The sequence below is a fragment of the Phacochoerus africanus genome, chromosome 14, assembly GCF_016906955.1.
Source record: "Phacochoerus africanus isolate WHEZ1 chromosome 14, ROS_Pafr_v1, whole genome shotgun sequence".
Lineage (NCBI taxonomy): Eukaryota > Metazoa > Chordata > Mammalia > Artiodactyla > Suidae > Phacochoerus > Phacochoerus africanus.
Genome location: NC_062557.1, coordinates 3,198,454 through 3,253,802, shown reverse-complemented (window position 1 = coordinate 3,253,802; position 55,349 = coordinate 3,198,454). Strand labels below are relative to the sequence as shown.

The window sequence follows — 55,349 nt, the reverse complement described above, 5'->3', positions numbered from 1 at the left end:
ACTTGGTGTGGGGGGGGTGTTGAAAAAGCAGACAAGCGTAAACAAACTCACAGGAGCCTGAGTTTACGCTCTGCCCTGTCTCTGAGAATCCTCAACTACAGAGATTCAGATTGGGATTTGTCCCTGAGTCCTCTCTGTGCCCTAAAACAACGACTCAAGGCTTTCTCATTATTCCAGTCCTGATACAATGCATAAATGAGTGATTAAAAATATGGGGACATTCTACTCAGCCATAAAAAAGAACGAAATAATGTCATTTGCAGCAACATGGATGGAACTAGGGACTCATACTGAGTGAAGTAAGTCAGAAAGAGACAAAAACTGTATGATATCACTTATAACTGGAATTTTTTTTTTTTTTTTTTGGTCCTTTTGCCATTTCTTGGGCTGCTCCCTCGGCATATGGAGGTTCCCAGGCTAGGGGTCGAATCGGAGCTGTAGCCACCCCCCATGCCAGAGCCACAGCAACGCAGGATCCAAGCCGCGTCTGCGACCTACACCACAGCTCACGGCAACGCCAGATCGTTAACCCACTGAGCAAGGGCAGGGATCGAACCCGCAACCTCATGGTTCCTAGTCGGATTCGTTAACCACTGCGCCACGACGGGAACTCCATAACTGGAATCTCTTACACAGCACAAAGGAACCTTTCCACAGAAAAGAAAATCATGGACTTGGAGAATAGACTTGTGGTTACCCCGGGGGAGGGGAAGAAAGTGGGAGGGAGTGGGAGCTTGGGGTTAAGGAATGGATTAACAATGAGATCCTGCTGTGTAGCACTGAGAACTATGGCTAGATACCACGGAGCACGACAATGGGAGAAAAAAGTATGTATGCATGTATGTGTAACTGGGTCTCCATGCTGTACAATGAAAAAAAAAATTGTGTTGGGAAAGTAACAATAAAAAAATAGTCTTAAAAAGGGAATATAATAAAAAAAGATAATGTCAACATTACTATGTAGGAATATATTTACTCCAGAGATAAGACATGTTTTTATGTTTGTAAAGTTGTTTGTATGTTCAAAATTAATGGAAAATAAATTACTTTTGAAAACAGCAAAAATAAATAAATAAATAAAAATAAAAATGTGGGGACGTGAGTTCCTGTCCTGGCACAGCAAAATGAATCTGACTAGGAACCATGAGGTTGCGGGTTCAACCCCTGGTCTCGCTCAGTGGGTTAAGGATCCAGCGTTGCCTTGAGCTGTGGTGTAGGTCACAGACACAACTCTGATCCTGTGTTGCTGTGGCTGTGGTGTAAGCTGGCGGCGGCTGTAGCTCCGATTTGGCCCCTAGCCTGGGAACCTCCATATGCTGCAGGTGTGGCCCTAAAAAGCAAAAAAAAAAAAAAAAAAAATGGGACATGCTGTGGCGGGATCAGTGGCATCTCAGGAGTACTGTGACACAGGTTCAATCCCCAGCCTGACACTGGGTTGAGGATCTGCCGTTGCCCCGTGGCAGAGGTTGCAACTAACTGTGGCTAGGATCTGCCGTCAAGGCCATATGCTTCGTGACAGCCAAAAAGAAGAAAAAAAAGGTTGTTTTGGACACTTCTTTGAACTAACCCCCCCTGGGCCTCCTTGTGATCAGCTGTGAAATAAAGATGATTTCCAGCAGATCTTTGATTTTAATAACAATATTGATGATATTTGTTGCTACTGCTGAGTTCATACTATGTGCCAGATACCAGGCTGGCCACTTACCAACACTACCTGATTTAATTGTCATGGCAGCCCTACAAAAAGATAGTGTCCCCGTTTTGCAGATGAAAAAACTGAATGTGCAAGATCCCAGCAAGCAAGTGGTGGTTTACACCCTGGTTTGTCAGGCTCTAAGTTCCCTCAGGCCCTCAGAGGTAACCCTGAAATTTTGGGGTGCCCCCACTCCCACCTTACCCCACTATCTTCTTCCCTCCTAGAAGCCTTCAGAGTAGCATCTCCCGGAAGCACGTTCACAGGGCCAATATAAAAGCCTCTCCTAAAAATGCTCAATCTCAGAGGTCACCAGAGAAATGCAAATGAAAACCACCATGAGTTGATATTCCACACTTTCTGGAACGGCTAGAAGTTAAAGGACCACATGACTACATGTTGGAGAGAACGTGGAGAAGCAGATTGTAAAACTGCCAGGAATGTAAAATGATGCAATCAGTGAGGAAAATAACTTGAACTTAGCTTAGGAGCACGTCCATTGCTGTCACCACTGCAACCACCTCGAGCTTGTAGGCAGGAGTCCCAAATGTGCGGAGGCCGACCTCCTTCCCCTTGACCTCCGGATGGGGCGGCCAGTGCCTCCTGGATACCCCCGAAGGCCCCATGAGCACCTGGAAACTCATCATGCCCCCGAATGTACCCCCCTCCAACACACACTCCGGGCAAGCTGCTGCTCACTGGGCTGGTGTGTTGGAGGGCAGACCAAATCCTTGCCCTTTTCTGCTGCTTTCCTGGGGGTGAGCCGCTGGGGGGCACTGCTGAGACTGGAGGGCAGAGGAAAGAAGCAGGCCTCTCCCTCCCCCCCCCAGCTTTGTTTTTTTTTTTTTTTTCTTGTTGTTTTAGGGCCACACCCATGGCATATGGAGGTTCCCAGGCTAGGGGTCCAATCGTAGCTGTTGCTGCCGGCCTACACCACAGCCACAGCCACAGCCACGGGGATCGGAGCCACGTCTGTGACCTATACCACAGCTCACAGCAAGACCGGGATCTGAGCAAGACCAGGGATTGAACCCGCATCCTCAGGGATACTAGTTGGGCTCATTGCTGCTGAGCCACAACAGGAACTCCCCCTCCCTCTGCTTTGAATAGAGTTTCAGGCAGTGGCTCCAGCTCGGTCCAGAGAGGCCGTGGTCTGTCCTCTCCCCGGGCTCTTGCAGGGCAGCCTTCTGCTCTGCCCCTCCATCCTCGAGGTGCTCACCGCTTCCTGCTGCCGCTCCTTGACCCCCCAGGGAGTTTCTTCCATTAGGGTCGGTGTTCCTGGCTGGACCTGGACTCACGCAGCGACCCCAACGTCCACCTGCCCAGCCAGCATCCTGGGCTCCTCTCTCTCCCTCACCCCATGTAAATTGTCAGTCAACAAATGGTGCTATTTTTTTGTTGCTGGTGGTCTTTTTCAGGGGGCTGCACCCACGGCATATGGAGGTTTCCCAGGCTAGGGGTTGAATTGGAGCTGCCGCTGCCAGCCCACATCACAGCCACTGCAACGTCGGATTCGAGCGGTGCCTGTGACCCACACGCCACGGCTCATGGCAGCACTGGATCCTTAACCCACTGAGCAAGGCCAGGGATTGAACCCACATCCTCATGGATACTAATTAAGTTTGTCACCACTGAGCCACATCGGGAACTCCCAAATTATGCTAATTTTGCTTTTCAAATATTCCTCAAGCCATTCCTTCCCCTCCGTCCAGCCAATGGCTAAGGTGAAGCCCCTCTCTGCTTTCTCCTGGGATACAGCCAAACCCTTTGCCAAATAGAATAACATACTTCAAAAGCTTACCTGAGCCCATGTCTCTCCTGTCTGAAACCCTTCCCTGTCCCTGGTGCTGATGGGAAAGCCAAGCTCCTTAGCAGAGTCTCTGAAAGCCCCCAGGGGCTGGCTCCTGCCTGCCTCTCCCCACTCCCCAGCCACTCCCTACCCTGGATCCTTCAGCGGAGCTAAATGCAAGTGTTCCCAGGTCCAATTAGACGGTCTCTACTCCAGGCTCAGGTTGGTCTTTTTTGGGGCCGCGCCTGCGGCACATGGAGGTTCCCAGGCTAGGGGTCCAATCGGACCTGTAGCCACTGGCCTACACCAGAGTCACAGCAACTTGGGATCCGAGCCGTGTCTGCGACCTACACCACAGCTCACGGCAATGCCAGATCCTTAACCCACAGAGCGAGGCCAGGGATCGAACCCACCACCTCGTGGTTCCTAGTCAGATTCGTTAACCACTTAGCCACAACGGAAATTCCTCAGGCTGGTCTCTCCCCCTGGTCCTTCGGCCACCTCCCTGGTGCCACCTCCTCCAAGACGTTGCCCTAGATTCTTCCATCCCTGCTAGTGGGTTGGTGTACCCTTGGGCTGGCAGCAAATTCCACTTATACATTCAACTGGAATGTTCTCTGGACTTCTCCTCCCCTCCCCCCAGCCATATCTCATTTCATCTCTATCTCCCTGGGCCTGGGACACCGGAGGGACACTGTGGATAAAGGTGAAATCTACATGCTAGCGATGAGACAACTGAATAATCCCTAAGTCCTGAAAGAGAAAACAAGGCACATGGGAGATGCAAGAACACAATAACCTCAATTTTCAAAAAAAGCTGGAACCAAAATGAATCGAATGAGAACTTGCCTTTCAAAAACCACATTAACAAATTCAGCGTATCGTCACTCAGAAGTCACCTGGGGGCTCCTTACCTTGGAGGTCAAGGCAAAAGGGACTGCGCCCTCCCGGGTCCCTCGGCCTGGATGACCAGAGCCGTGCTCATTTCTGGAAAGACCTTGAGCACACTTCTCACCGTAAATCACTCATTGTTCTGACTCTTACATCAGTCACTGTGAGGTCTGGTTCCTGTGAGCCGCTCCCGCTGGGCCCACACAGCTAACAATTGCCAGTTTTTAGAACCTGCCAAATTAGATCCACACCCGGGGCTAGTTGAACTCACCAAGGAAAAGCGCCGTGGCAGGGCTCGTGTAGCGGAGCAGGGTTTGAGGCCTTCTCTCCCCTGCATGCGGATGGCCTGCATGGACTGGGGCCTGTGTTGGGTGCTTTGGCCAAAAGTAGCCAAGAGGCCTTAAATCCCTGGGCTGGCCTCGGCCGCTGGCCCTCCTCCTGTCCCCTCCCAGGTGGAGCTAAGAAAACACTGCCGTCAAGGCCGCAGGTGTGTGCTTTCCCTGTGTCTGGGAGTAACTACCCACCCCTGGTAAGACTGAAGCCCTGCTTGAAGCTTTGCAGAAGCTCGCAATCCCCAGTGCCCGCCGGCCCCCCACTCCCTGCCGACCCCCCACCTCCACTCACTTCATCCCGCTGGGTGCGGCTCCCGCCGCCCTCCCAGGTAGGGCTTGACCTCTTCCTTCCCCTCAGGTGGTGCTGGTTATTCCTTGTAGCTCAGCACTGCTCGTGTCTGTTGGGGGTTCTGACCAGTGGTCCCCCTTGGATTTCTTTCACAGAAAGAGCAAGGCTGAAGGGGAAAGAGTGGGGTCTGGTAGAATCTTGAACAATCTGGCTACCCCATGTGTGGGTCTTCAGACCGATTTAAACCTGCAGAGATCGGGAGTTCCCATCGTGGCTCAGAGGTAATGGACCCGACTAGTATCCATGAGGACATGGGTTCGATCGCTGGCCTTGCTCAGGGGGTTAAGGATCTGGCACTGCTATGAGCTGTCGTGTAGGTGGCAGAAGTGGCTTGGATCTGGTGTTGCTGTGGCTGTGGTGTAGGTCGGCAGCTACAGCTCCAATTCAACTCCTAAGCTGGAACTTCCATATGCTGCAGGTGTGGCCCTAAAAAACCAAACTAAAAAGTAAGAAATAAAACGGCAAAGATAAAGAAAGCTGAGATAATTGTTGAAACTGGATCACGGATACATGTCACCTCTGCGTGTGAAACTTCCCGGACCAGGGACTGAACCCTCACCACAGCAGTGACAATGCCAGATCCTTAACCAATGGGCCACCGAGAAACTCCAGAAACTTTTCATTATCCAAATACGCGGCTGAACCATTTTCCCCATAAATCTCATCACGTGGAAAAAAAATCCAAAATATGTCTGCGGTGGACGGACCGCCTTTAATGTTCTGGGGCACAGACATTGGGGCAAACGTTGTCCCGCTAACTCTTTGCCGCTTTGCAAGGCAGCAGTGAGCTTATTCTTGCTGACTGGGGAGCAGCTGCAGAAAGCGGTAGACGCCAATCTTCCAGCGTGTCCTGGAGTAACGGATTCTCCGTGCGGGCCAGAGGGCGGGCGCGGGTTCAAACACACCGTGAACAAATGTTCCCATGATGACTTGCAGTAATAGGAGACTCGGTTGAAGTTTCAGTTGTGATGGGACCATCTTTCCAAGCTTGAGGGGGAGGGGGGAGGGGAGAAGGGGAGGGCACGGCAAACAAGGGAGGCCTGAGGGAGTAACCACACCGTGCAGACCTTATCTGGGTCCTGACTCCAAGCAACAGGCCATAAAAAAGCACCTAGGAGACCATCGGAGATACGGGAGCACTGACTGGGCATTCCATGATATTAATGGATTCTCACTATTTTTTCGGGGATAAAAGGATTTCGGGAAGTGTTTTTTAAAGTAGCTAGAGATAAGTACTGAAACACTTACAGGTGAACGTGTTTGGCGTCTGGCACCTTCCCTTGCCGATCGGCTCAGGCAGGGTGGCTGCGGGGGAGGATGCAGGCAGAGAGGGAAGACGGTGGGCTCACTGTTCAAGACACAGGATGGACACACAGCTCTGATCTCCCGTGTGCGTGTGCGTGTGCGTGCGCACACGCACGCACCCATCCTACTCCATAACAGAAAGGGAGACGCAGGTGCTGAATGCAGGGGCCCCATCCTGCCGCTTGGCCAACTTAAGAAAAGCACGTTTGTGGAGTTCCCTGGTAGCTCAGGGGGTTGAGGATCCAGTGCTGTCCTGCTGTGGCTGGGGTCTGATCCCTGGCCTGGGAACTTTCACATGCGGTGGTGTAGCCAGAAACACACCAAAACGACAACAGCGAAAGGAAAAGCACGCCTGCTGTTGCCTGCTCCCCGGTCTCATCCCACACAGGTCTCCGAGCCCCCAGGCCCGCACCCTCCCCTGCTCCTAAGCTAGAAAGCGGCTGTCAGACACAAGCACACGGAGAGAGGCAGCGTTCTCGTTGATAATACTGTTTATTGTCCACGGACCGAGCGATCACTCGAGAAGGATACAAGGCATCGGAGACATGCGCTGTCTGCTTGTCGACTTTCAACAACTCTCACGTGTTCCCGGCACAGGGAGGTCTCAGACTTCATATCCCAGCAAAATCACATTGCCCCAAAATTTAAACGACAACAACAACAACGAAGAAATCCAAACAAAAACGAACAAGGTCAACAAAGCTTTAAATTACGGCGGCGAGTCCGATATTTCTGAGTACTCATCAAGCAAAGATTTGGAGAGAACTACGATGTAAACTTGATCTTAAATACTGTGAGCTGCTTGCACGGAAACCAGGAGAGAGGAAGGAAAGGGCAGCGCTTAGGATGTAACATATAAGTTAAACAACGCCAAGTGGAGAGCCTTCTTAGCCTCCCCCTCGATGGCAGTGATTCACCGCGAGGGCATGAGTGGCCTTCCTCGGCGGCCCCCGCATCCTTCGTCCTGACTCTTGTTCTCCTCCTCGGCACGGCTCCAAGCCCCACGTACGTGGATTGACTATAAGGAGGCCACGTTTTGGAACCCACCTACTCACAGATCCTTCGCTTCGTAATAATTGGAACCGAAGAACAAAAGATGGGAGGTGGAAAGGCAACGGGACTCAAGGGACCGAAGGAAAGGTCTGAAGGGGTCCCCATCCGAGGCTGGTGACCACGCCGCGTCCACTCTGGGTCCGATGCTTCCACGAGGCAGAAACCTTTGGGAAGAGAAGGTGCGCGTCTAACCCCTACTGAGAGTCATAAAAACACAGCACAGGAATGATTACAACGGATGCCAGAAACAAACCCAAACATTAAAAAAGATCAGCAGAAACAGGAGTAAATGTTACATATGATAACACCATACAGGAAGCAGACGGGGGGGGGGGGTGTTATATTGATTGGAGGGTCTGGTGTTCTCGTATATACTGGATTCACACGGACTGGTCCATTATGACATCTTATAACTTCCCATCACTGCACAGCATGAAGAGGCCCTCGGAGCGGGCCAGATTTCCCGACTCTGCCCTAGAAAGGGAGTCATCAAAATCTGTGCTGACCAGGTCCCGGTGGGCACGGGGGCTGCACGCCACAGGGGGGGGGTCAGGCGTCTGAAAGGTGCTTTGGGGTCACCGCAGAATAGAGCAGGCTTAGAAGCTGACTTTGGGAGAACTCTGCAGGAGAACCACGCCCAGGCCGACAGACTTCACTTTCACTCTGTGTGTGTGTGTGTGTGTTTGCCTAATATACACCATAAACTCGGAACAGCCGATTTATACACCGCGAGTGGGTGGGAAGAAAAAGGAGATTATCTTTATTGTTATTGAGAAACTTGCACCAGAAAACCATCCTCGGGGGACAGATCTGCTCTCCAGCTCCCTATGAAGGTTCTTAACTGAGTGATCTTTGTGATACAAGAAAGACAAGCCGAGGGGGGGACACCCGAGATTTGGGCTCACGTATCATCTGAGAATTCATCTTTAGAAGAATGAGATATCTCAAAAAGCCGGCCACAGTGTCCCAGAGGGCTGCACCCTACACTGAGCTAACAGCTTCACTCGCAGGAGCCCGCACAGCACAGGGAGGTCACAAACCTCTCAGGGCGCTCTGAGGCGTCCTGGGGGACAGGGCGGCACCCAGCTCCTGATGTCCTCAGGATGTGCAAAGGGCACAGCCAGCTCATGCCACTGGCCACACACAACCCCTGGCAAAGTCTGTTCCTGGGGGTCCCAGGCCAGAAGAGCAGGAGGGAGCTGGAGAGACGGGGGAGCCCAGAGGCTCCGCAATGAACTACAAGGGCAGCCAAGCATCCCCCCCGGACGTCTGCCCCAGAGCAGAACGGTGCAGATTCCCTCAAGGCCTGGGGTGTGTGCTGGGGGCTTGGCTGGGCTGAAGCATGTCGCTGTCATAGTTCTACGAGGCCCGGGAGGGAGGTTCCCACGGAAATTCTGCAGATTAATACAATCGATTGGGGCTCCTTCGAGAACAAGCCCTGGGTCCAGGGCTGCTCCTGGACACACAGAGGTCACGGGTGCTGGGAGTCCGTGGTGGGCACAGGGTACTCACAAGGGGCAGGGACTGCCACCCTAGGGCCAGAGGGGCGGGGGCTGCAGGAACTGAGGGACATGCCCCTCTCGAGAGGAAAAGGACCTGGTAGGCCTGCTACACAGTCTGGCAACGACCCTCAAAAGTTTCTGCAAAAAGCATATTTACGGGCTCTGCCCTGACCAGGCTGGGGGACCCCTGAAGGCTGTCTGTTCAGCGTTTATGACCGTGCCGGGGCGGGCCTGGGAGGCAAGCCCGTGTGTTTTGCCCCTGGCCACACCAAAGGGTGGGAGACCACGCCACAAGGCGCCCAGGGTGGGGGATGGGGTGCAGGACCCACCTCTGCCTCCAGACCCACAAGCACATTGAAAAGGAAAATGGGGGCGGGCGGGAGAATCACACTAATGTAGACCCGCTTGGATGACTGTTTTATTCATGCTGTTTCCAGGGAGGGATGTCGGAGCTGGACCAGTCTGGACTCTCGGAGGCTCTCTGTTGGCCACAGGGGTGCCGGTGGCCTGCTTAGGGGTCCTCGATGTCGAGAAACTCCTGCTTGGGGGGTGCCGCTCCGCGGTACCACGCGCAGGAGCCGTCGCTTCTCTTGATGCAGGCGAAGAACTTGGCCTGGTGCCCGTTGATGTTCTTCTCCGTGACCCAGTCCATCCAGAGGCACTCGTCCGGAGAAGAGATGTAGCAGGGGATCATGGGACAGCGCGTGATCTAGGAGGGGGGGACACGGAGGTGGACTCAGCGGGGCACCGAGGCCACTCAGGGGGGCCTCTCCAGAGCCTGGCGCTGCACCTGGCGAAGGCGGTCCAGGGCAGTGTGCAGAATGAATGACCGCGCTAAGTGCAGCAGGGAGGGAGAGAGCTGGGACTGGAGTGGAACCTGCTCCATCAGCAGCCCTTCCTAAGCCCCACGCTCTCCAAACAGCAGCAGGTAGCCTGCCCAAGGCAGGACCGGCCTGCAGGGGGCACTGTGCACCACCTCTGCTCCCCCAGCTGCTATAGGCGTGCCTCCACTTTGGGCCACCTGGTCTACCTTCTCTGAGCACAACAACAGGGCCTCAGCGGAGCCCCACCCTCCTGGGAGTATAACGTAGTAACGATACAGAGTTCCCTGGTGGTGCAGGGGGTTAAGGACCCGACACGGTCACTGCTGTGGAGCAGGTTTGATTCCTGGCTTGTGAACCCGCACATGCTGTGGGCATAGGCCCCCAAATAATAATAGTAACAAAAACAATAAAGGGTCTTGGATCTCGGGGATAGGGTCAAGGCGAATGAGAAGGACGGTGCCTTGCTTTCAGTCACGCTCAGGCTCAGAGGGCTCGGCAAGGAGCATCCTGGGAAAAGAACCTGGATCCGCAGGAGGGTGAAAACCTCAGGCCTCGTAAAGAGAAAGAAGGAACTTGGGTTTTGTTTTGGGGTTTTTTTGGGCCGTACCCACAGCATATGGAAGTTCGTAGGCCAGGGATTGAATCCAAGCTGCAGCCGTAACCGAGGCCACAGCTGTGGCAGCAGTGGATCCTTAACCCACTGCGCCAGGCCGGGGATCGAACCCACACCACCTCAGACAATGCCAGGTCCTTAACCCACTGCACCACAACAGGAACTCCAGGAATTGTTTCTTGAGTTCATGTGGGGCGCAGAGGCGTTTACTGGACACACATGAAGCTGCAGGTCAGAATTCACACTCTGGACAAGCTAAGGGGTGGGGTGGCAAGGATCTGCCAGGATGGGGAGGGGAGCCGCACAAGCGGTGCCAACCGGACGGCCAAGCCCTGCGGCCCTGCTTGGCCCAGCACCTTCTGGACCCAGACTCACTTCTGGTGACGCAGAAGGGCGCCTGGCACCCAGGAGTGCTGCCTCTGCTGAGAGCGGGGAGCGGGGCGGTGGTGATGGAAGGGTGAGAGGAGCCCGCGGACCAGGGAGACCTCACCCTGGACGTGCTAGCGCCGCGGCAACTGCTTGGCACAACCTCTGGGCTGCTTTTAGGAAGAGAAGCTGGGGCTTTGGGGGCTCTCAACAGAGACCCCATGTTTAATGTGGCCTCATGCACGGAGATGGCTAGTACGCTGGGCCACCCTTTCACCAGGCACACGGGTCTCTGCATGTGCACATTTGTAGAAAAATACTCCTAGGACCACGTTCTGCTCAGTCAACTCCTCCAAGAAGGCTTTCTTCCTAGAAGCCACCGGCCACACGGCCAGAGTCCCCTTACCGCCCAAATGTCCCCTGCCGACATCGCACGGGTGGGCAGGCCACACCCCCAGAGCCCTGCCCTAAGTCAGGAAAGCCAGGGATCAAACCCCGGCAGTCCACCTGGAGGAGGTGATGAGGTGACGCCCAGGAGGAGAGGCTTACCTTGCACTCACAGCCCATCTGGTACCTGTGGTTCAGGCTCTTCTTCTGGGTGGTGCTCAGGGTGTCCCAGGGCACGATGAAGTCACAGAGCGTGATATGCATCTTGCCGTGCCCCTCGGCCTTTCCTGGGGAGACAGGAATCGCCAGGCTCAGGACGCGTTTCGGCTCTTCCTCCGCATCTGCATACGGCTCGGGCGGGGAGGGTCCGTTCCGACAGGACCGTGGGCAATGCCGCATCCCCTCCGAGATCCAGATGCCGAAGCCCCGACTCCCAGCATCGCAGCACGAGACCGTATTTGGAAAGCAGGTCTTTAGGAAACTGAATAAAATGAAGCCAACAGGACTGGTGCCCTCATGAAAGGGAGAGACTGGGACACAGGCGCAGAGGAACGACCACGAGGGGACACAGGGAGAAAGTAGCCGTGTACAAGCCACGAGAGAGACCTCAGAAGACACCAAGCCTGCCAGCGCCTTGATCTTGGACTTCCAGGCTTCAGAGCTGTGACAAAGTGAATTTCTGTCACTTAACCCCCCAGGCTGTTTTGTTACAGCAGCCTGAGCGGACGCATACCTCATGGGTTATTTATTCCGAGTATAAAAAGAAAGCAAGCTCAGGTGTTCCTGTCGTGGCTCAGTGGTAACGAACCCAACTCGTATCCATGAGGACGCAGGTTCGATCCTTAACCTCGCTCAGTGGGTTAAGGATCTGGCATTGCTGTGAGCTGTGGTGTAGGTTGAAGACGCAGCTCGAACCCCGGCATTGCTGTGGCTGTGGTGTAGGCCGGCAGCTATAGCTTGGATTCGACCCTAGTCTGGGAACCTCCATATGCTGTGGGTGTAGCTCTAAAAGGACAAAAAAGAAAAAAAAAGAAAGAAAGGAAGAAAGAAAAAAGCTCACTGTATTACAGTTAGAGAATGTAAGAAATGATTTTTTCACTCCTCTATTTTCATTACCTGGAGCTAACATTTTGATGCGTGTCCTTCCAACATTACTTTATGCACACGTATACAGACACAAAAGGTCATGTATTGTTTCCCTTTTTTTCCACCAAATATTTATTCGTAAGCATTTCTTCTATTTGGCGTGGACCTTATAACCCTGGGTTTTTCATAAAGAGTAAAAACAGAATCTTATATGATTGGAAATCCGCCCCGAATGCCCTACACGGGGGATGCTGAGACACCATCGGTACCTTAGGCTCCTGACTCAGCCCCCTTCCTCCCTTTGCTGACGGATTCTCACTGTGACAGCCCGGGCACTGGCCGCACAGGGAAAAAGACAGGCAATTGTGTTCGGACGGAGGACAGAACCCGACGAGGGCCAGGACGTTGTCTCGAGTCTCGTCCCTCCCGCTACAATGGCGCCTTGTCAAGAGACACAGATGCCCAGCGATGGCACCAGAGCCTGGCAGAGAGCAGCGCACATCCCTGAGAGGCAGACAGGCGCCCCGGGCTATACTTGAGCAGCCCTGCTTCACAGAGCCCCAGGGCATCCGGCCTAATGATCTCAGGCACAGCCCTGGCCACGCACAATCCGCTAATGGAAATGTGGCTCAGGGAAGCAAGGCTGCAGCTCATGGACGGCGCCCCGTCAGGAAGAAAGCGAAAGAGAAGCCTCCGGCCAGGACAGGTGAGCATCGGCGTGCCTGAGGCTGGGAGCAGCGTCCCTTCCGCTGGGCTGGGTGCTGGGTGGGCTGCAGGAAGCACCTGCTGCGAACTCGCCCACTCTGCCTTCTGTTTTAACCATGCCTCTTACCTCGGGGGCTCTATTTTTCCTCGTATCTCTTTGGACTTGCATGGCGTTCCAGGTATAGGAAAAGGATCAAGGAGCAGGATGGCTACTGGAGCATTCATTCTGCTCCGAATAACTAAAAAAAGATGGGTCTGCGGAGTTCCCACTGTGGCACAGTGGGTTAAGAATCTGACTGCAGGAGTTCCCGTCATGGCGCAGTGGTTAACGAATCCGACTAGGAACCATGAGGTTGCGGGTTCGGTCCCTGGCCTTGCTCAGTGGGTTAACGATCCGGCATTGCCGTGAGCTGTGGTGTAGGTTGCAGACGCGGCTCGGATCCCGCGTTGCTGTGGCTCTGGCGTAGGCCGGTGGCTACAGCTCCGATTCGACCCCTAGCCTGGGAACCTCCATATGCCGCGGGAGCGGCCCAAGAAATAGCAACAACAACAACAAAAAAAGACAAAAGACAAAAAAAAAAAAAGAATCTGACTGCAGTGGCTCAGGTTGTTGCGGAAGCACAGGTTTAATCCCTGGCCCGGAACTTCCATATACCTTGGGTGCAATCATTAAAAAAAAAAAAAAAAGCATGTGTCCAGGTGGCCTTAAACCTCAAAAACAGATATATATTTTCCCAAACCTGTAGCCATTTTCTGGGAGTTCCAAACAGACGAGGTGCAAAATGGGCAGATGGCATGTAACTCCTTCCCTTTTCCTCTGCATTTACCACCTGCCTGGTGGCGCCCGGCCCCTCCCTGCCCCGCCCGATAAAAGGTTTCTGATGATGGGGGTTCCCTGGTGGCCTAGTGACCAAGGATGTGGCATTGTCACTGCTGTGGCTTGGAAACTTTCACACGCCACAGGTTCAGCCAAAAAACCCCAAAGAGTTCACCGATGGTGACACCATCAGTTCTAACCATGTGCTTCATTCTTTCTTTCCTCCCTTCCTTCCCTCCTCCCTTTTCAGGGCTGCGCCGGCGGCATATGGAGATTCCCAGGCTAGGGGTCAAATGGAGCTGCAGCTGCCAGCCTGGCCACAGACACAGCCACACCAGATTCGAGCCACACCTTCAACCTGCAGCTTGCAACCTACACCACAGCTTGCAGCAACGCCAGAACTTTAACCCACTGAGAGAGGCCAGGGGTTGAACCCACATCCTCATGGATTCTAGTCAGGTTCTTAACCCCCTGAGCCACAACAGGAACTCCCTTCATTATCTTCTCCTTGCTGTCTTTTTTTCTAACCTTTCACCACCGATTCAAGCTTCTGCAGAGAGCAGGCCAAGGCCAGACCCAGGGGAGAAATGGAAACTGTGTCTTCAGGGGCTCTAGTCACTGGGCTAATGTGAATTTTATTTTATTTTATTTTTATTTATTTTTGTTTTTTGTGTATTCTTACGATTTCTTGGGCCACTCCCGCAGCATATGGAGGGTCCCAGGCTAGGGGTCGAATCGGGAGCTGTAGCCGCCGGCCTACACCACAGCCACAGCAACTCGGGATCCGAGCCGCGTCTGCAACCTACACCACAGCTCAGGGCAACGCCGGATCCTTAACCCACTGAGCAAGGCCAGGGATCGAACCCGCAACCTCATGGTTCCTAGTCGGGTTCGTTAACCACTGAGCCACGACGGGAATGCCTGAATTTTAAGTGTGAAGGACGACGGGTGCAGCATCTCAGAGATGTTAAAAGGAGACTCCTCTCAGTAGAGATAATTAGGCCTTGGCTGGGCATCTGTCTGCCTCGGAAAGAAAGCGGAGTCTTTCTTGGATACAGCAGGACAGGAATGAATTAAAATTTGTAACTGAGGGTTGTCTGTTGTTTTGTTCCTTCTGGAGGAGGAGAGGGCTGCGGAAGAAAATTACAGGGCCCACTCCACAGCAGTTCCTGAACACGGCGTCTCGTGGAGCCCGGCTGAGCACGTGAAGCTGAGTCACCAGCCCAGGGGAGGGGCTGCCCCGCGCGGTGCGGTCACTGACGGGGCTGCAGCCAGGGCCGGCTGCACGGCGTGCCGGGCCCCGCGGTCTGGGGTGAGCTCGTTCTGACTCTGGGAGAGCAGGATGGAGAGTCTGGGCTCCAGAAGGTAAACACCAGATTTCCTCCAGCGCTGGACGAGCCAGGAACACGTCGGCCGAGAGAGGCCCCTCGGCGACGGGGTGAGTCAGCCGCCAGCGGAAGGGCCTTTTACTAACCTCACGCTCCGCGGCCGCTTAGGACACTGAAAAGCACCTCATGTGACTTGTTTGCTTCCAGATGAAACGTGGGTTCGTCTCGGGCGCCAGGCGCACGGCCACCCACTCAGGATGTCTTTGATGGTCTCACGCCTTTATTACAAGCAGAGCTACAGGGTGGACGGGTCATGGGCAGCCTCTGAAAGGGTGCTGCCCTCACCCGCATAAACTGTCTTCTCATTCGGCCTGGGGACAAATCAAGGGGCCAGTGCGGGAGCCGCGCAGGTCACATACATGGGACATGCTAAACAGCCTTTGACAGTGACCATGGGCGGCTGCGCTCGCACAGGGGAAAGAGCCGGGTCGGCAGAAAGTAACTGGAGTCATCGGGCTTCCTGCGTCCGACCCACGGCGCCCCCTCTGGACAAGAAGCCTCTCCCCGTCAGAGAAGGGCTGGGGCACAGCTGACGGTCCTACCGCGTCCCACAAAGGAGAAAAAGCAGCAACTAGCGAAACAATCACACGAGGCCGCCACGCAGAACCGCTGGCCTCCACCTTTGTCCTGGACCCGTTTCCTCTGGGGTGAGGGCACAGGGATGGGACACTCAGCAGGGACACTGCATGCTGGGCTCCTGACTGCTGGACATAAGCCACCGCCCTCACCTGCGCTGGGATGCAGCCAAAGGGCTAGGGCTGTGGTCTGGCCTGCCCGTGCCACGGAATAAAGGCAGTGCCACACTCCTCCAGGTCTCCGGACGAGAGGCAGCTCTGACCGACCGCAAAGGGTCCCAGGAGATGAAATAACGCCCAGAGGCTACCTGTGTGCAGGGGGCGATCCCCTTGGCTGCTGCGGCTCAGCCCTCCTGAGACTGTGCAGCGGGCTAGCTGGCACCTCTGGAACAAAGGATCTGCCTCTGACCCAGAGCAGGGAGGGTTCTCACCCCTGGCTGCACACTGGTCTCTCCAGGGGAGCTTTACCAATGCTGAAGCCTGGGCCCCATCCCTCAAGACTCTGCTCGAGTTGATCTAGGGTGCTGCCTGGGCATCGGGATTTCTGCCACCTCCCCGTGATATTCCAATGAGCTGTGCAGGGTAGGCGTTGGGACAGTGGGACTTTTACACCTGGACGGGTGACCGAAGAAGCCAAGCGCGACAGACCCGGGCGTCAGGCCCCCCAGGGTCTAAATTCTGGCCACACCACAGCACCACTCACTTGCCGGCAGTGTGATGCCAGCAGGGCTGTGCTGAGAACAACGCCTAACCACCAGCTCTTCTGGGAGGAAAAGCTCCGGTGTGTAGCATCTGCCGAATTCTATGGTGTGAATACTCCCACCCTGGCCAATTTCAAGCTACCGACACCGACATCAACCCCAACAGAACAATCGGCTTGAAAGTAGAAGCGGGTTCGCGCCAGACCTGGGCACACGGCTCCATCTCTCGCCTCCTCAGTTTTCCTCATCTATAAAATGGGGGGTCACAATCAGGGGTGGTGAGGATTAAACAGAACCCACATGAAACACATTTGGAGAACAACGGTGCCAGGAAAGCTGCACTCCTATTGCTAGGAGCTGCGAGGTGGTGAAGCCTGATGTGGGAGCATTTAAGACAGAGCCTCCGCACGGGCAAGGATTCCACTGGGTGTGTCTGGCAGCAGGTGGTGGCCCGGACACGGTCACTTCCCCCCCAGGAGCTGCCCGGTGACGGGGTGCAGGCTCTCCCTCCTTGAGGAAGCGCTTCGGCAGCTCTGCAGTTTGGCCAGGCAGCCCCTAGAGGGCAGTGTGAGGAGACCCAGCAGGACAGCCGAGGCTCTCCCTGAAAAGGGTGCTACAGTCCAGCACAAAAAAGGGACACAGGAAACTAGAAGCTGTTGATTTGTTGGGGCCATCCGGTCCCTGCACCGTGGGAGGCTGTGTCTCCACCTGTGCATGTCCCAGGCAGGTCAGCTCTCAGCTTTGTGACGGTGTCCTTGTCCCTTTTCTCCCCACTTGGTATTATTGTTTCTGTTATAGAAACAGTAGATGCTGCAAACGCGAAACGGTGCCGCTGCTTTGAAAGACAGCCCGGTATTTCCTCAAACGGTCAAACACAGGGTCACCTGCAATTCCACTCCTAGGCATCTACTCAAGAGAGATGAAAACACACGTCCAGGCAAAAGCTTGCACATGTGTTCAGAGCAGCACTGTTCCCGGCAGCCAAAAGGTGGGAACAACCCCAACAAAATGCTGAATGGATAGACAAAAATCCATCCAACGGAGTATTAGCCACACAAAGCAGTGAAGTTCTGATACACGTCACAACATGGATGAAACATTACAACTTTTAAAACATTACGCTGAAAGAAGCCAGCCACCAAGGACCATATATTACCTGATTCCATGCATAAGAAAGCTCCGAGTAAAGAATGATACAGAGATAGGAAGATTAGTGGTTGCTGAGAGCTGGGGGTAGGAGGCGACTGCGGGGTTAGGAAGGTAATAGCTAACGGTACAGGGTTTCTTTTTGACTCTGGTGATGCCTGCGCACCTCTGTACAGAGACCGTCATGGCACAGGGGAGACAAATCTGACCAGTACCCCTGAGGACGCAGGTTCGATCCCTGGCCTCCCTCAGTGGGTTAAGGATCCAGCGTTGCTGTGAGCTGTGGTGTAGGTCGCAGACACGGCTAGACACGGCTCGGATCTGGTATTGCTGTGGCTGTGGCATAGGCTGGCAGCTCCAGCTTTGATTTGACCCCTCGCCAGGGAACTTCCATATGCCACGGGTGTGGCCCTAAAAAGACAACAACAAAAAAAAAGGCAGGCAAGCAAGGCAAGCAAGGCTCACAGGCCTAGAGCCTTGAATTATACATTTTAAGTGGGGGCGTTGTATGCTGTGTGAATTACAGCTCAATAACACTGTTAAAAAAATAGATGCTCCAGGAGCTCCCGTCAGGGCTCAGTGGAAATGAACCTGACTAGCATCCGCGAGGACACAGGTTCCAGGAATTCTCTGATGGGAAAAGGCAGGGAATCCCCGAGACGCCACCCCTCCCCGTCTGCCAGGGGCTCCACCCCACCTCCGCGCCCCGACGCCCCACCCGCATCCTCCTCCTCACCTGCGATGAGATACTCCTTCTTTCCTCCGATGTCCAGCGAGACGCCGCACACCGCGGAGGAGGGGGCCGTGTAGATAAACTCTATGTCCTTGTCAGGTCCCTTGAACATCTGGAAAGAGGAAGAGGAGGGCTGTAGGCAAAGATGGACGGCACGGTCCCACCCCGACCCAGCGGCCCTGCAGAAAAGGGGGCAGGATGTCCCCGTGACGCAGAGTGGACAATGACCACCCCCCTATGCACAGGACTCTCTGAGCCGCTCGGATTCACTGCTTAGTGTGGCAGCTGTCACCAGGCTGGGCGTGACATTGTCACCTGGAGGGACGCAGCTCAGGCAACACGTCTGCTCTCCCTACGCTGCTGAGGTCATCTCAGCATCCCTGGGGGCGGGGGAGGGGGGGCTGTGTACCTGTGAGGACCGCCGCGTTTGTCTGCTTCCAGGAATTCTGGTCAAGCACTGGCGTCCTGACGGGGACCGGGGACCAGAGCACAGAGGCGCCCCTCCCGGGAGGATGTAACGCCTGGGCAGGTGGAGTCTGACTTTTCAATTCCTGATTTCCCTACGGCCCTCTGCCAACAGCCCTGCTGCCCGGGTGAGGGGTGCACTGTCCTGGGGCCAGGGCAGGAAGTGAGGAAGCCATGGCGGCGTGCCCCTACCGCCCCACCCGGGACAGTGGGGGTGGGGGGTGATGGAAAGGGACCCCCCCACCCCCCAGGACCACACAGCAGACTCCACGGGCTCTGAGATGCCACACCAACACATCAGGACTCCTGCTGTGGCGCAACCAAGGCTAACAGTGTCATTTGTTTGGGGGGCAACATTTCAATAAGAAACCCAGTTAATGAACCCAACTAGCATCCATGAGGACATGGGTTCGATCCCTGGCCTCACTCAGTGGGTTGAGGATCCAGCGTGGCCATGAGCTGTGATGTGGGTCACAGACGCGGCTCGGATCCTGCGATCCCGCGTTGCCGTGGCTGTGGTGTAGGCCAGCAGCTACAGCTCCAATTCGACCCCTAGCCTGGGAACCTCCATATGCCATATGCCGCAGGTTCGGCCCTAAAAGACAAAAAAAAAAAAAAAAAAAAAGAAAGACAAAAAAAGAAACCCAAACGGATCCGGCTCATCCTCACGTCATGATGAACCAGCTTTGCCGCACTCCGACCCAAGAGCACAGCAAAAAAAAGTTCACCAAAGGGCTCAGCCTGCTTCCTTCTTGGCGTCAACACCTGCCTTTTCACGGCCCCTCAACGCGTCGCAGGAGAAGAGACCTGTCTTCCCCGCTTCAGAGAGATTTAGGCACCGAGAGACCGGGTCACCCTTGAAGGGACACAGAGGCGATGACCGAGCATTTTGTGGACCTTCTGGTAACATTCATTTGCTACTTTTTATTTTTGTAGCAAAATGAAATATGGATGGCCACAACTACGAATCAGGTCAAAAACCGTCCCTGCAGCTGGAGCCTAGAACTTTCTTCCCTCTCGTAGATCAAGTTAGTTCCTGTCAACGACGACGAGGACAGGCCTCCACCAGCGCGGGTCCCGTCCTCCCGCCCTCCCTCCCAAACCCGGGCTCCTGGCCACCCCCTCCTCTCCGTCCGCAGCCCCCAACGCCTGCCCCGACCCTCCCCGACCCGGGGAAGCACCTTCTCCACCACCGGCCAGGCTGCTGCGTCCACCTCTTCCCCAGATGCTGCCCCGGCACCCCTGTCCACAGGCCTCCTCTCTCCAAACCCACTCCACCCCCCAGAAGGCAAAGCGACCGGGTCTGACTGGCGCCCACCCGCAGTTTGGGGGAGTCAGTTCCACTGCCCTCTCGCCGGTCGTGGGCCGAGTCTCCACTGCCTTCGAACCCAAGGAGACGTGGAGAGGCACTGGTGGAACGTTCCAGACGCTGTGAACTTGGTAACTGAACGCTGAGGCTCTGCCACTGATTCACAGCAGAGTGAAGATAACACTTTTCTCAAAAAACCTGGCTGATGGGAACAAGCCCTGTCCACACAGCATCTCAGGCCCTTAGAGATGAAGGAAGATCAGATCCACTTGAGGCTTGACACCCCTGCTGTCTGCCCCACTCGTGGCTGGACCGTGTTCCATGGACCCAGTGGCGTGTGGCGGTGCTGGGCCACCTCTGCCTGGTCCCTGGCCTCCCGGAGGCCTCCTGGCTCCCAAATCACCCGCAGCTCCGCCCAAAGCCACCTGGACGGTGGGTCACGTTACCTTTATCTGCTTGATCTCGTACTGGATCCGTTTGATGGGGTTGCCATAGATGTCATTTCCAGAGTCCACCTCCTTCTCGCTGACTGCCTTGGCCCTAATCACTGTGAAACAAAGACACGGCAGTGAGCTGGGTTCCAGAGAGGCCGGCCTGGGGCTGGGGAGAAGCGGGGGCAGCAGGGGGTGGGAGGCGAGAGGCGGGATGCCCCAGCCCGGGCACGGGCGGACCCATCCACTGAGATGCAGAGGCCGGGGGACCGGCAGCGAGGCCAGAACCCTCTGCTGTCAGGGCCCAGACGGGGGCTGCTGAGGCCGTCCCGGGTTTGAACCAAGCTCGCTGCTGAGGGCAGGCTTGGGTCCTTCGGGGCTTTTCTTCTTTCTCTCCAATGTGTATGGAGCGGTCACTGGGGAAGCAGATAAGCGAGCTGACCGCCCTGCAATCCCAATCCCGCGGTTAAGGACGTCGAGTCCCCCTGATCCCCACCCCCAGCGCCCACTGGGCTTTTTCAGGCTGAAGGCAGCGGGGGAGTTACCCTCCTACAAGAGGGGGTCTCACATCTAAAAGGTCTACCCGGCCTGCCTCCTGATCTGTCCAAATCGTGTCCCTGAGGACACACCCTGTGGACCCTTTGTAACGCCACACGTCGTCAGGGGCTCGGCAGAGGAAGGCGCGGGGCATCGGATGGGGGGAAGCCGTCCAAGGACACCGCCAGCCAACGGCAGGGCGGGGAGGGGGGCGCAGAGGCCTTGGAAAGAGGACAAGCCGAAAGAAGCACGATCCCAGACCTTGACATGAGGTGAAGGAAAGGGAAAGAAGTCAGGCTGGGAAGGTTCCGGAATGGTCCCCGAGGCCTGAGGCTGCTCGCGGGCCGTGCGCCCAGGGCTTCCTGCTGGCAATTAAGCTGGGACTCCGCTCCACCCCGTGACCTGCGGTTGCGAACCAGCCATCCAGGCTGTCACCAGGGCAGCACCCTCCCTTTTTCCATTTCAAGGCTTATCAGCTGGTGGCATGGCCTGTTTTAATGGCTTTAAAAGCTTTGTCCTCCAAGATTCAGCAGTTCAGGGTCCAGCTAGAAGAGTATCACGTGAGTGCGGGTGTGAGCAAAATAGAGAAATAAGAAGCAGACAGCCGCTGGCCGGAGGAGCCTCCCTCCTCCACCCCCCAGGGGGCAGCTCAAATCAGAGCTCCTGGCTGGCCTTCCCCAGAGGGCAAGGGGGCCCGGGCACGAGGCTCCCCACCTGCACCCATCCCCTGGACCCCAAGATGGCCTCTGGACCCCAACCTGGCCCCAGAGCCTCACACCACAGCCCCAGCGCCCCACCCAGGCCCAAACCCATCCTATTTCTTCTTCTGTCGGAGCTGAGTCATGACAGGCCGAGGCCGCAGGTTCCTGTTTCCCAGGCTGAGCCAGGCCCCGAGCGACAAAGCCACAACTAGGAAATGCCAGCTGGTGGACCACCCCAGAACAGAGGGCCTTGCCCCAGGTAGGTCAACCTGTTCCCAGCCTCTCTCCCCACCCCCCATCTCCCCACCCCCCATCTCCCCCACACGTTATCTTTTCATGGTCACGTCCCTTCCAGCTCAGACATCGTCCCTAGCAGCCCACTGACCTTGTCTAGAACACAAGACCCTTTGCAACCTGGCACCAGCCAGTGACTTTTTCAGCTGCCCTGGTGCCTGCCCCACGCGCTCTTGCTGTTCTGCCCAGTCCATAATCCTCCCTGAACCTGCCCAAAGGTGTCCATACCCCTAGGCAGGCAAGCTTCTTCCGACTTGAATGTCACCTCCCCCTCTCTGCCTAGAGAACTTCTATTCATCCTTCAAGACCCAGCTGAAACAGCCCTTCCCTATCTTCCCTCTGGGAAATCCTGCCCCGCCGCTGCAGCCCTCAGTATATTCCGCACTTCTGGCCCATTCCGCTGTAAACAGCTGCACCTTGTGTGCTCAGGGCCCTGGGAACTTCTAACAGGCAGAAGCTACGTTCTCAGCACAGAAGAGTTGGTGCTCACTGTTTGCTGAGCTGAACCTGAGCTACCCGGATGGCAGCACAGGTGAGGTTGGTCTTTGGCCCCTCTTACGACCTACCTGATCTGTACCTCGTTGCAGTGCTGCACAAAAAGTGTTTCTGCAAATCAGTAAACATCAGAATAGCCCCGTCATAAGTCAGCTCTTCACAGTGTGGACTCAGCTCAAGCTCTCCAACGAAGCAGTAACTCCAAAGAGAAAACCGTTCTGGAAGCAGCAACGCTGCCAGATTTTACTACAAGACACCCAATTCTGCATTCTTTTGGGGACTTTTTTTTTTCCCCTGTCTTTTTGCCTTTCCTAGGGCCGCTCCCGCGGCATAGGTTCCCGAGGCATATGGAGGGGGTCGAATCGGAGCTGTCGCCACCGGCCTACGCAGAGCCACAGCAACGCGGGATCCGAGCCGCGTCTGCAACCTACACCACAGCTCCCGGCAACGCCGGATCCTTAACAGACTGAGCAAAGCCAGGGACTGAACCCTCAACCTCATGGTTCCTAGTTGGATTCGTTAACCACTGCGCCACGACGGGAACCCCTCTTTTGGGGACTTTTTGGCACTGCTTTTCAGAGGGCCAGCACTCTGCACAACATTACCGTGTAACAGGCGCTCGATAAACACACTGCTGGTCTCAGAAAAGCAGCAAACACCGCCCCCAAACAGCCACGTCTCCATTCCGTTCCCCGCATTAAGGTCCAGCTATAAAGGCTGCTGAGGCTCCCAGGCAGTCCGGGTCCTTATTCCGAGGGGAGCATGAGGGCTGCATCCTGCTGGAGCCCCTCCCCGCTGTGGGTCTCAGGGAAGTTCATGGGATTCAGCTGCTCACGTCTGAAGTGGAGACACCCGGCCAGTACCTGCCCCGCGTCGGGGTGTGGGGGGATTAAGAGGCTGGGACATGTGACATGCAGTTTCTGGTTCACCACGCACATGAGCTCAGGGCAGAACAAAAGGAGAAGGGTGGGGCGAATTCTCCCACTCCTCAAGGCAAGGCCTTAGGAAGCTGCCCCACGTCCACCGCTCAGGCCCAGAGAGCCCATCCCAGGCAGCATGGATCCCGGGTCCGAGTCCGACGCGAGTGCTTGGGGCTACAGACCACACGCTTGCCAGGACAGAAGAGACTGGTGGAATCCAGGGTCCAGAGTTAAGACGAGAAGGTTCCCTGGCCCCTGGGCTCCCAGCTGCCTACAGGGGAGTGGGGGATGGGGTGGGGGAGACTCTCCAGCTGGGCTCGTCCACACAGGACAGGCGTTCAGATTCTTTGGGGGGTCTCTGAACTCTGGGAAGGAACCTCAACGTTTTACAAAATGAGACAGAATGTGAAGGAAGAAGTGAGAAGACAGAAAAGAAGGACCAGTCCTATGGAAACCTTCCCCAAAGCGTCCCCCTCCTCCAGCCTTGGAGGTGCTGTCCACACACCTGTCCGCGTGGGTGGGAGGGAGCCGCTCTGCTGACCGGGAAGCGGGGAGGGGGCAGCAGCAAAGGAATTCATCACAGCCAATGGATCCCACGGGCAAGCGACAGAGAGGAGACAGGTGCGGGGGGGCCCCCACGAGGGAGGGCGGGAGGGAGGGAGCGCCAGGGCAGCATCGCAGTGGAGCCCAGCCGGCTCCGCATCCTGACCCTCAGCTTTCTGCCCGGCACAACCTGAGTGGGGACTGCCTGCCAGGCCGAGCTCAGCGCTCCAAATGGGGCCGCCTTTCAAGTTCAAACCCTCCTGGGCCCCTCCTGTTGCCCAAAGGTGGAGAGGGACAAGGGGTGGAGGGCCTTCAGAAACAGAGCCTGAAGCCTCCAAGGAGCACCCAACCTGGGCAAGACAGACGACGGACAGGAAAACGGAGACACACACTGTTTCCCAGCGCCAGCGGCGGGCAGAGGAGGCGGCAAGCAGAGGTCTCCAGAAATGCATGTCCTGCTCCCGGCACGATGGGCCTCAGCCCCAGCTCCTTGCTGGAGGCCACTGGACTGGGCTGCCAGAGTTCCCGCTGTGGTGCAATGGGATGGCGGGTCTCAGGAGCACTAGGCCACAGGTTTGATCCCCGGCCCAGCATGTCACAGTGGGTTGAGCATCTGGCATTGCCGCAACTGCGGCTTAGGTTGCAACTGCAGCTCGGATCTGTTTCCTGGCCTGGAAACTCCATATGTGGGGAGGCCAAAAAAAAAAAAAAAAAGGACAGGGCTGGGAAGAAGAGACCCAAAGAATCCAGGAAGAAATTAAACTCGAGACCTGGGCTCGTGTGTAGCAACAGCCCAACATGCTGGGCCTGGTGTCTGGTCCTGGGGTGGGGGGTTGGCCCGAGTCCCGTCCACCCCCACGAGTGGGCAGCCCTGCTCCACCACCCCGCCCCTCGGGAACCAGAGGCGACAGAGGGAGGGAGAGTCTGTAGAAAGATGCCTGTTGTAACCACTTGGCACCCAAAAAATGACGGCCTCTCCCTGGGCCGCTCAGATTTTGTTTTTTCTCCCTTCTTTTCTGCCGTTAACGCGACATCTGGGTTTGAGATCCAGGGTGATACACTGGCTGATGAATTCACCGCCAGATGTTGGCTACTGGAACGTACAACCATGGACTTAATTCAAAGCACACGCAACCGCAGGGCCCCCGCCCCCGCCCCCCAGGCTGTGGACACCACACGACGTCGATGTCACTTCCCCTGCTCGGAGCCTGCAAAAACAACCCTCGGTCCGCCCAGCCAGATCTGGGATGGAAAAGAACGGGGTGGGTGGAAAGTCGAGGTCGTGGCCGATGAGCCAAGGAACACAGGCTGCGTTCAGACCCGGAGCGATGACGACAGCCCAGCAGAGCCCGAGGACCGCACCTCCGTCCCGGGGGGGGTGGGGGCCTGCAGGAGACCTCGGGGGTCGCAGGCACACGCCGAGGCCGAGGTCAGGGCCGGGGCTGGCCGGGAGGAGCAGCACACGCACCAGCCCAGGCGGACTCAAGCCCGTCTCCCACACCCCACCGACCCCGGAGCCCACCTGCGCCTGCGGGCTTTACGGGGGAAGCAATGGGGAGAAAGCGAGCCAAGCGTGGCGTCTACGGGGGGAGCCAGGCCCTGAAAGAGACCGCCTCTCACAGTGAAATAAACTGGCCACCTGCCATGGCCCAGCTGCTCTCTGGAGGAGTCCCATAGCCGCGTGTATGAACACAGCTAAGGGACCTTCCCCGACGGGGCCACTTGGAGCTCGGTAAACCCGCAGCCATCAGGACTCCGACTTCCAGACGCTCCAGGCCTCTTCCCCAGCCCTCGGGGTCCGCTCGGGCAGAGCTCCTAGCTTCGGGACAATCACAGGTCTGCCTGGAGGAGGCGTGGGAATCCTCAGGACTTGGAAAAACATCCATCTAAATACAAGGTCAAAAGCTGGCCCCGAACCATCTGAGTCTTACGTGTATGCCCTGACTCAGGCTGGCAAGGCTGGCTCGGTGTCACCAGAGGCCACTGTCCCCTCCCAGCCCAGCCCAGGAGCAGCCTCCAGCTCAGATCCGGGAGGGCTGCCCAGGGAGAGGGCCATCAGCAGGGACTGTGCCACCCGCTCTTCAATCTTGTGCACGTCCCTGGGAAAGTACCTAGTCCCTTTAGGGGACAAGATCCCAGAGTCACTCACTGCGGGGGAGGGCTTGGGGGACCTCTGACGGGCCAGCACATTTGCCAAAGACTCTCCTGGCCCCATTCAAGAATTGTGGGGGCGCTCTGCCTGCAGCGGGAGCCCCATTTGAGAGCAGTAGCCCCCATACAGTTATGGGGGGGCAGCCCCAGAGGCGCACTGGCAGGGCTCAGATGCAAAGGAGATTACTGCAGCCTGAGCTGCAAACGTCCTCGAAGGCCCCTGGGTCCATTTCCTTGTCTCTGGGAGGAATTACACACCAACCAATCATTTCAGAAGAATTAAAAATTAACAACTTTGTCGCAGAGGAAACCCAGCCCCCCCACCCTCCAGGTGTGCTCTGTTCCGCTGGGGTAATGTGGGGAGGGCTGGAGGTTTCCACACTTTTGTCCGCACTTTCTGGAGAAAGGGGTGCCACAGGTGTAGACAAGTACGCCTTCAAATCTCAGAGCAACCCAAGTCCTCGCTTAATGCCTGCAGCTACATCCCGAGGCTGCTGCTAGGGATGAGGGTCTCTTGTCCCTTTCCGGTGGACACAGTGACACTATGGCTGGGTGACCTGGCCGAGGCCGCTACCCTTGGAATTTTTTTAGGGCTGCACCGACGGCACATGGAGATTCCCAGACTAGGAGTCAAATCGGAGCTGTAGCCGCCAGCCTACACCACAGCCAGAGCAACGCCGGATCCGAGCTGCATCTGCGACCTATGCCACAGCTCACAGCAATGCCGTATCCTTAACCCCCTGAGTGAGACCAGGGATCGACCCCACATCCTCAGGGACATTAACCACTGAGCCACCACGGGAAGTCCTCTCCTTTGAATTCTGGTGAAGTTGTCCCAAGTCCCGGTTGAGGATGGACTATGGTGCCTCCACCCCAGACACCATGAACCCAAGTTTGGAGTCAGGAAAGCAAGGGGCGTCCCGTTTCCTGCGTCTACACCCCAGACACACAGCCTGCGCTCTGCCCTATAAAAGCTGTAAGGAAATGACTGTATTTTTCAGAGCCTGGTCCCGGACGACTGGGGCACTCCTATCTGCCTGCATGTGACTCAGTCAGCTCAGAGGGCTGCGGGGAGCACGGTCAGACACGACTTTTGCAAGGGGGCTGCGTCTGCCTCTTTGGGGGTGAGAGGGAGACCTCACCAGCTAGAGGGGCAGGGGGTGCATGAGCGGTGATTTGGAAACGGGTTGTGGGAGCTCCCTGGTAGTCTAGTGGTTAGGACTCAGTGCTTTCACCACTGGGGCCCGGGTTCAACCCCTGGTCTGGGAACTGAGATTTCACATCAAGTCGCTGCACTGCAGCCAAAAAGGGGGGTGGGCCGTGGTCACACGGCCTGTAGACCGCACTGTCGCCCCAAGTTTCCGGGCCACGCCCCTCCCTGCCGAACTGCACGTGGGAATGGGTTTGGCTGAGCAGCCTGGGAGATGTCACAAGGAATGCATGGCGTCATCGCTGGCCTGGTGCCCGGGAGGCCGAGGGAGCACCCAGCCCCACCTGGCCCTCTGGCCTCACTGTCCACCCAGCCCTCCCCTTCCCAGCTGCCCCATAGTGGACACCCTCGGGGGTAGTCCCCAGGCTCCCCGCTCTGCTGTCCCTGGCCTCAAGGCCAGGCCCCTTTCGGTCAGGGGCGGAGCAGACCTCCAAGCTCTCCGCTTTCAGGGAAATGAAGTAATTAAAAACAGCCCCGTGATGCCGCAGCAAACCGAGGGCTTCTTCCGTCCTTCAGCAGCTGGGAGAGAGCAGACCCACCCCCCAGGTCCCCCAAACCTCCCCAACCCCAGGAGCCAAGAGATGTCCGGAGCAGGGCTGTACTGTCCAGAGTGAGGGCAAGACTTGGCCACTGCGACTCAGGCCAGGCTCAAAAATGCCTGGAATGACAACTGCTCAGAGCAGAAGTGTTTTTTAGGGAGCTGGGGGTGGGGCGGGGAGGGTGACGGGTGCAGGGCAGATGACAGGAAACAGCAGCGCAGCTCCCGCCCTGGGCCACGCTGCCCACGAGCCCGGTACCTGGGGATCTGCCAGGCCCGCCCAGCACTGTGCAAGATTCTAGCACATACACGTGAGCTGCTGTCCACTGGATGCCCCGTCTCCATGGAGACCGGCTCTCCCATCTCCATTTCCTGGCCGTTTGCTTCGGCTCCCTCGGGAGCAGGAGGGCGCTGTCTCTAAGCCGCCTGGCAGCGCAGAGAGGGGCTGCAGCTGTGCAGCTCCCACGCTGCCTCCCGAGCCCCCAGGACCCCTGCCCCACACCCAGCCACCCTCCCTCCCTTCTCCCCGCAGGCCCAGTGGGATCTCATGCCAGAGGCCTTGGTCACGGTCTTCTGAAGCCATGGGCTCGGGCCCTTCCCATTCACGTGCTGCTGAATCATTTGAAAAAAATGCATCCCGCTCCTGGGAGGATTTGCTGAGAACAGTGCGGCTTTGTGGAGGGAGCTGCTGCTCGGCACTTTCTCCGCCAAGACTCCGAGGAGGAGCCAAGCCCTGCCTGCAAACCCCGAGCCTGCAGCCTGGAGCCCAGAGCCCGGAGCGGGGGGCAGGAGCAGGGCCAGGGGCAGGGGGAGCCGGGAGAGACACAGACAGGACCTCCAGCCGCCCTGAGACCCCCTCCCCGCCCACAGGCTGAGGACGGGCTACCGGCTCAGAGGCCAAGGGCTCCTGTCCTCCCGCTGCTGCTGGGGGGCTGGGACCTGGGCCAGCTCTCCCTGTCCAGGCTGAGGAGCACATGCTGGGGGGGGGGGTGGCTCAGGCCCCGTCCGCAGGGACATGCAGTAGCAGTGGCCCTGGCGTGGGACGCTGAGGCCCGGGGCCCGTGGGCTGACCCCCAACCCACAGCATTTCTCAGGAGACAGAGTCGGGATGGAAAGGCTGGAAGCCACGACCCACATGCCCAGCTTCCAAGGTGGGGGGAAGCTGGGAGGGCAGGCTGGGGGGCCCACCGCTCAGTTAGTCCCTGGACCTGCCTTGATAGTATGACCCCGGTGGCAGCGTGGGGGTGGGGTGGGGGGTGCAGTCGACCCAGGCTCCGTCCCCAGCCTGGGACGCAGGTGGGCTGTGCCATCAACAACTCTCCAGCATGACACCAAGTGGGGGGACAAGAAGCCACCCAGAGCTTGCGGGGGCCATTGTCACTCACTGGCAGAGGGGCCCCTGCCCGCCCCCCAACAACTTTAAAAACCTGTCTTCCCCTTCTTTTATGTATCCGATGTTCTCACACACACACTAGGACCTCACAACTGGCTGGGCGGGGGAGGGGACAGGCGTGATGGCCCTCGGGGCACATGTGGAACACGGGATCGCATGCATCCAGAACCAGTGATGGCCACTGGCGCAGGCCGGGCAGAAGCGGCCCCTGCTGCTATGGCCCCGGCCCTGGTCACACCTGGCCAGCCTGTGCCTGCCTGAGCACGGTGGACCTGTCACCAGTGCTGGTGCCTTTCCCCCCGCAGACCCCGGGGGCAAACAGGGGCCTGCCCCCAGTGGGCCCAGGGCTCATAGGCGGGGCTGAAGGGAAGTAGTGGCCGGGCGATGCAGAGTGAAACAGCAACAGGGGCAAAAGCACAAAACCAGGGGAAAATTCGAGAATTGTCCCTGGGCAAGGGAGCACCCCGGGCGCCCCTGTGGCCTTGTGCGGGACAGGTGGGGAAGGGCAGGGTCTCGCCCTGCTGCCAGGGGACGGTGTGGGAGTGGCCATCCGGGCAGAGATGAGTCACCCTCCACCCCAGCTCACCGCCCCTCCCCCACACCTACTCTGAGCGCCAGGGGGGCCAAGAAGGGACGGTCCTTGCCCAGAACACACAGGGCCACAAACACGACCTTCGAAAGTGGAAACAAAAACAACACTCTCAGAGGCAGGCTTGTCTGTCCCTTCATCAGCCTGGCTTTCAGGCCGAGGCGGGAAGCCCTCATCCATCACTCAGGGTCGGGGTCCCCTCGTGGCCACAGCTAAAGCCTGGTGACCCTGCAGCACCCCCTCCACCCTCTCAGGCCGGGTGCTCCCTCTGCTACAGCAGGAGTTCCTGCTGAGCACCCACGCCAAGGGCTGGGACCCTTCCCTGCAGAGAACCCTCACCCGGCCTGGGGGTGACAGAGCACTCCTGGCCCCAGGACTTTTTTGCTTTTGTTTGTTTTTTAGGGCCACACCCACAGCATATGGAGATTCCCAGGCTAGGGGTCGAATCAGAGCTACAGCTGTCGGCCTCCACCAGAGCCACAGCAACGCAGGATCTGAGCCGCGTCTGCGACCTACACCACAGCTCATGGCAATGCCAGCTCCCTAACCCACTGAGCAAGGCCAGGGACGGAACCTGTGTCCTCATGGATGCTAGCCAGATTCGTTAACTGCTGAGCCACGATGGGACCTCCCCCCCCAGGACTTTTTTTGATGGAAAAGCCAGACAGCAGACACCTGCAGCAGGGAGACGGAGACGGTGTGAGGTTCCTGCCCTGAGCTACTGATTGCAAAACAAGACCAAGAAAACCTGGGGGATGTCGTCGCACCCCCACAAACGGGCTTGTTTGGGGGGTGTGGTCTGGATGTGCGGGACCTGTGTCCAGCAGCCACTCCACCCTTCATCAGCACCCTTCCATCACTGCCTGCCACCCAGGCCACCTGTCATCTGCACCAGAGAGTGTGCTACGGTTCCCACGTGTGTTCGCTGCTCACCTCCAGCCAGGGCAGCAGTGCCTGCCGCTCAGTACTTGCAAAGGAAAAAGAGTATAATATCAGCTCAACATTTTCCAGGACCAAAAAAAACAAAAAACAAAAAACCAGAAATGGGAAGAAAGGGAGGATTGGCGTTCCCAGCCCACATCCGAACTGTCGTGCGGCCAGAGCACCTCCGGACGCACAGCCTCTGACCCCCACACGTCAGGGGCATGCTCCTCCTTTTGGGAACAGGCACGAAACAGAAGCGGCGACAGAAGCGAGGCTCGGGGAGTCACCTGACAGTGACAGGGATGGAGCAGGCACAGCAGGTGGAGACGTCCCAATGACGGATCACAGCTAGAGAGGGAAACCTGGGGGACCCTGGGAGTCCGCTGTAAGTGGACAGGTTGCTCAAAAGAGCCATCAGCACAACGCAGGCTTGCCAGACTAGTGGAAGTGCGAGCACGGCCTCAGGTCGCCGGGTGGGGATGGGACGAGGCCTGCATCCAGGTCCAGTCCAAGGGCAGGAGTTTGAGGACCGCCCTTCTGCTGGTCTGCACACACACCTTCTGGATACCAAGGCGGAGCCACTACTCCCAGAAAGGAAGAGGCGGGCTTTTCCCACGCCCATGCCCCCTGGATGATAAAACGGTAGCCCACCAGATCTTCCTTGGGGCAGAGCTTCTGTGCCTGCCCGCTGGCATCTCTCGCAAGCGTCCTATCCAAATACATCTATTTCTTGCCTATCACTTAGTCTCTCGCTGAATTCCTTCTGCACGGCAACATAAAGAACCTGAACCTCGGTTAAGTCCAGACACAGAGGGAATGATTCTAATTTAAAACTGTGGGTTCAAGTCCCAGTCTGGGTTTGGGCTCAGTTCAGGCTGCTAGTGCTGTCAGTTTCAATAGGATACGGTGGCAAAAATGACACCTACCTGTGCCACGGATGAGTTAACTGGGTCCAAACCAGCTTCCAAAAGACTTCACATGACATAATATCCTTTTTATAAGGTTCAAGCACAAGTAAAACCAAACAATATGGGGTGTGTCTGGCTCTGTCGTGACTGCAGGGACAGTCCCCAGGTTGAGCAGGTACTCAACACAGCTAAGGAGGAACGGCAGGCAGTTCCCCCGCGTGGCTCAGCGGTGAGGAAACCAACCAGTATCCATGACGACGAGGGTTTGATCCCTGGCCTCGCTCAGTGGGTTGGGGATCCAACGTTGCCACAAGCTGCGGTGTAGGTCACAGATGTGGCTTGGATCCCCTGTCGCCACGCCTGTGGCTGTGGTGTAGGCTGGCAGCTCCAGCTCCGATACACCCCCTAGCCTGGGAACTTGCATCTGCCATGGGTGTGGCCCTAAAAAAAAAGGAAGGAAAGAAAAGAAGAGGAAGTGGCACAGATAAAGCTGGTTTGCAGCACATCTCCCAGACTTTACATTTGGGTGGTGAACTTGTTCGCTGTATTGTCTACATACCACATCCTAAAAAAAGCCACTAACGGACCCATGATGGCTGCGTGTCATGACCAAAGAGGGCAGACTCCACTCAGTGCAGCTGAGGTCCTTGGAGGGAGGGAGGGAGCCTCTCCTTGAAGTGCTGGTCCAGGCGTCGGCTGACATCCGGCCGAAGCCTGCCTACCACCCATCTCTGTACATAAAGTCTTGCTGGAACTCGGTCGCATCCAGGCGTGACGTGCTGTCCGCGGCTGCTCTCCAGCTCCCATGTGGCCGGAAAAGCCTGACGTGTTTACTGCAGCTCTTTGCAGAAACGACTGGTCCCCCCCCCCCATCCCAATCCCTAAGTGTACAACTGCCAGATAAAAACCCACCCAGTCAAGAGTCTCCCCAGCTGCAGGGCGTGCTGGGTCCAAAGTAAAGCCGAAGGGTTAGGAGGCCACCCAGACCCCACGCCCCGCCCCCCCCCAGCCCCAGAAGGAACCCTGTCTGCAGGGCTGGGTCCCCAGAACCACTTCCCCTTTCTTCTCTTCCCTCTTCTTGCTCCCGCCCCCTCCCTCCTTGCTCCCACCCTCCTCGCTTTTTAACGTTAAGGTTACAAGAATGTCACTAAGGGATTTGCCTATTAAATGGTGTTGCTTTGAAAGACTGGGAGATTTTTCCCTCAACCTCGCCATTTAATGTCTCAGCCGGTGGCTCAGCAACAAATGATGTATCTTTTGAAATCGTGCCTGTCTGACCCTGGATACCCCTAAAAGTCCAGGGCTTACTTGGCTGAAACATCTGAAGGACTTACATGCACCTGGAGTTTCCATCTAGGCCTGTGGCACATGAACGCCGCCTCAGCTCCAGGACGCACCTCTGCGCGACCCTGGCCAGGCCCTGTACCGGGCCCCACACGGGTTCCTGTTTTCCTGCTAAGGTGCCTCCCTGGACGGGACTGAGTTTTAAAAGCACGATTGGGCATAGGTACAATTCCTGCAAAGGGACTCCCTCCAAAGGACAGGATGACGCCTGGTGGACCTTTTAAAGAGGCCACTGGTTTCTGAGCAGACGACGCCAATTCAACCACACAGACTTGGGTATCGGTTCCGGCAGAACACCCAGGCATCCGTGATGTATTTACCACAGGCAGGACTCTCGCTTTTAACACAGTCCCTGGAACGCTTGCAAGCGTTTCCTGGCTTCTTCAAGAAATTGCTAGTGCAACTTGTTTTGCTCTAGAATTTGCTGTTGAAGGTCACGGATCACCTGACTGTGGCTGTCACCATCGACGATGCTGGCCAAGGGAGAAACGGGGCTGCAGTCATAGCCTCCTTCTGTCTCCCCGTCCGCAGGGGAGTCAGGCTTCAGGTGAACCAGACGAGCTGGTCTCTCTTCTGTCTCGTCTTCCAGCTCTGTCTGGAGATCGGCCTCCAAGCTTGGCTTGGGGTGTTGGATTTGCTCGAGCTGCTCTGGTCTTCTCTGCCCCGTCTACATCTCCTGCCCCTGCCTCGATGCCATCGAGCTCACTCTGCCTGCCTGTTCTTGCGGGTGAGGCTGCAGGGGGCCCTGTGCCAGCACGTCTGGTCTGGGGGGCGCCTGTCCAGATTCCGGGCTGCAGGAGAGCAGGGTCTTTCCGCCGGTACACGTGCCTGCCCCGGGAGACCAGAGTCTCCTCTCATTCTTCATCAGGCCCTTGGCCATCCTGCGGTGCTCCTGGCTCTCCAGCTTGCTTAATAACTTCTCCAGGCTGGTTTTGGACGGCAACAGGTGGGCGTCCAGCGCCACTGGACTCGTGGGTTCCCCGGCAGGCACCACGTCTGTCTGGGCATCTCTTGCGTCCTTCTCTCTCTGGCTCTTCCTTCTTGGTGTCTGCATCTCCAAGAAGCCCTGCTCTTCACTGGGGCTCCGGTTCGTCCGAGGCTTGGGGTCCAGGTGCAAGTTCAGGTGTCTTTTCAGCTTCCTGTTTGTATTAAACAACGCTTCGAAGGCAAACTGCAGCTCTCTCTGCCACCTGCTCTTGTCACTGAGCTTCCCGGGCAGCGAGGCCCCCCTTCTGGGGTTGGTGCCAACTGGCCACAGCTGTTCCTGGTCGTCAGCTTTGCCCTTGGGACTCTGATCCAGACCCTTGTGCTTTGGGCCTTGAACTAGACGAGCCGCCTTCCCCGGCTGCCTCCTGCCCCCCTGGGCCGCCTCCTTCTCCCTCTCCTCCAGGCGTCTGATCTCCCCCATATCCGTCCGCCTGCTCAGCCCAGGGTCCGGGGGGCGGCGGCCCCCTCCGGTCTTCATGGAAAGCACTCGTTTTCCTTTATTTCTCTCTGGGGGGCTTGGGGGAGGAAGAATTGGGCCCGCGGGCCTGGAGGCTCCCTGCCACTCCTGGTCCCCTGCTCTCCTCCGGGACGTGGCGCACCAAGGCTGCCGAGGCGCCAGCCCTTTCCTGGGACCCTTCTCTTGCTGCACGGCTGCTCTGTGCTTCCTCCTGGCCCTGGGCGGCCCGGCTGCCCTGTGCAGGGCCGAGCCCTCCGAGTCAGGGTCACGGTCCTCGGCCCGTCCGCCCCCAAGCCCCGACAGACAGGCTACGCCCAGCCTCTCCAAGCCTCGGCCTCGCTGGTCTGGGGCCTCCCGCCACCCTGCCTTCAACTCCTCGGCCAAGCGCCACAGCAGCTGGCTCTGCAGCTGCTCGAGGTCCTGTCCTCTCTGCAGCGGCTGATCTTCCTCTCGGGCCTGCAGCAATTTCTGCTTCTGCCTCAAAAGCAAGGCTTCGTTGTCAGGACCGGGGCTCCGTGGAGCAGCGCTCTCCGCGTTCCTCTTCATGTTGGGGGCCTTTGCAGATACTGGTTTTGGGGGGAAGGTGGTGGGAGCCACGAGTGGACTTCAAGGACACTGGGGGCCGGGGAGCCACGGCTCTTCCAAGTCAAGCCCCCCAGGCAGGAAGATGCAGGCGCTGCCGGGAGCATCCTGAGGAGCGCGAGCCCTGGAGACAAGGCACAGGGTGCTGAGCGCCGGACAGGCGCCAAGACTCGTCCCTCTGGACCACTCTCTTGATGCCCACCCCAGACGCCTGTCCCCAGGCTCCCAATTTCTGTCTCACTTGCCTTCAACAACACCCGAGGGGCAGCTATTCCCCATAGGGTGTGGTTTTGCCGCCCTGAGGGCCATGTGGCCATGTCTGGGGACATTTTGGTTGTCACAACTGGAGGGAGGGGTGCTTCAGGCTCCTGGCGGGTGGGGGCCCGGAGGCTGCAAGACTTCATGCAACGCAGAGGACGGCCCCAAACGCCAACAGTGCTGAGGAAGTTAAGATCCCACCGCGGGAGACAAGCGAGGGTTCAGGTGCAGGGCTGCAAATGCCTGGCCCTTGGAGGGAGCTACTGACAAACAAGAGGAGGAAGGGAGGAGGAGGAGGGACCTGCTGGGAAAGGGGGTGTGCGCGCGTGTATGTGTGTGCACATCGTGTGTGTGTGCGCATGTGCACGCATGTGCGTGCTCGTATGGGTGTCTGGGAGGAGGTGCGTGTGGGTGAGCGTGCTGACCTGCACGTTTGTACTAGGATCCAATGCGAACCAGAGAGGGGGGCGTGCTGGTGGTATTTCTTTTCTCGTGGCTCTCTGGCATTAGGCAGGCACGTGTGCTCCCCTGGGCCTTCCAAAAGGAGGTGCATTTACACCAAAAGAGTGTTAAGTCGGTTGACTGCAGCTGGTGTCAAAAATGGCCTGATTTGCGGGCTAAGGAGCTGGGTCCTGGAGTTCCCGTCGTGGCGCAGTGGTTAACGAATCCGACCAGGAACCATGAGGTTGCAGGTTTGATCCCTGGCCTCGCTCAGTGGGTTAAGGATCCAGCGTTGTCGTGAGCTGTGGTGTAGGTTGCAGACGCAGCTCGGATCCTGCGTTGCTGTGGCTGTGGTGTAAGCCGACAGCTGTAGCTCTGATTAGACCCCTAGCCTGGGAACCTCCATATGCTGCGGGTGTGACCCAAGAAATGGAAAAAAGACCAAAAAAAAAAAAAGGAGCTGGGTCCTGGGCCCCACAGGGGAGCCCGTCAACTGTGTGGGCACTCTTTCCCTTCTTTCATTTTAGAACATGCAGAGCCAGGCCAAGCGATTTTAGCCCAAAGTAATGTCAATCGCCAGGACACCACTGCACCAACGGAACAGCTGATGTGGACAGCACAGGCTCCCCCTTGCACATCTTTCCATAGGAACCCCTGAAGTAAGGAGCTGTTAGCACCTCTGGTTCACAGGTGGGGAAACCGAGGCAGGGAGCCATTAAGAAACTTGACCCAGGGAGTTCCCGTTATGGCTCAGTGGTAACGAACCTGACTAGTGACCATAAGGATGGGGGTTTGATCCCTGGCCTCATTCGGTGGGTTAAGGATCCAGCGTTGCCGTGAGCTGTGGCGTAGGTCACAGATGCGGCTCAGATCCCACGTTGTTGTGACTGGGGTGCAGGCAGGTAGCTACAGCTCTGATTTGACCCCTAGCACCTGGGAACTTCCATATGCTGTGGGAGCAGCCCTAAAACGACAAAAAAAAAAAAAAAAAAAAAAGGAAAGGAAAAGAAACTTGACCCAGATCACACAGCTGGCACGGGGCAGCTGGGAGACAGCGTGTCTTTGATCAGCATCCGTTGGTCACACGGCTGCTGCTTCTGATATACGTGATCAGGCAGTTATGCATGGGGAAGTGGTTCATATCATATCCCACCAATCTGCCAACCACCGCAATGAGCAAGAAGAAAGAGAAGCTTGGGTCATTAACACAAGGGCTGAGATTTCCAACAAAAAGTGCCACAGCAATTCAATAGGGAAAAGAATAGTTTTTTGTTTGATCTCAACAAATGTTCCTGGGGCAGATGGCTAGCCACATGCGGAAAAGACGCATTTAGACCCTTACCTCACCCCACACACCATGTCCAGAAATTAACTCAATGTGGATCCTAGGCCTTAACGTAAGGTTTAAAACCACAGATGCTTAGAAAGAAACAGACGTGTGTCTTCATGACGTTGGGTTAACAAAGATTCCTTAGCTGCAACACCAACAAGCACAAGCCATCAAAGGACGTGATACGTTTGGAGGCGTCCATATTAAAAACCTTTGCTTTTCAAAGACATCATTAATAAGTGAAAACACAAGACACGGACTGCGAGGAAACATCTGCAAATCACACGAGCAACAAAAGACTGGAACCAGTTTGCATAAACAGCTCTAGTGACTCCGGGAGAAGGTAGCAATCCAATTTAAACATGGGCCAAAGACGGGACACCCGCGTCACCAAATAAGATTTATGTATGGCTAATAAGGTCCATTCAACATCAGCAGTCATTAGGGAAATGCAAAACGCGAAGTGACAACGCGCTACCACTTCACACCCAGTGAGACGGCTGCCATGAAAAAGCCAGGCAGTGACAGGCGGTGGCGAGGATGTAGGGACCCTGGCACCTTCACACGGATGCATGTGGCGCCGCCGTTCTGGAAGACAGCTTGGCAGTTTTATAAAAAGGTCAAAAACGTAGATTTACCGCGTGACCCGGTTGGGGGTACCCTCCCAGGTGTGCACCCGAGAGAAGTGAAAACACGTCCCACAACAAGAAAGAAGCACAGCGACCGAATAACCATCCCAGCTGCCTGGGAGAGGCTGCCTTTGAATCTGGGTCCCAGATGCCAGACACCGAGCTTTTCCCACGCCTGGGAAGGGCCACAGGGGTGTCCAAACAGGTGGGGAGGGAAGGAGCTGTGACTGCCCCGGTCTGTGCTGGAAGGCAGCTGGAGAGAATGGGGAAGACCGCCTGGAGATCCAGAGTCTGGTGTTACCCCTGAAGGTGAGCGGAAGCTCCGCCCACTCGGTCCCTCAGCCACACCCCGAGCCAGGCCCGCTGCCCAGTTGGTTCTCCTGGAGACACACAAATGGATGGAAACAGTATCTGGGGGTCGAGCCCGAGAATTAGTCAGCTCCTCAGTGCAGGAACTGAGAACCCTGTACCAACTGGCAGATGCACCCTCGTCCTCCGCCCGCGCCCCCCAGCTCCCCCACATCCTCACCCCAAGCCCCTCTCCACTCCCGGACTGGACCAGAGTGTCCTGGGCATCCGAGTTCTCCCTCGCGTCTCCTGACCCCGCTGCCCCAGGGCGGGAGGGGCTGGCCTGTGCTGCCCCAATGCCCGTCCTTACAGAAGCCCAGTCAGAGGGAAGGACACTGGGCCCATTCTCCTCTCTCACCCTTGGCACCCGCGGTGCACGGAGCCAGCCCTGGGCGGTCACCTGGGCAGTGGCTCAGACAGCCTTTCAGCAGAGACAGACCCCTCCCAGGCCACCAGGGAGGGACGCTCCTCATGGGCAGCGGGAAGGACCACAGCTCCGCTGCCTTCCGACTCCCCCAAAGGAGACGCCAGGGCACCCCATGCCCGCTGATGAGGAGGCAGGGCAACCGCACCAGCACGGGGGCTGTGCAGCACCCAAACCAGGAGCTCTGATGCCAGGCGGGCTGGGATCCAGTCAAAAGGTCTCATGTGAACCTCCTGACCAGGCTTCCTGTCACCCCCCTAATTCTACCCCACCCCACCCTTCTCTCTCCAAAGGCCCAGAGTCAGCGCCCCGGGGGGGTGGGAGACGCGGTTCAGCATGTTTTCCTTGAAACCTTGAAAAACAGATATACAAGGGCTCCCAATTAGCTGGCGTGGCCAGAGAGAACATTTGCACACAATTTAAGCCTACTCTTTCATCCGTCAACACTCCTCTTTCTTCTGAGAGTAGATAACACAGGTATACTTTGACCATTTTACGAGAATTCGGATAGCCTTCAGGACTATAATAGAGAGAGGCTCTCCAGGGCTTTTAGATATAAAGGACTTCAACACACACACACACACACACACACACGACGCTCTTGAGAACCTCCTCTAGCTCCCAGAAAGGCCAGTGAATGTCTGAGCACCACAGAGACGCAGACACAGTCAGTCCTGCTCATGAGGAGCGGACCGTCGGATGTGCGTCCACCTAACGGTAGACGTAAGACGTGTGCTCATCCAGCGATGTCTCATTAAGATGAAGCCACGGGGGGCAAAGCTCCAAAACCCAAACCGAAGTACTGAAATGCTTAAAGAATTCACCTGGGGAGATCCCGTCGTGGCACAGTGGAAACGAATCTGACTAGGAACCATGAGGTTGCAGGTTCGATCCCTGGCCTCACTCCGTGGGTTAAGGATCTGGCGATGCCGTGAGCTGTGGTGTAGCTCGGATCCCGCATGGCTGTGGCTCTGGAGTAGGCTGGCAGCAACAGCTCCAATTAGACCCCTAGCCTGGAAACCTCCATGTGCCACGGGTGCAGCCCTAGAAAAGACAAAAAAAAAAAAAAAGAATTCACCTGCTAAGAAATCAGGGGAAAATCTGAGAAAGGGGGCAGTGTGTCTCCCCAGATGGGTTCAGAAAGGAGACAGTGGGTAAGGACAGGAAGAAGGGCTGTAGCCTTGGTTCAGGAGGAGAATGAAAAACAGGGAAAAAAGTCCTAAGGAACCAAGAGTGTCTGGAGGGAGGTTTGCTCTGGTGGTTCACGGCACGGACTAACTGTGGGACCTGGGGCAAGTTTCTGACTCTGGTACCTCGGCGTGCTCACCCGTAAGATAGCTGGGGATCATGACAGCGGCACCCGTCCATGTAAAGACTAACACGCATCACCATTAGAAACACGTGCTTGCGGAGTTCCCGTCGTGGCGCAGTGGTTAACGAAGCCGACTAGGAACCATGAGGTTGCGGGTTCGGTCCCTGGCCTTGCTCAGTGGGTTAACGATCCGGCGTTGCCGTGAGCTGTGGTATAGGTTGCAGACGCGGCTCGGATCCTGCGTTGCTGTGGCTCTGGCGTAGGCCGGCGGCTATGGCTCCGATTCGACCCCTAACCTGGGAACCTCCATCTGCTGCGGGAGCTGCCCAAGAAATGGCAAAAAGACAAAAAAAAAAAAAAAAGAAACACGTGCTTGGGGGGGCTGTGGGGGAAGAGGGCAGGCGATACTCACCGTGTGTGTCTCCAGATGCCTGGACTAGACCACTGAGAACGCATTACAGGGAGTCAGCAAGTGGCCGCGTGGAAAGAAGCACTTTTTTACAGGGTTGTCTCAAAATCATTGAGCTGACTTGGTAGGTAGTGAGACACCCATCACTGGAGGCATCCAAGACCAGCCCGGATAAAACCAACATGAGGAATATTTTAAACTCCATTTCTCTGAACCGTAGCCTCTAAAAACACACTTGTGACACCCAGCAACTTGCCCAGAAACTCCAGTTTTGCTTACTTCTGGCTCTCCCTCGGCTAAGTTCCAGAATGTCAGTTCTTAAGGCCGGCTGGGTGTTAGACCAGCTCTATCACAATCACCTGGCAGGCGGGCAGCTGAGCTAGACTGAGTCCTGGCCAGGCACCACTCTAGGCTTTTCCACCCGAAAACTGGGGTGGTGTTTGTGACTCTGTAGGTTTAACCGTCTCCCTGAGGCCCAGGGCAGTTCTAGAAGGACGAGACGGCCCGGCAGCCAGCCTCCGGGAGAACAAGCCCAGGTCGCATCTCCGTTGCTTCCCCAACCAGCTTCACAAAGACAGCAGGAGGAACAGACTCTTCTAAACTTACGGGCGACACCAGGCCGGCCCGGGGGCTGCTTACGGCCGATGCCACCGTGCCTTGGTCTCTCCTGATGATAGCAGTCGCTTTCCCCCAACTTTACGATGGCAGATGCCCGCCTAGGTCAGGGGTCCCCGAGGCCAAGAACGGTTCTTGCTGTACCGGGACCTCCCCACCCCCACTTCCCCAAACCACCACCTTCTCCCCCACCCCTGTCCCACCAGCTTCCGTGCCCATCCCCCCAGATCAGACTGCAGGCTCGAGACCGTGGCGGGAGGACTTCCAAATCAGCCTTTGGGACTCGGGGCCTAGGCTCCCTCCCTGGCCCACTTCCCAAGGCCCCCTTAGGGGCCTCACCAAGCAGTGGGGCACAGAAAGATCTCCAGTCCCACGCTGGGTAAGAGGAATCTGCGTGGGGTCTCTGCGGCCACTGACCACAAAGCTGGCTGGAATTGCAGCTCCCACCTCTGCCAGCAGCCCAGCCCCGGCTCCCACTGCTGAACTCTGGCAGCCGCTGTCACGGGAACGACAGAGCTGCTGTGCTGTGGCATCCAAGCAGGGGTGACGTCAGGGACAGTGACCAGCCAGGGGGTGAGCACCTGTCAGGACACCGATCTCAAAGATTTGGCCCGGACAGCAGAGGGACGGCCAGCTTGGGGACCCTGTGACGGCATTCCAGAACCTCCCAGCACGGCCCCCACTGCCGTCCTCTCCAGGCTGTTTTTGGATTAAAGACATTTTTCACAAGCCTGGGGTGCCCCGACAGCACCTTGGGGCTCAATCCTAGAACGCAGCTCCCATCCCCCTGATGGACTTGTTCTGCTCAAGGGTCTCTCCTCCACGGGTCCCAGCACTGAACCAGGCCCACCCTGCCTTAAAAGTCTGGGCTCGGAGTTCCCGTCGTGGCTCAGTGGCTAAGGAATCCGACTAGGAACCATGAGGTTACAGGTTCGATCCCTGGCCTTGCTCAGTGGGTTAAGGATCCGGCGTTGCCGTGAGCTGTGGTGTAGGTGGCAGACACGGCTTGGATCTGGTGTTGCTGTGGCTGTGGTGTAGGCCGGCAGCTACAGCTCTGATTCGACCGCCAGCCTGGGAACCTTCATATGCCGCGGGTGCAGCCCTAAAAAGACAAAAAGACAAAATAAATAAAAAAAAATAAAATAAAAGTCTGGGCTCATCTCACTGTTGACCACAATCAGACCCACACTTCAGCACACTCTGACTTTAAAAATGACATGTACCACTCAAGTTCAACACAGAAAAAGTAGAACACACACACTTGCAAAAGAAAGTCTAATTTCCCTCCCGTACCTGAACATTCTACATTTCAGTAACAAATTCTACACCCACTGGAACCACTGGGCATCCAAGGCTGTGATTTCTTTGACCGCCGCCCTGCCGCCGTAGCTAAGTGTTTCTAACATGTCCCCGAGATAAACAAGACGGACGTGGGTACCCTGGTGACAAGATGCCACGTGCCTTCTTATTTCTTACAGAGAAATCCCTAGATTTAGAGTTTCTTGACAGAAGGTGAGAGATTTTTAAAATGCCCTTCTAAAAGCTTCAAAACTGCTCAGGTTAAGACAAAACAAACCTACTTTTTTTTTTTTTTTGGCTGCAAAAAAGAAGTTCCTGGGTCAAGGGCTGAACCCGTGCCACTGCAAAGGCCAGAGCCACAGCTGTGACAACACCGGATCCTTAACTTGCCAGGCGCCAGGGAACTCCTTAAACACACCTACCTAGAGTCAGCTCTTCTAAGGACCACACAGAACAGGGCCACAGACAGGCCGAAGCTGTAACGTCCGACCCATTTCTGGAGATGTGAGCCACAATCCGACTCCTGGGACCAGCGCCGGCCCTTGGCAGCAATGACCTAGGGCCGGTCACTGACTGCTCCCCATCCAGAGAGGCAGGGACGCCTGCCTGACCCGCCGCCCACCTCCCAGGTCCCAGGAGCAGGAAGAGGTGAAGTCCTTTTGCACTGAAAAGCCCCAGGCAACTGGTGACTCCCTGCCTGGAGCTTTACCCTGCTTTCCAGAACCGGTGGCAGGAAACAAACAGCCCCTCAGACCTATTTTCCAGTTCCCTGTTCTGGAGCCAACGGGACCAAGGGGCCCAAGATGTCACAACTAAGAATTGGGGACCGGTAGTACGTGTCCCATCATGGCCCTGCTCCAAAGCCACCCCGCCCAGGATGCCTGCGTCCTACCTGGGCGGACTGGGCTGGTCCACCTCCCCCAGGGGCTTCAGACAGTGGAGTTAAATGCTCAAGGGCTGCAGCGAAAAGCCCCGGGAGACAACTCTTAGTGTCCCCAAAGCCGCCTGGCCACGGGGTCAAGAGTCCTTCTGCAAAGGGGACACCCACAGCCGCGAGACCATGGGCAGCCGGGTTAGGTGACCTTCCTGGCGTCGGAGCCTGGTGGTGAGGCGAGTCCGCCGTGTCCCAGGGTCACTGCGTGTGTGCCAACACTCCCAACACGCGGCCCCAGAGGCTCCTTCCTGTGTGTCGCCACGGCTCATGCGCTCCTGGCATCCTTCCCGCCCCTGTCCTCGCTCTCCACTCCTTCCCATGCCAGAGGACCCAGGCGAGGACACGGTGGCCTAGGGAGGGTCCACCCGCTCAGCACAGTGACTTCTCCACTCCCTGGAGTGACCAGGGGTGGGGCCCGGAGGAGGGGAGCAGCCGGTTGGAGCAGTTTCTGTTCAGAGCCAGGAGCCTGAGCACAGAGACACGTGGGCTGCACCGAAACCCCCACGCACGCCCTCGACTCCTGATCTGGGCCAAAGGCGGGGGGCCGCACGAGAGAGCGGGGCCACAGAGGGAAGCCAGGCCGAGTTCCACCTGCTGCAGGAGGAGCACGGAAAACAGAGGCGCCCGGGAAGGTCAGGGGAGGTTTATGTCCCTGTTGCACACACGTGACTTTCTTCTCTGGGGACAGAGGCCACAAGATGTCACAGAAGCATCACACAGGGTCTCAGAACTCCAGATGGAGTGGGCGAGGCTGACCTCCACGGGGTCCTTCCCTTGCCTTTGCAGACCTGACTCATTCACCAGAAACTCACTCAGATCTGCTCTGGCACAGCCCAAGAAGAGCAATCCTGCCTTTTTTTTTTTCTTTGTTGTTGTTTTTTTAGGGCCACACCCACGGTGTATGGAGGTTCCTAGGCTAGAGGTGGGGACTGCAGCTGCCAGCCTACACCACAGCCACAGCCATGCAGGATACGAGCAGCACCTGCGACCTATACCACAGTTCACAGCAATGCCAGATCCTTAACTCACCAAGCGAGGCCAGAGATCAAACCTGTGTCCTCATGGATACTGGTCAGGTTCCTTACTGCTGAGCCACAATGGGAGCTCTAATCCTGCTTTTACAGAAGAAGCAGCCGAGACTGCCAGAGGTACAGTCAGGACTCAGAACCAGCTCGAGCTGTGTCCAAAGCCTGGGCTTTTTCTCCCGATACCTTCCAATTTTTCATTTTTCCTCTAAGGTGCTGGTCCACGTCCTCATTTTGTCCTTGTTAGGAGTCAGCTGCTGAAGAGCCTTCTAGGCAGAGCCTCCAACCATCCTCGGGGGGCCTCGGCAAAGCCTGGGGCAGAGCCTGGGTGCAGAGCTGTCGACGAAGACGCCTGACCCTATGGGGTCTCCCAGAAAAACTAACCAAGACCTCGGGAGCACAGATCAGAAAGGGCCGAGTGAGGTCCCAGGGACTCTGTTCCCAGGGACTCCTCACCCCGAACATTCCACAACCGAAGGCCAGGTCGTGGCCTTGAAGCCCATCTCTCCCTCTTTTAGGGAACTCTGCCTACAGGTTCCAGATTCGCCACATCTCTGGGGTCAATTTGGAGAAGGACACCCCACGAGCATCACTTCTGGAAAGCAGGGAGCAGGCCACCAGGTGAGAGGTGAGCCAGCCCCAGGACACCCAGGCCCGGGGTGGGGAAGTTTCCATCAAGAGCCAGATGGTAACGAACAAGGCTCTGTCGCCACCACCATAGAAGCTGCCTCGTAGCTCAAAAGCAGCTGCAGACTCTGTATTACCACCGGGTGTGGCCACATCCCAGGAAAACAGGTGATGGGAGCTGGGGGGCAGGGGGCGGGGGGGGGGGGTTCGCCAAGCCCTGAAAGGCCGGCAGAGTCTTAGGAGACGGACTGCATCACAGGCCTCCTACTGCAGGGCCCAGCCTTGCTGCTGCAGCACCAGGCAGAAACGCAGCAGCCGCGTCTCCTCCAGGGAACGCCAGGCGACCCCAGCGCAGGGGTCTGAGGGCTGCTGCAAAATCAGATGGTAGTGCGGCTGCACAGCTCTGTGGCTGCGCTCAAAACCACCCAACGGCACACTTAGAGTGGGTGAAGAGGAGGTGAAAAACATTGTGAACAGAGCTGATAAAGAGCATAAGAAAAAATGATCAGTCTTCAAGGAGCAATAAACCCTTCCCTCATCTGCCTCTCGGAGGAACAAAGCAGCCTTGGACGTGGTCCCCACCGTCCAGGCTCAGGCCTCTCACCCTCGCCCCTGCGGCCTCCTCTCCGCCCCTCCCATCCTGAAGGAACCCCCACCTGTCCCTCCACTGCCTTTTAAGTTTCATTACACAATGAATACAAGCTCATCACAGAAAATTTACAAAATGCACGTAAACAAAAAGGAAAATCACCCTCGGTCTCACCCACTGCCTAGAGTTCTGAGAAACATCTTTCCAGACTTTTCCCTACATGTGCGTGCGTATGCACAATTAAAAAAACAAGACAGAGGTACATACAGAAGCAGTAAAACCGCATAAAGAAAAGCCAGGGAATTTTCACCATAAAAGCCAGGACAGTGGTTCCCCTTTCTAAGGAAAAGGAGGGAACTGGGGCTGGAGGGGTTAACAGAGGTTCGGAGGTTTGGGGGGTGGCACTGACTTGTTTCTCAATCTGGGTGGTTGCTGGATGACTTTTGTTACAATGTACAGTTACCTATCTTGCATTTAAAACATTACATTGGATACTGTTTAAAATGTGAAAGGTACAGACTATCACTAGGCTTTTAAATTTAATGCACTCTGAACATTTTTCTAGGTCATAAACACGAATCCATAATACTGTTTAATAAAATGACTGCTTCCTATTCTGCTGTCAGGATAGAGCTGAATTTACTTAGCTCATCTCCAACTGCTGGGCAAGCCTCAGGACCAAGCAGCTCTCAGGAGCCTCCCTTCGGGGTCCTTCTTTTCGCTCCTTTCAAGCCAACGCGAGTCTTGGTTGCTGTGTTCAGCCTCCTCTCTGGGTCAGGTCTCTTGTTTTAAAACCCTGTCTCCTCACGCGGCTATTTGCGGGTCACGTGACCCTGAGCAAGCTACTTCATCAGCCTGTGCCTCAGTCTGCTCATCTGTAACATGGGGATAATTGTGAATTACATTCATTCCAGGAGTGTGTGCAATTCGGTAGCAAGAGCTGAGCACCTGATTGTGACAGCTGCTGTGACTGTCATTTGTCACAGTCACCTTCCCTTCCCTGAACCATCACCGTGTCCCTTCTAGCTCTCTGGCCGCCCTCCTGGAGGCACCAGAAGCCAACTGTGCGTCTCCGAGCTTCCGGACCTGTGTGAAAACCATGGCCAGCCCTCAGGGTTGGGAGGGTTACACGTCCAGCAGGGCGTCCAGCACAGAAAAGCTAACGTCCGGCCCCAGCCCCGAGCGGGCCCCACCCCGGACATTCTCCCTCCACCCTTTCCTGTGATTCTTGCCCACGACCGAGGTACAGAAACTCTGGTCTCCTCTTTGGAGATGGAAAAATGGAGGCAGGGGGCACCTGCCCAAGGTCTCGCCCCTGGACTGAGCCACGGGGCTGCAGAGTGGCCACCCCAACCACGCTGCTCTGAACCCAAGGGCCCCCCCTCCCGACACCAGACCCTGCCCTCAGTCCACCCAGTCCCCAGGGTCTCCGAATCCCAGCAGAACGCCGCAGGGCACACAAGCCCGCTGACCACCAGACCTTGTTGGGGGATGCCTGTCCCCTGGCACTGGGCTCCCACCCCCCATCCTGTCACCCTCCCACCTGCCTCCTGAGCCCTCCCCCCATGCAGGTGCCCGCTCCCCTCCCCTGGAGGTCAATGGCCCTCACACCGCCTTTCTGCCTGCAGCTTCCTTCCCCTGGCCCCGACCCCGCCGTGTCTAACAGCTCTCAGGGGACAGCAAAGACCTCGGGGTTCCCACCACTGGACCCCAGGCTCGGCTGCGGCACCCGGGCACGAGGCTGCCTGCACCTTGGTTCCGAAGCCCCCTCCCACCACATCTCCCAGACTCCTCTCCAGGCCATGATGTGTCCTCAAGGGGCAGTGACTGACCTTGCAGGGGACACACGCCCCTTTGAGAAGCTGGTGGAAGCCACGGCCTCTGTCCACAGAAAAACAGACGTATACACACGCGTGTCACTCTCTCTCACACACACAGCTTTCCTTCCAGTCTCAGGACTCAAGCGCCCCCCGCCGCCACCGCCGCCGCCGCCAGCACATCTCCGGACACAGCTTCACACACCCAGGCTGGGACACACCCAGGCCCAGACCCTTCTTTATTGAGATTACATCTCAACTTGATTTTTACAGCAAACACCCGCTCGGGCCACCTGGCTGTATCTCTGAAGCTTAACCCAGGACACTAACTGTCACAGCTGACCCAGGGAGCGGCTCAGTTCTTTCGGCTGCAACATGGGACTCCCCTGGGTCTCTGTCACTTTCCCCTTGAGGTGCACATCCAGGCGGCAACAGAGGCACCAAGGGCTCAGGACTCCAGTTTGCCAGGGGCCTCAGGGGTCCCGGCTCTGCTCTGAGGTACCAGCGCCCCGTCCGCCCCCCGACCCCGGTCCGGAAGTCCTCCTCCCTGCCCCTCCCTCAGTTGCCTGTCCTCCCAACATCCTGGGGCATCTCACACCCCCCCCACCCGAGTCCCCATGGTCCTCACGGGCTCCGGACCCCAAAGCAACGGCACAGAAGCCTGGCCAGGCGCTCTCAGAGTCTGTCGGTTTCAAACCACGCACAAGCGCAACTGTCAACCACACTGCATGGAAGGTTTCTACAAGTTCTCTCCTCCCACCAAACCGCACATTGTGGCGGGCGGCGGAATCACCTGGAGAGTCGGAGAAACACCAGTGCCCACGGCCCGGACCCCAAAGGTCCAGCACGGACGCCACCGGGGCGAGGCCGGCTGTCACCCACGGGCGCGCAGCCTCCTCGCCTCCCCTCGGGCCCTCCCGCCCCGAGCCTGCTCTGTACCCAGAGCCCGCTGGCCTTTCCCAGGCAGCCCGTCCACCTGCCTGGCCTGCCCGAGCACCGACAGCCGCCACCAGGAAACGGCGCACTTAACACTGCCAGGATGCGCGCTCCCCCGGCTCCGTCCTCGGATGTAGGGGTTCTTGGTGCCTCCAACCCTGCTTTCCCACGGCTGCCTCTCCCGTCCCCGAAAGACCATCCTAACCACAAGGCCCCTGCCCTTCGCCCCCCACCTGTGTGTGTGCACTGCAGGGTGGAGGGCTGTCCAGGGCAGGCCCCGAGTCCCAGCCAGGGGAGAGGCGTCGGTGGCACTTGCACCCCGCCCCCAGACTGCCTTCTCTCTCTCTCTTTTTTTTTTTTTTTGTCTTTTTGCTATTTCTTGGGCTGCTCCCACGGCATATGGAGGTTCCCAGGCTAGGGGTCGAATCGGAGCTGTAGCCTCCAGCCTACGCCAGAGCCACAGCAATGCAGGATCTGAGCCGCGTCTGCGACCTACACCACAGCTCACGGCAACGCCGGATCCTTAACCCACTGAGCAAGGGCAGGGATCGAACCCGCAACCTCATGTTTCCTAGTGGGATTCGTTAACCACTGCGCCACCACGGGAACGCCTGCCTTCTCTTTATCTCCTTCTGCGTTTCTCCCCTGTCCTGCTGTTTCTTCCCATCCTCCAGGCTTCCAGGGTCCTCTAGGCACATCTCCTAGCCATTCTGGAACCCAAAGAGCTCCGCTGCTCCCACGGCCCCCTGGGCCCTGGATCAGTGGCTCTGCATCAGGATAAGGGGGCTGTGTGCCCCTCCATAAGCCTGGGGGTCGTCTATACCCGCACCAGTGGGAGGCACCTGACAACCAAGCTGAGATGGCGAAGGAGAGGCAGGACCCAGGCCCATCCGCGCCTCAAGGACCAGCGGCCAGCACTCCAGACTCCAGAGCACTGAGCGGGTCTCGGAGCAGGCTGGTGCTGTGTCCTCACATCCCAGAGCGAGAGGAACCCGGGGCGTTGGGAGAGCGCCCTCCAGCCACGTGCCCTGCCCACAGCGCAGCCCCCAAGCCCTGGCACATCTTCCCTCGCCAGGTTGTCGTCACTGCCCTGGAGAACACGGCCTTCTGGGGACACTGCCCAAAACCAAGCCCAGGAACTCGAGTGCCCATGCCCCAGCCCCAGACCCCTCCCCATCCTCCCATCGGAACCTAGAATCTCTCCTCAGATGCACAAGGCATTTCACCTGGGGCTCAGTTACTTTGCGAATGAGCTGCCCGAAGCCCGCGGACTCCGACTTACTTTAGACCTCGCTCTGACCGCTGGCCGCGTGGGGGTCTGCGGCCCACCCTCCGCCACCGTCTTAAACCCGCTTCCACACCGCCTGGCACCAGTGTCTACGGTGCTCACCCCCCAGGGCAGGGACGACGCCTTGCTGCTCCCTTCCGTGCCCTGGGGCGCAGCCGGCCACTCCACAGCTGTGGGTTGAAACGCAGGCGAGCCTGATGTGAAAATGGGGATGAACCCTACACAGACGGACTGTGCGAGAGGGTTACATTAGCACACTCCTCTGCAAAAGGAGTCGCCAACGGTGCCTTTCACGGGGCCTCACGCAGCTCACAGGAAGCTCCTCCGCCCGCCTGTCCCAGCAGGTGTCTGGTGAGGGTGCTGCCATTTCCGAGCGCTCGGCTCGATATTCTCCCCAGAGGCCACTCTCTGGCCCCCATCGCAGGGTGCCCAAGGCCAGCCCGTCTGCCCTGGCAACCACGTGGCCTGGGCTGCAGTCCCTGCTCCACCAGGTGCTAGAGACCCTCGGAGGGTCTGTGGAAGCAGCGTCTGGAGACAGGAGCGTCCTGAGCAAGGCGCTCTTGGAAGACGGCGGCTCTGAGCCCCGCCACCCAGGCCGGAGGGGACACGCCAGAGGACCGGCCCAAGCAGCCCAGGTCTGCTGAGGGGCTCAGCTGGCTGAGGACCTCCAGGCTCTGCCCCAGAGCTGGTTTCCAGCCAGATGACTGGAGCTGCGAGGCCAGCAGGAGATAAGAAGGGCTCCCTTAGATGAGAGGGAAGCCGGCCAGCAGCACATCGAGCAGGGCTCTGAACTGAAATGCTTCCCGCCTGGCCTCGCTTTCCTGGAAAGGACAAGGAGCCTTCCAGGAGGAGCCCCGCTCCCCTCCTCCCCCCTTCACCCTAAACCTCGTAACCTAATCTTAACCTCTTTTTGCCAACCAGGGTTCCACTCCCACAGGCTGCGAGAGCTAAGGAGATGCCTCCCAGAAACCCTCACACAGGCAGACAGAAATATGACTGTTTCCTAGGCTGACTGCCTCCTGCAGACACCAAGCCATTTAACAAGCCCGCATCCAGCCAACAATGAAAGGAGCCAGCACACTGCATAAGGCCAGTCTTCAGGGACCCCAACGTGCAACAGGCCATTGCCTTTCCCAGACTCCTGGGCCACTGCCTTGATGGCACAGTCACCTGGAGGGCTTTAAAATTACAAAAGCCAAGATCTGAGCCAGACCTTCTGTATCTGCAAAGAGATCCAGACCCCAGGCAACGCCGCTCTCGGCCGGAGTGGGAATCACCACCGAGCCTACAGTACCTAAAGGAGAAGCAGGCATGGAAAGGCCACTGCTTTTTCTGCAGGGCTTGCTCCACGGCCATCCAGGGCCCACACCCTGGGAGGTCTCAGCAGCATATCGGGGGTGGAACGAGCACAGAAGGGCTGCGCATGGAACGAGCCTGGGCAGCATCCCCCCCCAACTTCACGTCCACCCAGAACCTGGGGATGTGGCCTTATTTGGAAGTAGGGGATTTGCAGATGTGAACAAGACGAGGTCACAGGGGACTAGGGCAGGCCCAGAATCCAACGACTGGTACAAGAGGAGAAGACACGGGCAGGCAGAGAAGAGGGCCACGCGGGAATGGAGCAGCGACTGGAGCGACGTGTCCACAAGCCAAGGGACACCAAGGGTGGCCTGGAGCCACCAGGAGAGAGACTGGGAACAGACCCCCTCAGAGCCTCCAAAGGGACGTCCCCTGCCAGCACCTTCACCTTGGCCCTTAGGCCCTGCAGACCGAGAGAGAATCAGTGCCTATGGTTTAGGGCTCCCGGTCTGCCGTCACTTGTTGCAGCAGCCACAGGAATCTCATGTACTGGGCTCTGCAGCACGAGTCTGGCCTCGACTGGCCTGGCTGGACCGCTGGGCTGGGCTGGGGTTAAAAGTGTGGGCTCGGCTATGATTTTGCTGCAAATGATTTGGACACAAATGTCAGGAGGTGCAGGTGGAAGAGAGGGTGACGCGCCAAGCAAGAAGGAGCCTGCAGACTCACGGAGGCTCCTGGACCCTGACCTTTGCTGCCCTTGATCCAAACCCAAAGCAGAAACAGTCTCAGTGCCGCCTTGGCTGATGCTGGACAAGGATGGGAGTGGCTGGCTGGACACTGTCTCCGCGCAGCTGAGGGGTGTGAGGTGGTCCCCAAGGCCCAGCCCCTTCCCTCTTGGCCCCCGCGACCCCAGTGTCTTCCGAGCCATGGGTTCCCTCGGGGCCTGGGCCTGATTCTGCCCTGAGCGCAGCCTCTCTCTCAGCGAGGGGCCTGCCCAGGCCTGGACCCCCAGGCGACATCCCACAGGAGGGCCAGTCCCGGCCCCCCCAGTGGGAGGAGCCTCTCCTCCTCCTGCAAATCTTCTCCAAACTGGAGGACAGACTTGACTTGCCCCAATTCGAGTTCTGCGGAAGGCAAGCACACCTTGTGCCTGAAGACCTCCCAAGCCAGGCGGTGGTGGCAGTTCCAGGGGGCCAACTGGGGTGTGGCCAGGAGCCGGGGAGGAGGCAGGGGAGTGTGGGGAGATCAGAGAGGCATGGCTGACAGGAGGAGAAACCCAGAGACCCTGGCTTTGAGTCGGCCCACGTGAGGGTGGCCCAGCCTCACCACACCTGGCCTGGCAACAAGATGCTCTGCTGGCTGACACTTAGAAGCTGAAAAAAACCTGTTGGAAGCAGCCGCAGAGGCCCACCTGCTGTGCATCTGTCCTTCTGGTTAAAGGCAGCGTGCCTCGGGAAAAACCGCCTGACCATCACCAGGGCACAGGGGGCCTGCGAGCACCAGAGCTGGCTGGGAACCGCTGGAGCCCAGGTGGTTCCTCCCGTTTTTGCTGCGTTCTCCCTGCTTCTGTCTCCTGCCCCTCTGGGGATCAACAAATAACCAAGCTCTCCTTCCCTGGAGAGCTCCCGTCTCTGGGGGGGCAAGGGGCCCTGAGGGGAACAGATACTTGCTGGGGCCTCTAAGCAGCCATACAGCCCTATCTCAGCCTCCAGTCACCAGAGCCCCCAATTTGTGTGAATGTCCTGAAAAAGCAGTCACCACTCCTTGCATCCATCCTGTCCCTGGATGCAAGGAGCCCGCCCTAGGGCTCTGCCCATCTTTCTCCCTGCCCCTCGGAGGCCAGGGGAGCCTGCCCAGGAGAGGGAAGCTTCCGTCCTGGCCAGCCTGATCTGACCAGCCCCAAATGGGGCTGGTGGGAGAGGCCCCGGTGGTGCAGCCCTTCCCCACCCAGCTCCAAGCCCAGAGGAGCCCAAGTCCCATTTCATTTCACCTGTGAAAGTTTCTTCCCGGGGTCCCCAGTCCTCCCACCCCCACGCCGTGTCCCCCACTCTCCCCACCCCCGCGCTGGCATCCCAGGGCCCTCCGCCTGCCAAAACCCAATCCGTTCCCTGGCTCCCTTTTCTGGGGCTGGAGCTGCAGCGGAATTTCGGTGGAATTTTGAGGTTGAGAAGCATCTCGGCAGAGAGAAAAAGAAAGGGAGAGAAGGAAGGGGGAAAAGAAAGTACGATTTTGGCGTCAACTTGCAGGATTCTAGAAGGCACCGAGGCCCAGGAGGCGGGCGCTGGGTCCCTCTGCAAGATGCGGCCGGGCGGGCGGGGCGCCGGCGAAACCTCCGGGGTCCCGCGCGGCCCGCGGGGGCGGTGGGCACCGGGCCGGGGCGGGGTCGCGGTCCTTACCTACGTCTGCATTGCAAAACGCCTGTTGCGGGTGCACGGGGGAGCAGCTGCAGGCGTCGGCCGGGCGGAGCAGTGTCCCCAGCAGCAGCAGGAGGCCGAGCGCGAGCCGCAGGCTGCGGGCCGCGGCGCCCATGGCGGGCGGGGGGCGGGGGGCGCGGGCTCGGGCTCGCCGCCGCCGCCTGGGCTCGGGGAGCTCCCCTCTCGCCGGCCGGGGCCGCGCGGGTCTCGGCGGCGCTCCGCGGGCGCGCCCTCCGCTCTGGCCCGCACTTGCCGCACAAACTTTCTCGGCTCTTGGTCGCGGGCGCGGCGAGGGGCGCGGGGTGCGGCCCGCGGCGCGGAGGAGAGAGCGGGCGGGGGGCGGCGGGCGGCGGGCGAATGAGCAGGCGGGCGCGCCGCGGCCTGGGTCCCGGCGGCTCCACTGCCTTCTATGGATGTGTGCGCCGCGGGCGCGGGCCGAGCCGGCCTTTTATAGCGATACTTAGCTCCTTGGCTCCGCCCCCCGGTGGCGGGCGGCCAATGACGGCCCCGGGAGCTCCCCTCCCCGCGCGCCTCCCGCGCCTCCCGGCCCTCCCCCAAGCCCGGCTTTTGTTGTTCCCAGCCCGGCCCGGCCCCCGGCCCGCCGCTGCGCACCTGGCTTCCCCCCGCCCGGGACCGCACCCTGCAGGCTCCCGAATCGCCAGAGGTTGGGGGAGGGGGTGCTGCGGCGCGGACAGCGCCCCCACACAGCCTGACTCAGCACCTGGGACTCGCAGCCCACCCCTCCAGGGCATCAGGCGGCACACCCACCCGCCCTTCCCCTCCAGCTGGGCACAGGAGGTGTACACTGCCTGATTCCCTTCCACCCCGGGGGGCGCTGAGATTCTAGGCAGAGACTGAAAGAGAAAAAGGATGTGCGCTTTGGAACAGGGGTCGTTCCCGGCCGCCCCTCGCCCTGCCCCCGCCCCCTGCTCCCTGTGGCTGGGTGGCCTGAAACTTACCAAGGACTCCTTTTCAAATGGAGGCCTTAGAATTTTAAGTGCGCTTAGCCAGCGGAGTTAGAGGGAGAGGCAGAGTGGTTACCAGGAGCAAACCAGGGTTTTGTTTGTTTGTTTGTTTGTTTGTTTAGGGCCGCACCCGAGGCATAGGGAAGTTCCCAGGCTAGGGGTCAAATCAGAGCTACAGCTGCCGGTCTACACCACAGCCACAGCCACACAGGGGATCTGAGTAGGTTCTGCCACATACGCCACAACGCAAGGCTGGATCCTTAACCCACTGAACAGGGCCAGGGACCAAACCGGCGTCCTCATGTCTACTACTCGGGTTTGTTACCGCTGAGCCCCAAAGGAACTCCAAAACGGGATTCATAAACTGGCCATATTTTTAAGGGGGGTGGTTGGGCCCAGAAGCCCAGGAGCCTGAAGGACTGGATGAAGGCATTTTCTGGGCCCTGCTCATGGTTCCTCCCTTAGCCCACAAGCGTGGGAGCTGAAGGACTTTTCCCAAAACAATTCTGGGTCCCAAGAAAGGCAGAGGGTCTTAGGAGGCATCCATCAGGAAATGTGACCCCCCCCCCCCACCCCGTCTGCCTATGAGCCCCTTCTGTGGTGGGCACTGTTGCACAGAGAGCTTCATTCTTGCCCGCAGGATGTTTGTAATCGAGCTGCAGAGCTGTAAACTGAAGAATAAAGACATAATTAAAGAATAATCACCCGCTAAGCTGTGTGATGCTGACTCGAGATATGAAACTGGAAAATATTGAAAGAATGGAAAAACAGTTTCTTTCTGTTTATGCGTGCTTTGCAACAGACAACTTGGAACCAAGTCAAATAGGCAGAGCAGTTATTTTTAGCACCCTGACAAATCCAAAGTCACTTTTTCGGCTTTTGTTTCTGTAAAATAGAGCCGTGTCATTCGTGAAATGATGTTTGATGCTAACTTCTTAAGTACAGTGAATTCGGGAAATTATGACACGTTGGCTGCCTTTTCGTTTCTTCTCTCTCTTTCTTTATTACAAGTAGAGCAAAATGCTGTTGAACTTTACAGAAGCTAAAATCAATTTGTGAGTTTATGAAACAGGTAACTCGGGGGCTCTCAGCCTTTCAAGCAAGATAGATGCATAAACAGTTAAACATACATGAGGGTGAGAAATATGTTAGAACAAAACATTGTAAATCAACTATAATTTTATTTATTTATTTATTTATCTTTTTGGTCTTTTTAGGGCCGAACCACGGCATATGGAAGTTCCCAGGCTAGGAGTCGAATTGGAGCTGGAGCCGCAGGCCTACACCACAGCCACAGCAACGCAGGATCTGAGCCGCATCCGTGACCTATGCCACAGCTCACGGACATGCTGGATCC

General features: G+C 57.5%; 2 protein-coding genes across 2 annotated transcripts; both read right to left on the bottom strand.

The window, feature by feature from the left end:
* Positions 1 to 6,832: 6,832 nt before the first annotated feature.
* Positions 6,833 to 53,445, bottom strand: TIMP2 (TIMP metallopeptidase inhibitor 2). The gene is made up of 5 exons (XM_047759348.1): positions 53,010 to 53,445; positions 20,476 to 20,576; positions 18,259 to 18,367; positions 11,267 to 11,391; positions 6,833 to 9,623 (listed from the first exon to the last, which is right to left on the bottom strand). The coding sequence occupies exons 1-5, from the start codon at positions 53,140 to 53,142 to the stop codon at positions 9,426 to 9,428; spliced, it is 666 nt and encodes a 221-aa protein (XP_047615304.1). The 5' UTR covers positions 53,143 to 53,445; the 3' UTR covers positions 6,833 to 9,425.
* CEP295NL (CEP295 N-terminal like) lies at positions 32,785 to 36,028 on the bottom strand. The gene has a single exon (XM_047759347.1). The coding sequence runs from the start codon at positions 34,995 to 34,997 to the stop codon at positions 33,675 to 33,677; it is 1,323 nt and encodes a 440-aa protein (XP_047615303.1). The 5' UTR covers positions 34,998 to 36,028; the 3' UTR covers positions 32,785 to 33,674.
* Positions 53,446 to 55,349: the final 1,904 nt, after the last annotated feature.

Excerpts from the sequence above, each read along its gene's own strand:
- CEP295NL (XM_047759347.1), bottom strand. The coding sequence starts at position 34,997 with ATGAAGAGGAACGCGGAGAGCGCTGCTCCACGGAGCCCCGGTCCTGAC.
- TIMP2 (XM_047759348.1), bottom strand. The coding sequence starts at position 53,142 with ATGGGCGCCGCGGCCCGCAGCCTGCGGCTCGCGCTCGGCCTCCTGCTG. Across the intron at positions 20,577-53,009 it reads GTTTTGCAATGCAGACGTAG|TGATTAGGGCCAAGGCAGTC; the intron begins GTAAGGACCGCG and ends TTTGTTTCACAG. Across the intron at positions 9,624-11,266 it reads AGATGGGCTGTGAGTGCAAG|ATCACGCGCTGTCCCATGAT; the intron begins GTAAGCCTCTCC and ends CCCCCCTCCTAG.